Source organism: Simochromis diagramma, unplaced genomic scaffold (genome assembly GCF_900408965.1).
Source record: "Simochromis diagramma unplaced genomic scaffold, fSimDia1.1 OVJJ01000501.1, whole genome shotgun sequence".
Lineage (NCBI taxonomy): Eukaryota > Metazoa > Chordata > Actinopteri > Cichliformes > Cichlidae > Simochromis > Simochromis diagramma.
The window spans coordinates 1,499,675-1,568,267 of NW_024387320.1; the positions used below are offsets into that span (position 1 = coordinate 1,499,675).

General features: G+C 41.4%; 3 protein-coding genes across 5 annotated transcripts; all 3 read left to right on the forward strand.

Moving 5' to 3' along the window:
- Positions 1 to 817: 817 nt before the first annotated feature.
- morc3a (MORC family CW-type zinc finger 3a) lies at positions 818 to 17,853 on the forward strand. 2 transcript variants are annotated; one of them, XM_040005590.1, is made up of 18 exons: positions 818 to 944; positions 4,979 to 5,051; positions 5,469 to 5,601; positions 6,637 to 6,863; positions 7,921 to 8,077; positions 8,739 to 8,886; positions 10,829 to 10,963; positions 11,057 to 11,176; positions 11,276 to 11,373; positions 11,956 to 12,063; positions 12,154 to 12,282; positions 12,736 to 12,810; positions 12,915 to 12,954; positions 14,217 to 14,328; positions 14,409 to 14,505; positions 14,591 to 15,683; positions 16,347 to 16,537; positions 16,644 to 17,853. In XM_040005590.1, exons 1-18 carry the CDS (start codon positions 906 to 908, stop codon positions 16,792 to 16,794), a joined length of 3,126 nt encoding a protein of 1,041 aa, XP_039861524.1. In that variant the 5' UTR covers positions 818 to 905; the 3' UTR covers positions 16,795 to 17,853. The 2 variants fall into 2 exon arrangements, with proteins under 2 accessions (XP_039861524.1, XP_039861525.1); XM_040005591.1 differs by having other exon boundaries at positions 10,829 to 10,957.
- A 1,596-nt stretch (positions 17,854 to 19,449) lies between these two features.
- chaf1b (chromatin assembly factor 1, subunit B) lies at positions 19,450 to 33,743 on the forward strand. 2 transcript variants are annotated; one of them, XM_040005593.1, is made up of 14 exons: positions 19,450 to 19,630; positions 19,994 to 20,149; positions 22,419 to 22,551; positions 22,704 to 22,824; positions 22,997 to 23,100; positions 23,187 to 23,283; positions 25,627 to 25,711; positions 26,035 to 26,128; positions 26,233 to 26,302; positions 26,400 to 26,491; positions 26,588 to 26,747; positions 28,002 to 28,538; positions 30,987 to 31,079; positions 33,127 to 33,743. In XM_040005593.1, coding segments are annotated over exons 2-14 (1,713 nt in total). In that variant the 5' UTR covers positions 19,450 to 19,630; positions 19,994 to 20,023; the 3' UTR covers positions 33,128 to 33,743. The 2 variants fall into 2 exon arrangements, with proteins under 2 accessions (XP_039861527.1, XP_039861526.1); XM_040005592.1 differs by having other exon boundaries at positions 19,463 to 19,630; positions 30,987 to 31,075.
- A 5,922-nt stretch (positions 33,744 to 39,665) lies between these two features.
- Positions 39,666 to 51,616, forward strand: si:dkey-229b18.3. Its single transcript, XM_040005624.1, has 8 exons — positions 39,666 to 40,000; positions 40,642 to 40,992; positions 41,381 to 41,448; positions 41,722 to 41,950; positions 46,137 to 48,124; positions 48,335 to 48,553; positions 50,173 to 50,313; positions 50,565 to 51,616. The coding sequence occupies exons 1-7, from the start codon at positions 39,949 to 39,951 to the stop codon at positions 50,275 to 50,277; spliced, it is 3,012 nt and encodes a 1,003-aa protein (XP_039861558.1). The 5' UTR covers positions 39,666 to 39,948; the 3' UTR covers positions 50,278 to 50,313; positions 50,565 to 51,616.
- The last annotated feature ends 16,977 nt before the right edge of the window (positions 51,617 to 68,593 follow it).

Genomic DNA, 68,593 nt, shown 5'->3' on the forward strand with positions numbered 1-68,593 from the left:
TCATTTCCACTTTCATCCATCCATCCATCAATTTTCTTCCGCTTATCCGGGTCGCAGGGGCAGCAGTCCAAGCAGAGAAGCCCAGACCTCCCTCTCCCACCTCCTCCAGCTTGTCCGGGGGAACACCAAGGCGTTCCCAGGCCAGCCGAGAGATATAATATCTCCAGCGTGTCCTGGGTCTGCCCCGGGGGCTCGGCATGCCCGCTTTCAATCGATCGGAATATGTTTTAAATAATTGTTTCTGATGTTTTCATGTCTTAGATAAAACAGGATATGGTGTTGTGAGAAAATAGATGTTTTTTTTTTTCAAAAACTTTGTAAATCCAAGAAAATACCTTCCATCTATTCTCTGAAGCCTTAAAGATTAATCCATGTATTTAATTATTTCCTTTATAAAATAAAGAAATGACCTGTTTTTTTAAATATCATTTATGTCTCTGTGCTATTGCCCCTACATTATAACCAATCCAGATATTTTGCGTCATTGAAATATCCTTATAGAACTATGTCATATTTGTTAAAATCTCTGCCACCCTGTTGGCCACATCCCCCAGTTTAAATACGAATAATCCCCTTTTTTCTCACTTGCACTTTTCATCACTTACACTGGCACAACAACACTGGCACGTGTATCACATTCCGAAACACTAAAATTAATTTCAAGGTACGTCACTGTCGGCACGCTTTTATTTTGGAACGTCAAACCGGAAGTGTTCCAGACAGCGTTCAATGCACAAATAAACCCTTACATATGAGGTATGGATATTGATATTAACATAAAACATAAGCAAGGGCGATTTTAATTAACTTAAAAGTTCTCTGTTTAATTTTTGTGTAACTCGAGTGTTTGGCCGACCGGATGCTTGGACCTAACCCCGCCCACAGCAATCGGTCTACAGAGAAAGATGGCGACGCAGATGGACCATGGTGTTCCGTTAAGCACGGTGAGAGGAGTTTACTTATTTGTTTGGGGAGTTTTGTCCTATTTATTGGTGGACTAAATGTGTGAACAATTGAAACAACAGTAAGAATCTGCGTCTGGGTTCAGTGAGGTTAATTCAGTCCATACAGCACACCCGCTGTGGTCAAAGCTGTATTGGCTGTTGGTACCGAGGTCTGTGGGACTCCCATGTAGTTGCCAGTCAGTTTATATTTACAACTGCCAATGAATTACGGGAGTACTGTCATCGTTAACAGCAGTATTGATTACTCAGAAATTAGGTCCGGTTGTGCTGTGAATTCAGGCTAGTGGATAAGTTTCGTTTTCCTGACTCACGGCTGGTTTTACAGCCCACTAACATACTGGTTACAACGGCCTGGCTGGTCTTGTTCCAGGTCGACACAGAGCCAGGACCAGTGTATTCTCTATATCTATATTTGGTAGGAGGTTAAATGGCTTTTGCATAAGATTTAATGCACTTGTATAATGTTTTCCCTCTATTCACCCTCTTAAAGTCTGCCCCTGTTTGTTTATTACTCTGTAGTAAGTAGGGCTGCCACAAACGATTATTTTGATAGTCGACTAGTCACCGATTATTTTTGCGATTAGTCGACTAATCAGATCATGCATCCATTGGACGTAAAACGTACAGCTTATTGCACCAGCACGCATCTGCTTTTATATCATTAGCTTACAGCTTGAAGTGTTTAAGGTGCTAACTAGAAATAAAGACAAGATGATAGTTTATTGAATTTAAATGAAATTTGCAGATTGTTTCGGTGGACTTTATTAAACTCAGCCGTCTGCTCCTTGCTATCTAAAATACAACGGGACACCGGAGTATATTCTCGAGTATCTCACACTTCTGATAATCAGTTGTCTGCTTGACGTTTATTCAGCTGTGTGAAAACTTTAACTTTAATCTCAGCCAAACTGATTTACTCAGAAACAAATAAAACACTGAAAAAAGCCAAACAATAACATTTTTAAGTTATCTAAGTGACTTATATATCATGTTTAACCTGAGTAGCGAAAGACGGTGGTGGGTTTGAAAACTATTTGACGGGAGTCTAGTGAGGCTTGAACCCCGGCTAGCTATCGAGCTGGTGGGTAACAGACGTCTCCGAAAACGTCGGAGCGCTTTTGCAAATATGTGATGTCTTGATAAACTGAGCAGATATTTGAGGTTTACACAGTTACATTCTCGCCTGAACATATGTTAAACGTTTATTTTGTGACCCAGAAAGAATAATAAGAGTAATATTAAAACTAACTAGCTGCTGCCATTGTTGGAAACTAAATTGGGCTGCGCTATGAATTCTGGGACAGAGCTTCTTCTTCAGGGTTTAACGGCAGCTGGCATCCTTGTACATGCAGTGCTGCCATCTTCTGTTTCAGTCCGTTATTACACTCTTAAATCCTACTACTTATCCCTGCGTCTTTTGGGATCTTACAAAGCTTCAAACGACGCGTCGACTATTAAATTAGTCGTCGACGATTTTGATAGTCGATGTAATCGTGACTAGACGACTAATCGTGGCAACCCTAGTAGTAAGTGTGTCCCTCGTGTTATCACACATGTGAAAGCAAAACAAGGGATTAAAGTTGTTTAGGTCACGTTTGTTTGACTGCGGAGCTTCTTTGCATATGTCTGTGAAGGTTCTCAGTCATCCAGGTCAGAGTCATTTCAGTCAGAGTGTGTGTCCACACATTCAGACAGAAACTGGTTCATCCCAAAGACAGAACTCCTAAACACAAACTTAACAACGTAGTATAGGGTGTACAGTGTAGGGGGGAATGCTCAGACCTCTACATTGGAGAGACCGAACAGTCACTTCATAAAAGCATGGCACAACATAGAAGAGCCACCTCGCAAGGACAAGACTCGGCTGTCCTTCTGCATCTAAAGGACAAAGGTCACTCCTTCGAGGACACCAATGTTCACATTTTGGACAGAGAAGACAGATGGTTTGAAAGAGGAGTGAAAGAAGCCATCTATGTCAACTGTGAGCGACCATCTTTGAACAGAGGCGGTGGTTTATGAAACCAGCTGTCTGCCATATACATCCAACCTCAAGAAATCACATGATAGGGTGGGGGTAGATTTCACAATGAGCTGATGTGGGCTGATTTTTAGCTAAACCCGTTTTCACGCCTTGGCTCATGTGATTAGGTAAATCATTAAGGGGTCCGGTGTCCCTCTTGGGGGCACACTCCCATAGGGCTTAAATCTGGAGCTCTCCAACATTTGACTCTAGAATTGAAGAAGCTTCTCAGATGACAGGTGAAATGTCTTCAAGCAACTTAAAGAAGTCCAGGCGCTTTTCTTTCCAAGCTCCTTAGACAGTTTCTTTGCATAATTTCCACCTTCTTGAATTGATTCTGTTTATGACCAAATAAATATCAGCTTTCTAAGTGTTGAACAGTTACGATATAGATCTGTTATACCAGACATTGTCATCTGTAGTCTTGGCTGAAGCTCTGCAGTGGTGGAGAAAAAATGACAATACCAAGCAATAAGGTAAACAAATGTAACACATTAAAAACAATATGCAAAGATGCACAGTGAACTCATTGCCATGTTCAAGAAACCAGTTTGAGATGATCTGAGCTTTGTGATATGTTACGTTATCCTGCCAGAAGCAGCTATCAGACAATGGGTACACTGTAGTCATGAGGGGATGAACATGGCCAGCAACAGTATTCAGTTATGTTGTAAGGTTTAAACGGTTCTCAGTTGGTAGTTTCCCACACACCATTACACTGTTACCACCACCCTGAACTTTTGATACAAAGCATGTTGTTTTCTGACCTGACCATTACACCAGCAAGCAGAGACTCATTAGAACACGCAACATTTTTCCATTCTGCTGTTGGGTTAATTTGAGCAAACTGGAGCCTCAGTTTGCATGTTCTTAGCTGAGGGGAGTGCCACCCAGTGTGGTCTTCAGCCCATCTGCTTCAAGGTTCGTGTGGTTAGTAACATATGGCCAGGTGATGCTCTCCTCCAGCTACAGGACTGTTTTAATCTGACAAACTGGTCCATTTTTAAACAGCAGGATCTGGAGACCTTCAATCACTCTGTCCTTTTCTACATTAACTGCCGTGTAGAAAATGTGACAGTGACAAAAACTTAACTGAAAACCTTGGATGACAAGTAAAATCCAGGCTCTGATCAGAACTCGTAACTTAACCTTCGTCACTTCCTTGTGCAACCTGCCAGTGCCAACCAGAGGATGGGTATTAAACAGGCAAAGGAGGCTTATAAGAAGAGGATCGAGGGCTTCCTCACTGATAACAACCCCCAGCCAGGTGTGGAGCGGCATCCCAATCTCTCACCAACTAGAAAGGCCAGAGCCCCCAAATGCCGACAGCAGCCTCAAACTCGCAGAGGACCTCAACACCTTCTTTAGAAGGGTGCTCAACCTCTCCCTGACTCATGCCACCATTCCCACCAATCTGAAGGTCTCCACCATCATTCCGATCTCAATGACTACAGACCTGTAGCCCTCACGTCTGTAGTAATGAAGTTTTTGGAGCAGATACTGTCTCAGCACATCAGAGACTGTCTACCACCCTTCCTTCACCCGCACCAGTTTGCTTACAGAGCAAATCCTTCACTCACCTTTTTTTCTCATTCTGATGTTTGGTTTGAACTTCAGCAGGTTGTTTTGACCATGCTGAATTACTGCCATGTGATTAGCTGATTCAGTTTTTGTGTTAATAAGAATTTACACAAACATTTTTATCTGGATTTCCTGTGCTGTTGCTACATGTGGGAAACCCTTCCCCTTACTGTTCTTCCCTATTACGAGTCTGATCTCTTCTGCAAAGATTTGCATGTATTTTCACTAAATTGACCAGTGCAGCGCTGAACTGACCAGGTTTTGGTTTCAAAATTACATCAAACCTTTGTTTTAAACATGGAGCATATTTTCCATGCAGTAAAAATAAATAAAGTCAGTAAAGCCCCTTTGTTGTGGTGGATGTGATATAAAATGCAACTAATTTGTGAAATTGAATTTGTTTCACTTGTAGCTTTCGCCCAAGTTTCTGCACAGCAACTCCACCAGCCACACCTGGCCCTTCAGCGCTATAGCTGAACTGATTGGTGAGTCACTGTGATCTCATTGTATTTCGAGGTTGGTTTCTATTTCACTTCCAATTCTGAGAACAACAGCTGTAACGACACAGACAGATGATTATATAACAAAGTCAAATATTTACTTGATTGAACTGTATGTCTTGTTTCATGTTAAAAAAAATACAATAAATAACAATAATATGTAATATAATAGTGAAGATATATATATATATATATAGATATATAGATATATAGATATAATGTATCTTCACTATATTTCTGCACGAATCTAACTTTATGAGTCTGTTTAATATGTACACTGTATGTAGCAGAAAAATAGGCCCTCTGTAAAAAAAAAAGTAGTCTCTCCCTGCTGCTCATCTACACTGTAATTCTGGCGTTCATATTTGGATTTTAAATGCTCCCTAAAACTGTTTTTGACAGACAATGCCTACGACCCAGACGTCAGTGCCAAACAGTTCTGGATTGATAAAACTGTGGTCAAAGGAGAAGAATGCCTCAGCTTCATGGATAATGGAAATGGGCTGGACAATAAAACAATGCATAAGATGCTCAGGTACAGATGCAACTATGGTGTCATTTTTTGAAACTTGTGGAAAGTCAGATTTCAGAAGATTGAAATCTTTGTAAAACCTTGAGATTTTAACATAAATTCATGCAGTGTGTGGTTTGCAGAATTTTATGGTGTCATTGTGCCATCATAGGGTGTCATATTGAAGAAATTAAAAGTGTATTGTACAGCTCTCACCATGCCTTTTCATATCATGTGTTACTCGATATGGTCTCTTGTAGTGATGCGCGAATCATGAACGAATCGTTCAATACTCGAGAATCACTTTACTGACTCATGAATCATGATTCACAAGCTCAACTGACTCACTGACTCATCCCTGTTGCTGTTAGCAGCAATGTATCTAGCTTATAATTAAAATTGTGGAGAAAAACACAACATCTAGTATCTTAACAAAAAAAATTCTGCTCTGAACTGGAAGAAAAAACCCTGAGTAGAAGCTCACATCAAGAAAATAGCTCCTCGGTTCACAGTAGCTTCGCTCTGCTAACATGCTAACAGCACATTTGAGCTACTCACCCCCTCCCTTCCTGTGCTGAATCATAGAGCGAACGAATCACTCACTCACTCACCCCCTCCCTCCTGGCTCACAGCTGCTTCTTCTTCTTGGTTGGCAACCAATGTTAAGGCGCATTACAAATTTGGTGCTAACAATGAAGGTTAAGGTCAAATGCTTAGCCAACCTAGGTGCTCATGTCTTCCGAGGCCTAGTATGTTGTTGTGAAGTTTGAAGCCATGATAAATTGTGCGTAAGATAGCATTTGAACTGATTTCCACATTTGGTGTGACCTTGACCTTGATCATGACCATATTAAATGAAATCAAAAATTAAATCACCTAGAGATGCTTTTGGTACCTGCCATCAGACAAAAGTTAAACATGATATCTTGAAAACTGTGGATGCTAGACTGCTAACAGACAGTCAGACAAGTGGAACTGATTGCATACTACTTCCCTTCAGAGGGAGAATTATGGTTTGCAAAACTGGTAAAAAAATTTTTTGCATTTTCTCTCCTTCAGCTTCGGATACAGTGACAAGATGCCCCTGAACGGTAAAGATCCAATTGGAATCTATGGCAATGGCTTCAAGTCTGGCTCCATGCGTCTTGGCAAAGATGCTATTGTCTTCTCCAAGTCGAAGAGGAGCTTATGCGTGGGGATGCTCTCCCAGACTTACCTGGAAAAGATTGGTGCAGATCAAATAATTGTACCTATTGTTTCCTTTGAAGAGAGCGACTCAAAGAACTATATCCTTTATCTAATGAAATATTATACATCAACTATGTATTCATTACTCCAGGATCAAATTAAGTCAGCTGAAAAAGAACAGGAGCAATCCAGAGATCTCAGAGAGAAAAAAGGGAGAAAAAAGAGATTCCTTTAAAAAAAAAAAAACATAAATAAATCAAAATTAGAAACTAGATAAAAGGTGTGATAACCAAGTCCTGCAACTTTGCTAAAACAAAAATTTTATAACTCTGACTTCATCTCTTCTTACACCTCTGAAGTGCTTCCAGTCTTGCTGTTGTATTTATTTTATTTAGATCTGTGGTTGTCCTGTTCTACTGGTTTACAAGTGAGGTCTGTAGAGAAGCAAAGACTTGACCAGGACTATTGTTGTTGGAGATTTATCTCCATGTTTAAAGGGTTGTGCACTGTGAATTGTTCCCAAGAGTCAGATTATTAAAGCAGAGGTCCGGTAGTGTCTGATAGAAAAGAATTCAGGAGAAATAATCAGAACTGTGATGCATGGCACCGTGCACCAGCAATTTATGCATAATTCAGTAGCTTGTAGAAACACGTGTCTTGATGCATACTCAATCATCCAGGTAAGTAGATCCCAAAAGGTTGATTCTGTTCTGGACGTAGCGTTTTCAGAGGGAGAAATGTGTTGCAGAAACATCTTTAGCAGCAATAACACAAAGTAATTGTTTTCTGTATAGTTCTGATACTGTGTGAAGTTACCTGAATGCTTCAAACGGGCCAAATCTTCTGCTTTTTTAGAAGTGTTCAAACATGTCGATCATCATTTAATCAAATTCATTCGATTAGCAGCACCTCATCATGAACAAACTTTCTTCTTCACATGATTGTATGAGTGGAGTCGGGCTAAATGTTATCAAGTAGGATTTGATTTATTTGAAGAATGGAGTAGGAGAAAATCTGAACTGAGCTACAAACCTAGCATGTGAGATGTGCTAGGTTTGTAGCTGTAAATGTCATTGAGAAGGGTATTTTTTTGTCATCTTACATAAGTCATACTTCCCTTTTTCCTTTGTTTTCCATCCTTAACTTCTCCTTTACTCTGTGTAAGAGAGGACCAGAAATCCAGTCTACAGGCCATTCTGCAGTATTCCCCTTTCAGCACACAAGAAGAGCTACTCTCAGAGATTCATGCAATTAGTTTGCCGGGATCCACGTCGAAAACTGGCACACGGATCATCATCTGGAACCTCCGCAGGTCTGTCTGTGGTCCACACAGGAATAAAGGGTCATATGTGATTTCAGAGGCTATGCTGTTGCAATTAAAGCCTGCTAGTTAAAGCCTCTTATTGATCATTACTGGATCAATAAGATAAAACAAATGAACAGATTATCATCATTCCTACAAGAATCAAATCACCAGCTTTCTTGTTTGCCTGATAAAAAGATGATAGTTTACAGATCTGGAAGCTTTCTTTGCACGACAAAGAGGGCAAATTAACTGGATGTCAACTGCACACCATTTGTTGAAATGCACTCCATACCATTACATTTACCTCAAGGATGATGCATCCATGATTTCCAAAAAGAAAATTCTTCTGATTTTCATACCAATAGTAGTTCAAAACATGCACGCCCTAATGACTCAGTTAATTGGTTTTTCTCTATACCTAAACTGTTAACCACTTATTCACACTGCTTTTTAGAGCGAGGTAAATGCCTTCCCAACTCAGTATTTGGTCTTTTGCAATCCTTCCTTTCAATTTATTTCACATTTTCCAGAGGGTTCTAACGTTTTGTAAACATAGTTCTAAGAAATATTGCATGACAAAGTCCTCCCTCTCTGCACTTATATTCTAACTGTCTTTTGCACTAATAACCAATAACATAAACTGTGTCTTGTTTTGTTTTTTTGTCAGGACATCTACTGGAACAACAGAGTTTGATTTTGAGAAGGATCGGTACGACATACGAATTCCATCTGAGGTTTACAGTGCAGAGAATGACACTAATCAGCGTCCAGACAAGATCACGTCACACATCCCTGAGAGCATGTACTCGCTTCGGGTAAGCAGCATAAATGTGCATGCCCTGAAATAAACCATTAGCACTTGGTGCTAAAAGAGAAAGCCTCTTTGTCCTCAACATAATTATGCATCCAAAAATGAGAGTGCAACAGCTTTAGATGCTAATCACAGTTCAGTCCAGTGGGCAACTTCTGGTTAGATCCACAGGTTCAGCTTTTTTTTTTGACAGTGACACAATTTTTGTAAGTTTACCTCTGTGCACCTACACAGTAAAATTAAACAGCAGAGGGATTTGTGGGATTAAACAAAAGCTTTGCATTAACTGTTAAAGAATTGCAGCCATTTGTATACAGTCCCCCATCTGAGTCCCCAGGCTCAGATTAATATATTTTTGAAGCAGAGAGTATAGCCTTGCATACTTCCACAGTTCATCCTGGTACTTCTATCAGCAGTCACTTCACGAGTAAACAGTATTGGCTCGTTTTCACTGGCAGCCATACATGCCCATGACATAACTCCACCATGTTTCAGAGAGGATGGGGTATGCTTCAGGCAGGGTTCGTACAGGTGAAAATACTTGAATATAGTCTTTTCAAGGTTTGAAAAGCGCTTGAATTTCAGATGTGATGCTTAAACGTGCTTGAAACTGTATTTCATTCACCACAAATAACTATCTGACCGAATAGTTTTCTTATCAGATAGAGAAATAAAATAAGTGTTTGATGGAAAATGACACTGAGTCACATGACAGGTGAGTCCTAGTAAATCATTTTTGAGTATGTGTAAATAAAATATGCTAATTTTGGAAACTTTTATTATTATTTTGCCAGCTATCAACCTTGCTGAAGAAATGACTGAAATGCACTGCGCTTTACTTAGTTCCTATGGACCCCAAAGCGCTTTACACTACATTCAGTCATTCACACACTGGTGCTGGCAAGCTACATTGTAGCCACAGCCGCCCTGGGGCGCACTGACAGAGGCGAGGCTGCCGGACACTGGTGCCACCAGGCCCTCTGACCACCACCAGTAGGCAACGGGTGAAGTGTCTTGCCCAAGGACACAGTGACACAAGACTGTCAGAGCCGGGGCTCGAACCAGCAACCTTCCGATTACAAGGCGAACTGCCAACTCCTGAGCCACGATCGCCCCAGTAGTTAGTTATGGCATAGTGATTTATGAAATATGCTGTAAAATTGGCTAACATTACTTAGCAGTAGCAGTAATGTGAGTTACTTCACTCAAGTGAAAGCTTTAAGCGTTAGTCTGATACCTAACTAGCCAACTTAAGGCTTAAGGAAATAATGGTAAAAAGAGTGACAGATCCTCATGGGCACAAAGAATAGCCACTTTTTTATGCTACCGAAGTCCCGGGCCTTTCATTAAAAATCTGTTTATTGAGAGCACCTACACATTAAACAACTTAAAAATTATAATTGGCTTCAAGCTCACATTGAGGCCTGTGGGGCACTGAGACAAATTTGAGTGTTTTAATATAAGAATGTTTCATGAATGTTAGGCTGCCTGTTTATTTAAGGGAGATGAACAATACGTTATAATTCTACATAATTATATCACAGATGATAGGTAGATGCTTGTGCATTCTTAAAGTATTATATGTTGAATTGAACTGAGTATGTCATCTGTTCAAAGCCTCTCCCAGTCAGTGCTGTTCTCCATGCCTGTTTTACTGTACATGATGTTATTGGCACAAAGACTTTAAAGGTGATTATAAAAGATAAAAAGATTTTTTAAAAATCTATGAATGCATGGATCTCTCTCTCTCTCTCTCACTCATATATAAGGAAAACACTTTATAAGCTGAAAAATTACAGGCAGATATTGCATTAAGGAGGTCTGTAAAATAGTCACTCTTAATCATGGTTTTTAGAGATTTCCCCCAATTTATGAGCTCCACCCTGTTTTCTTTTTCACGATTCTTCTGATTGTATAAGTAAAATGACATCTGTGGGTGGGTGTAGGCATTTTCCAGCATTCTGTACCTGAAGCCTCGAATGCAGATCATAGTTCGGGGTCAAAAGGTGAAATCTCAGCTCATCGCCAAGAGCCTGGCCTGGATCAGAAAGGATCACTATAAGCCTACTTTCCTAGTACCGGTATCCTTTTTACACAGCTTTTCTACAACTGTATAATTTTGGTGATATGTTTATTCTGCTGTTTTTTTGCGTTTTCCTTAAATTGTATGCTAGACCCGAAGAATTCCTATTACTTTTGGGTATAACACCAAAAGCAAAGACCAGTGTGGCATAATGATGTATCACAAGAACCGGCTCATTAAAGCTTACGAACGTGTCGGCTGTCAGCTTAAGGTCAGTTTCTGCTGTTTAAGTGAGTTTTTCTTTAATCACGTGTTTTAACATGTAGAATGATGTAGATGTTATCATTTGCTAAAATGTTGCTTCCTACAGGCCAACAACAACGGTGTTGGAGTCATTGGGGTCATAGAATGTAACTTTTTGGATCCCACTCACAACAAACAGAGTTTTATGGAGAATGACAAGTACAGGTAATAGCGTCTGTGAAGGTTCTCAGTCATCCAGGTCATCGTAGTCAAAGGAGCTTGCAAAGAAAAGAAAAGCGTCTGGACTTCTTTAAGTTACGACACCAACTCTCTGCCATCTATAATCCAGTTTTGAGATCCCTTCCCAGACGCCTTAACGCCCACTCACATCCTGGGCCATCTGACCTCAGGAATTCGCATGATAAGGTGGGGCCAGGTTTCACAATGAACACACCCGAAACTCTGGCTGATTTGGACCCACGCCCAGTTTCACACCTTGGCTCAGGCGACTAGAGGATCATCAGGGGGTCCTTTTGTCCCTCTGTGGGGGGGTTACTCCCACTAGGTTTATATCTGGGACTCTCCACCATTTGACCTTAGAACTGAAGAAGCTTCTCGGATGAGAGGTGAAACGTCTTCAAGCAACTTAAAGAAGTCCAGACGCTTTTCTTTGCAAGCTCCGTTGACTACAGGTAATAGCATTCCTGATTACATTTATCACCTCGAAGGCTCGATTGAGGTCATAATGAGGTTTGGGTGGGTGAGGCACAGTCTGATGTCTGTCTGATGCAAACTTTCTTGGCACAGGAAAACCATTAATAATTTGGGGATTAAATTGGAGGAGTACTGGAAAGAGATACGCTACAGAAAGACGAAAGAAAATCCAAATAGCACCATACTACCAGAAGATATCAAGTTAGTACACTTCGCAGCGACTGGCATCAGGTTTTCATTCATTCAAATTTGTGTTTGCATATGTGTTTAACCATGCCGGTTTGTCTTTAGGAAGCGACCAGATCAAAACTGGGCGCAGTGTGATAGCTGTCTGCAGTGGCGTAAACTTCCTGATGGCATTGACATCAACAAGCTGCCAGAGAAATGGTTCTGCCGAATGAACCCTGATCCTCAGTTCAGGTAATTGGATTTTTGGCAGTTTACCATGATTCTGTTCCAGAAAGCAGGTTCAACAATCTCTGAGTCCATTACCAAAACTAACCATCGGTTTTGATTCCAACAAGGCCTGATCAGAGTTATTTCCATCAACTCTGAGTGTGTTTACTCAGAGTTAAACATATAAGTGAATAGTAGAAATAAAGCCTTCATCAATGGTGCTTTGATACCAGGATGCACCATGGCAAAGGGCAAATAAAAAGTCGACCCCCATTTTATTCCAGTGTTTGAGGAACCTAAATTTGCTGGTAATTATTACATGGTTATGTCACTACCTCCTTATTTGGTGACACTGTTTTTTTCTGAATGGACAAACACACACAGATGAATCAGGAAAGAAAATCTTTATCTACTTATGGGAGGGGGACTGGCACTGGTTACCAGTCTTTTCACTTCAATTCTCAATTGCACTTACAGGAGCTGCCAGGTAGCCGAGGAAAAAGAAGACTCCGATGATGATCAGCCTTCGTATCGCAAGACCTACAAACAGCAGTGAGTCACAGTGACAGAAGTTTAAATTAATATTTATACAGAAATCTAAATGAAAATCTTAACTGATCATAAAAGAGGTGACCTGTGTGATTTATTTGTTACAGGGAGAGAGAGGACAAGAAACAGGAAAAGGAAAGACAGAAGGTAAGGATGCGTCATTTTCTGTAAATCGTTTTTCTTTTATTTCTGCTGCAAGGGCACCTGCAGTGCCTCACTATGACTTTGAGGGATTTTGACATTTTAATTATTTGTGATCCTGTGCACATTTGTGGAGTATTGAACCCACGAAGAACAGTTGCCTCTGTCTAAACTTGCCAAACAAAATGAGGCTCTCAGAGAGCGGCAGGGAGACCTGGAACGGCGGCTGCATCAAACAGTGTTTCCCATTTATCACTTTGGAGGCCAGCAGTAATGTGCTATTGATAGAATCATCATATTAGACTAAACAAATCTAAACTTAGCACAAAATATAAGGATATATTTGTTTGGTCCATCATTATTATTATTATTATTATTATTAGTAGTAGTAGTAGTATCATAGTATTATTATTATTATTATTATTATTATTATTATTATTATTATTATTTAGGCCAGTGTTATAGGGCAGCTTCAAGCTGGTGTTCTGCAAAAAACTAAACCTAGCACCTCTTCCAAATTGAGTTCCGGTTTCCATATAACGGGGGATTTCACAGGTAAGCCACGAAGTGGGCATCCCAAGAAGATAACACCACAAGAAAATCTTTTCCTCAGGAACTCTAGACAGGCTTCTACATATTTAAAGTCACGGTTTGCAGGATGATACGGCCGACAGCTTTCTACCCAGGGAGAGTGCACATAGCCAATCTCCAGTCTCACTGGGCTGCCAACAAGCCTGCCAAGAAGACTGTGGTTCACCATCAGGCCTTTTAGTGCCCATGTGCACTGGAACTTGAACATGTGGAGGAATGTTACATTCAGTGATGAGTCCATATTCTTGCTACAGCAGTTGGATCATAGGGTGAAAGTGCAGAGAAGATGCAGAGAACGATATGTTGATTGCAGCACTGATTGGGTAAGAACTTTTGGAGGTGGAGGCAGTGTGGTAGTATGAGGCGGCATCTCCCTCACTGGAAAAAAATGGCTCATCAGTGCAGAGAGATGACGAGATAAAACCAGTAGCAATCCCATATCTCCGCAGTCTCGCACCGAACCATTCCTGACCTCAAACCGACTGAACAGTTGTGGGATCAACTTGGGCTTAAATGGTACCATTTAAGGGAACGGTGTAAGATTTATTGCCAAGAAAAATTGTTACAACAAAAAAATAATCAGCCAAATACAAGATTGTTTACTTTTTGTGCTAAATTTAGATTCAGTTTAGTCTAATATGATGATTAATGTTCAGTCTTTTGTTTTTTATTGACAGATTGTCCACCAATCCCCTTCCACTCCCACTACTTTGAGGAGCTGTTCATTACAAGAGGGCGCTACAAGGCCTGAATCCTCACCGCTGACGTCTTCCACCATTTCTCAAGCTGGTGAGAAATTTTTCTCTTTGAGTGTGAGTGGGGAAAAACACTTCGAGAAATTAAAATGTATTTGTATTCTTTCTCTTTAGCCTACAGCCCTTCTCGTAATGATGGTTTTCCAGTTATTACTAGCGTATGCTCATTGTCAGCAGGCGCATTGTCAGCAGGCGCATTGTCAACCCCGAGGTATGGTTTTGTGTTGTTTGGCAGCTTAAATATGTGTTTTGGGACAGTAACATTGGGCGTTAACTCTGTTTTTTGTGCTCTGCAGAGTAAAAAGGAAACTGCCTGTTACTCCACAGAACACACCAAAAAGATCTCGGATAAATGGCTTCCATAGGAGCACCTCGGAAACAGCCCCATCAGTAGATGTGACCCCACTGAGCTCTCCTTCTGTGAATGTCGATAGTAATAATGATGATACCGACGATGAAATTGTCATCTTGGAGACTGCTAGCACCCCCAAGCCAAAACAGAACCTCTACGATTTAAATAAAGTGAAGAAAGAGGAAGAGCAAAGTGACAATAATGTCAGCATGCTGTTGGAGTGTAGCGATGATGCTGCTGTGGATGTCCCCTCAGACACGAATGCTGCAGGAGCAAGCTCTGCAGGGTCTGCAGCTGTGGAAACCAGTTCCTCCCCAGCGCCCCTTCCACAGCTGTCAAGCGCCACTACCCAGACAGAAGCACCTATTGTGAAGCAAGAAGGCGAGGACCAAAAGCAAGATGATATTAATAAGGGTGGTAAAGAACAGACCTCGAATATGGATAACTGCAACGTTCAGCAAAGAAAATTTAAGCAGGAGAGCAGTGGAGACGGTCATAGTGAACATCAGGGACAGCAGACCTTGCAGAATGGTGTGAACCATGATCTAGAAAGGGAAGGAAGTCCTAGACCTTCCTGTTCAAATATCGGTGGCAACGAATATAGTCCACTTACCTACCCCAATATCTCTGAGGTACAGCAACAACAAGACCAGCTGCTTGAGCTCATGCAGGAGACCGCTCAGGAGAGAGACTCTTTAAAAGAACAGGTCCAGAAACTTACCTCACAAGTGAAAGACCTGGAGAAAAAACTGAAGGAGATGGCACCGGTCAGCGTAAAGAAGGAGTGTTGTCACCAAGCCAGCCAGACAGAAGAAACAGGAGGGCAGAAGGACTACAAAAGTCTGTTCGAGAAGGCCAAACAGAAAGTCAGTGAACTGATTAAAGAGAAGGAGGCTTTAATAGCAGCATCTGATACCAAGGCCAATCTGAGTGCTGACAAAAATGTGGAAAATGATGATGAGATCGCGCTGCAAGTTGACGCTCTAGTCCGGAAACTGGATCAAAGAACGAAGGAGACAGAAGAGCTGCGCTCACGGGTCAGTGACACTGTGTAGGGCTGTCTTTGTTTAAAGAAAATAGTAAAAGTGATGACAAAAAGCTTTTCTCACATTCAGTTGAAATAATTTGAGTCTTAAACGCACTGAACTAAACAAGCTTTTTATCTCTGCCTAGCTTATGTTTCTGGTAGCGCTGACGTAGGAACGTGCATGTCACTCCGTCTGTAAACACAAAGTTGGAAATGGTCATGTCAAATTTGACCTGTATAGAGGTCAAATAGATTGATCTGAAGGTCAACATGATAAATGATGGTATACAGAGCTGTTACAACTATGTTTCTTACTGCTAATGTTTGCATTGGCAACATACTGTTTAGGGAACAGTATGTAAAAGTAAATACTCCTCAGAGCTGCCCTGGGGGAGGTTTGCACTTACCGAGTGCTTCTTGTTAATCCTTATATTTATTTATTTATTTATTTAACATCTGGCAGCAGCTGGCCGATGTTGTCATGTGCCTTAATTGGTGTTCTGATAAAAGCACATGCTATGAGGTATACCTTACATCTACTTGTCAATCCAACTGTATAAGGAAAAATATCCCAAATTGCCCACTGTTATGCACTTTTTTAATATATTTCTCCTTTCGTTTGATTGATATTGACCTTCGTACCTACCCTCTCCCTCTCCCTCTGCACCACCAGCTGGACCTTGTGGAGGAGCACAAGGCAAACCTGGCAGCCCAGTGCGAAGAGCTCCAGTTAAGCTTAGAGCACCAAAGGGAAAAAGCACAAAGTCTTCCAACAACCAGTGAATCTTCAATTCAGACACATCCAGAGGAGGAAGGAGGGGCAGCTGTTTCTGGCACACATTCAAACTCAGATGCATCCAGAAGGTTGGACTGCTGGGAGATCACTCCTCGTGGTTTTGATGTAGCCCTCTTTGATAAAGCAATTTATGAAAGCAGCCTCACTGTTTTTCTCCTTTCTGTTTCCCCTTAGTTTGGTAGAGCTTCGGCAGAACGTCGGGCGCCTTCTTCTCTCCCACGTGCCTGCGCTGGACCTGGCACAAGTGAATTTCGAGTGCAATGTAATTGATGAGATCCTAGACCAGTTTCTCACTAATAACAATTCTGACACAACAAATGATTAAACAAAAGTCATCACATCCTGGATTTAACTAGCGCTCCATCTGTAAATGTTTCATAAGGAGACCTGTGAGTGGGATATTAACTTAATTTAAGGTATGTTACAGATGCTTACGGATTTTTATTTTTAGGTTACTTTAACTAGCTTTTTGGGTTTTTTATGAAACAGAAACAAACTGCTGTAGATATTAATTGCTCCCAAGTTTCTCAAGAAAATCAAGGAAGTAGCAGTTTGTCAGTAGTCTTGCTAGCTATTAATACTTTTGTGTTTGATTTTTCTCTTGTTTTTGTTTTAAATAGTATGTTGCACATTTTGTATTATCATGTCTTACCAAATATATTTTTATATTGCCTATTTATATTTGTTGATTACTGCTCTGCGGCGAGGTGTGGTTTGTGGCTTAGCTGCAGGGGAGGGGTGGCCGGCACAGCTCAGGTCCATTACGGTAACCATGACTTCCCTATTTAAGTAACTGTCCGGTCCCAAAAGAGGGGTGGGAGGTTTGGAGAGGAGAGGAAAGCGCACAGCCATACAGGTGTATATATGTGTGTGTGTGGCTGTGTAGGAGCAAAATAAAAATGAGTTTGTCAAAACAACCTGCAAAGGCATCAGGTCCTTATGTCATAAGCTCTATAAGACTTTGGTAGTCTTCTCAAAATCACAACACAAGTCTGCCACAGAAGTCTGTCATCACAAACTTGGGCACGTTGATATTAAATAGAACAGACATTTGTCATCACAGCAAGCGGTTTCATTATAATAATGAGGTGTGTGATGTGGGGCACAAGGAGCAAGGTCTTCAGTTTTGGTTGATTGTTTCAAACTCAAATGTTTTGGCAGCGTAGGTGGCAATCAAGGCATTAACCTTAGGCACCCTGGTTTTACATTTCACTTTTGGGCAATAATTCAAGTTTCACTTTGGTAAAGAGCTCAGTCTGACGGTGATGAAATAACCAGCGTGGGAGTCGCATTTCCATTTTCCATGACATTTTACAGAAAAAAAAAAGAAAAGCATCAACCACACGGTTTTACATGTTGTACTTTAACCTGCACGTCACAGGCTTGAAAACAATGGGTTTTTTTTCTAAAATGTCCTCGATTTTCAACTTTAAGACTCGGGATTTAACTAAAATCCTCATTGCAAAACTGTTAGCGGTTTTATTTTCTTTAAGTTAACTTGACTTAAATGTTTCACAGTTGCAGTGCACTGCTGCTAACTCTGATATTTAAAAATTAAATATTCTGTCAATAACAACCACAGTAATAAAAGTTTGTTCTACCTATTTTTTAATAAATAATTTTAAATAATGGTCTAATTGCTGTTTTTAACATTGTCATCGTGATTTTTACTATGATAATTATGATGTGAAAATCTGATATCATTAATGCCCTTTTTCTTTGAATATTGTCTGTTTTTCTAGTACTTGTATCTCACTATTTACAAATTAATTTTTATTAAGCCACTTACAGACCTTTGAATCATTCAAAGATAATAAAAAAAAAATGGACCAATTTTTTTTTTTTTTTTACCAAATTCAACCAGTGTTGTGTCTACAGATAATGGAAAACTTAGCAAAGAAACAATTTTAGATTTTATCTTCAGGCAGTTTATTACCAGCACCCTGTCACAAAAGCATCTCTTCCCATTTCTTCAGTTAAATCTTTGAAACATCCCAATGATAACAGTTTAACAGCCATAGCATAAGATAAGATAAGATGACCTTTATTAGTCCCACAGGTGGGAAATTTGTTTTGTTACAGCAAAAGTGAAAAGTTATGTAGAAGAAATTAGAAAACACTTCAATGCAATAAAATAAAATACTATATACAATAGAATAAAATAGAAATACAAATGCTATATACAACTGAGTCAGAAAATACAAAAGTACAACTTCGTCAGAAGAAGAATTGTACAAGAATTGCACATATAGCAGTCTTATTGCACGTGTGAGGGTTTGATCAGCTGCAAAAGTCTTTGTTGTGGAGTCTGACAGCAGTGGGGAGGAAAGACCTGCGAAATCTCTCCGTCCCACACCGTGGGTGCCGCAGTCTCCCACTGAAGGAGCTGCTCAGTGCTGTCAGAGTCTCTTGCATGGGGTGGCAGATGTTGTCTAACAGGGATGACAGCTTAGCCGCCATTCTCCTGTCACTCACCACCTCCACTGGGCCCAGAGGGCATCCTAGAACAGAGTACTAGAACATAGTATTTTTATGAACAAGAGAACTTGTCATATTTCAGCATGCTGTGCTTTGTGTGCCTAAACCATTTTAGGAAACTGGCCAAGTGAAGGTAAAAACAAAAGGCGAGGCTTAAAAACACTGAGTGTTTAAAATTACCTGTAAAACACTGTGGAGACTGTCATAGTTTAGGGCTGCATTTCGGTAAATGGTACTGGGGATTGACAACATCAATACTGATGGAATTATGAACAGAGACGACTACCATTAGATTTTCATCCACTTTCATGATGGCAATGGTCCCAAATTCACGGTCAATTCAGTAAAAACATACCTGAGTAGAAAAAACACACAATGCTATACTATCAGTAATTGATTAGTCTCCCCCCCCCACTTTTTTTTTTTTTTAATTCTGTATATCAACGTATGTTTGCACGCTTCACTAAGTCGCCATGTCTGGTGTTTATTACATAGTAAATAAATGAAGAAATGAGGGGATGGCTAAAGATCTTTGCGGATTACGTTATGAAAAAAACAAAAAGTCAAGACTATCAATTGTCCCCGCCCTTTCCGTGTTTTTGTCCAATCACGGCAGACCGGAAGTTTTGAGAGTCTGGTACGCGGGAATTTACCAATTCTGACTGAGCTGGACAACAGAGAAGGTAAATACTGCCATGTACTTCCAGTTATCTTCGTTCAGATTAATAAGCATTTGTAATTCGTCTGCATTTATAACGGGCACGCTCCTTAGCTAACAGTAACTTAACACAAATGTTCATGAATGGGAATGATGTCCACTGTGTTTAGCCGTAAACCAGTCCAGCTAACCTGCCAGTTTAACTGCTAACGTGTTAGCCAGCTGTGCTCTATATATTAGTGCAGCCAAATGAGCGGCTTTATCAAACTGTTTTCTCTAATCCGTATTTCAGAGTCCATTGTTGTACGTTTTGCTAACTAATGCGTTCATATGAGTTGATTGAAAACGATCTAGGTGGTGAATTTATCGTGTTTTTTTATCCCTTGAGGTCGGTGCCGAATATAAAAATTGAAAAGAAATGAAGGTGGTAACGTGTGAGATAGCATGGCACAACAAGGAGCCAGTGTACAGTCTGGACTTTCAGCACAGCTCAGATGGACGCGTTCATCGACTGGCCACAGCTGGAGTGGACACCACAGTCAGGGTGAGTGGAGACAGCGGTCAGAACATCTGGTTAACTCCGTAAGAGGTCGACGATTTTTATTTTGTTTTGTTTTTAATTAAATAAAATGTGAAATAAAGAAAAAAAAACCAATGATTTAGTCTATAAATGCACCAGGAAGAAGTGAGTCTCACGGATTAGAAGACGCAGGTATTTGTACCCATCAGTTGTTTTTTCTTCATTAATTGGTCATAAAAACACTTACCTTAAGAATAAGGACACAGAAACAGATAATATGGAGAAAAAAAATATTTTGTTAACTTTCTGAACAGTCCCAGTGCAGGTAGACAGAGTACAGTTGTAATTATAATCTTCCATATACTCATCATGAATGTCATGGTCATTTTGGGCTTTTAGTGATTCCTTCTGACTTTTCTTTTTCCAGGGTGAAATGATTGTACAGCGTACATCTTTAATGACTTAAGAAAAATAAGAATCTAGTACACAAGTATGAATTTAAAATTTAATGCTTGCTTGCTTTATCCTTTCTAAAACCAGTTATGGATGTGCGTTTGGTATCATTCTTCTGTTGGAACACCTGTTTTACTGCTGATTTGAGGTGAAGTTGAATAATTTGGTGGTAATTCTCCTATAAGATTCCATCTGTTAGGTAGGAGGTTCAAAGGTAAGGTAAAGTTTATCACCATGGGTTTCATCTGGTCAGAATGCAAAGAAAACAGCCTAATCATTGATTTTCCTTATGTCTTGGTTTATTTCACTTTAACTTAAAGGAAGACACACATGGACTACTAAACTCTAAAAGAGAAAACAAGGTTGGACTTTATATCATTAACTTGAACATAAATGTTTAAACTCAGAAGAACAAATCAAACTGACCTCAGCCGCCGCCCTATGTGGGAGTGAAAAGAGTGAGTGAAAGGGAGTGCAGTCCTTATACAATGTATGCCAGGTGAGTTTATTTAAGGCACAAAGAAAATCAAGAACCAATCAGTGTTGAGAAAGTCAAGAGTGGAAACGAGGTAATTGCGGTCATGTGAGGGAGAATGAGGAAAACAGGAAACAGAATAAGAATCTTTTACTACATCATCCACTTTGTGCAATCTACCAGCACCACTTACAAAACAGCCCTGGAGCATGATGCTGCCACAACCGTGCTTAAAGTTAGTACAGTGTTCTTGGGTTTGAAAACCTCACCATTACTCGTCCAAACAAACGTCTTTTTATTGTGACCAAAAAGCTCAATCTTTGTCTCGTCTGACCATAAAATTCTTCTCCAGAAGGCCCTCGTTCACGTGGGCATTTCAGTCAAACTTAAAGGTGTCAGTTTTGGAGCAGGGGCATGTTTCTCAGGCAGAATCCTACAATCTACATCTACAATTCTCCTTCTTAGATCTTCACAGAGTTTCTTGGATTTTGAAGGACCAGAGTGTATGTAGAAATCTGGCCACAACTGTACATTTAAGCAAGTGTTTCACTGTGCATTTGTCAGGGTGATTATTGACCTTTTGTTTACAGAGACTTTTTCAGGCCCGCTTCAGCCCTTAGAGAATGCCTCTCTTAAGGCCCATAGGATACTGGTTAACACAACAAGTCAAAGATCCTTAGTCTGAGATCTGGAGGAGACACAAATCCCTGGGAGGGTTGCATCAAATCAAATCAAATTCAAATTCAAATTTTATTTGTCACGTACACAGTCATACACAGTACGATATGTAGTGAAATGCTTGGACAACTGCTCGTGACCTAAAGAAAACAAAAAAGGAAAAAGCTATGAATAAGATAGGAAATAAATATGAAAAATTAAAAAGGGTAAATTTAACTAGGAAGGAATAAAATATAAATTAAGGTTAAAAATGAAATAACTGTACAACACAAATTAGGAAAGGCATCCTGTATAACACTCTTTGCCAAATCAGATAAGGAGAACTACTCACTGTGGTGGCCCCTTGTGACTAACAGAGCAGTCAAAAGTAGTCCTGTTTTTGTTTTTTCCTTCTCAGACACCGGTGACAGTCTCTAAGTCATGATGCACCATCAAGCAATGCGATGTTTTCATTTTTGCGTACAGCAAGGTTTTAAATTATCGAGGCACGTGACATCCTTAAAGGGATGATCCACCTAATAGCAGTTATTTAAGTATTAAGATTTTTAATACATTTACCCTTTTTTATAACCTTTATCCTACTAAAATTAATCTGTGGACAGAGTATTGTTTGTGAAGAGCTGTATGTTGCACGGACAATTTACCGAGAATTTTTAATGATCTCTTTTCCTAATGATGTTTTTGCAGCTGTGGCGGGTGGATGCTGGTCCAGACGGGAAGGCGGTGGTAGAGTTTCTGTCTAATCTGGCTAGACATACAAAAGCTGTCAATGTAGTGCGCTTTAGCCCCAACGGAGAGCTGCTTGCTTCAGGAGGAGATGGTATGTTCCACGTAGTAGACAGACGCTTCTCAGCCTTTTCTCCATTGCAAACATGCGTGTTTCTATTTAAAAGCAACTGTTGTTTTTGTTCTCAAAACGAAACATGTTTTTTTAAGAAACAATAATAGAGGCCTTTTAACATTTTGATGTAGATGCAATAATTCTGCTGTGGAAGCTCAACGACTCCAAGGAGCTCGAGCAGGCATCTGTGTTTCAGGAGGATGAGGATGCTCAGCTAAACAAGGAGAGCTGGACTGTGGTCAAAACGCTTAGGTATGCTGGAACAGCAAGTGCTAATGTTTGCTAAGGTCAACGAAGTGAGACTCAGTCGTAAATGGTGTTTAATTACTTTGTGTGGCACTCTGGTTGTTGAAGCTCTTATAACTATAATGCCCATGAGATGTGGTTATAGAAAGGAGTTTGCTATCATCTGATTTCTTTCCAGAGGGCACATAGAGGATGTGTATGACATCTGCTGGACACGTGATGGAAACTTCATGGTGTCTGGATCTGTTGATAACACAGCTATCATGTGGGACATCAATAAAGGTTTGTGGGTGCATACATTTTATCTGTGATGCTTTTATCTGGTGTTATTTTTGACTTTCTGTCTATTTTGTTGTTTGTGTTTTTAGGACAGAAGCTTTCTATCTTGAATGACCACAAGAGCTACGTGCAGGGGGTTACCTGGGATCCCCAAGGACAATATATTGCCACTCTCAGCTGTGATAGGTGATTCAAACATGGATTAATCTAATTTGAGAATGCTGTTCACATTCCTATATACTCACTGGCGACTTTATTAGGGACACATTACTAAGTCACCTGGTGGATCCTCTTTTAACACCAGAACTGCTTTAAATCTACATCACTTAGGCTACGTCCACACGTACACGGGTATTTTTGAAAACGGAGATTTTCCGTTTTCGTTTTAAAAAATAATCCCATCCACACGTAAACGCAGAAATGAAGGAAAACGCTGCTATGAACATGCCAAAGCAGCAGGTGGCGCTATATTCCTAACCGTGCAGAAATGTTGGCCAATCAGAAGTCTAGAAGCCTCGGCGGGAAATAGTAAACAAAGCTGGGGCATAGAAGCAGAACAGAGTTGTATGTGTGGAGGGACAGTAACTGTGTGTATATTAGGGGTGGGGGAAAAAATCGATACTGTGTAGTATCGTGATATTTTGTTTGCTAATAATGTATCGATACAGGGACAGCAGAAATCGATATTTTGTTACAAAAAAGGTTTTTCTGCTCTGACTTCAGAGCATGTTGATCCTTTTTCTGAGCAACAATCCTGACATTCCTTCACTGTCCAAATGTGTTTAACTTTTTTTTTGGCAGCAATAAACATGACAGTTTACTTATTTTAATTTAAGACATGTTTTATTTTAATTAAGTTTTAAAAAAAATTTATTTAATGTAAAATTATATTTTGTTTTAATTTACTTTCAAATTCTTCAGTTGCTGAAGGGGCTGCATAGTTTTCATAAATTGCATAGTTCAAAATAGCTATAATTGTACCAGATGGTTGCATTCAGTTAAGTTCAGTTTGTCAACCGTTCAGTTTGTCAACAATAAAACTGACTGAAATGAGAGAAAGACTGAGTGTGAGCCTTTGATATTAGATAAAATGAATATTGATAAAGTTTACCTTTATGTACAGAATCTGAATATCGCAAAATATTTTAAAAAATTGCAATAATATCATATCGTGCGTTAAGTATTGTGATAATATCGTATCGTGGGATGTATGGTGATTTCCACCTCTAGTGTATATGTAAGCATTTAAACACTGCAGAGAGTAGAATTAACAGTAACAGTATTGTAGAAATTCATTTCACCGAAACAATAACGTGGCGCACAGTGTGACATCAAAAAATGCGCACACCTTTGACGCTGTGTTTTCCCCGTTTTTCTAGTCCACACGTAAATGCAAAAACGGAGTTTTCAAAAATATCCACCCTGGCCGGAGTTTTTAAAAATCTCCGTTTTCAGTGACCGAAAACGCCGTTTACGTGTGGACGAAAGGTGCAAACGCATAGAAAAATCTGCGTTTTCAAAAATACCCGGGTACGTGTGGATGTAGCCTTAGATTCAAGAAGGTGCCTAAAACATTCCTCAGCTATTGACATGATGTGAGCACACAGTTGCTGCAGATTTGTCGGCTGCACACCATTTATGTGAATCTTCTTTTCCTCTACTTCGTAATGGCGCTCTATTAGATTGGGATATGGTGACTGTGGAGGCTGTTTGAGTACAGTGAACTCAGTGACTTCATCAGAAAACCAGTTTTAGATTACTTGAGCTTTGTGACATGACACGTTATCCTGTTGGGTACACTGTGCCCATAAAGCCGTGGACATGGGTCAGCAACAATAGTCAGGTAGGCTATAGCATTTAAACGATGTTCAGCTGGTACTAACGAGCCCAAAGTGTGCCAAGAAAATATCCCCCACACCTTAACACCTCTATCAGCCTGAGCTATTGATGCAAGGCAGGTTGGATCCATGCTTTCATGTTGTTTACACCAAAGTCTGACCATGTCATTTGCAGCACAAATTGATACTCATCAGACCACACAACATTTTTCCCAGTCTTCTATTGTCCACTTTTGGTGAGCCTGTGAGGATTTTAGCCTCAGTTTCCAGTTCTTAGCAGAGTGAAGTGACACTGTGTGTTCTGCTGCTGCTGGAGCCCATCTGCTTCAGTGGTTGAGGGATTCAGAGATGCTCTTCTGCTTACCTTAGGTGTAATAAGTGGTTATTTAAGTTTCTTTTGCCTTCTTATCAGTCCCTTAAATCACCTTTATTCCCTATTATGAAGCTCAGTTTTCACTTCAGCAGGTTGACTTGACAACGTCTTCTTGCCTAAATGCACTGAGTTGCTGTCATGTGATTGGCTGGTTAGATCTTTGCATTACCAAACAACTGAACAGGTGTAACTAACAAAGTGGGCAATGAGTGCAGTATTGTTCCTTATTAAATGATTGTATTTGATGTTGTGTAGGCACTGGCATTGATGTGTCAGCACGCTGATGCTCGGAATATTTTTGTTTCTCCTCCCATTCAGGGTGCTTCGTGTGTACAGCACTCACACCAAGAAGAAGGCCTTCAGTATCAGTAAAATGAGCTCTGGGCCGCTTGCAGAAGGAGAGGTCAGTCGTGCTTCTTTTTACAAACTCTCTTCAATGTCTTAAAGGTGGTTCTAATGTCTCAGTTACTTTTTTCCAATCATTTTTATTAGCACCAGTCTGGTCTCTCATAAATCTGAAATTCTGAGAAATCTGTGTTTCATCCAAGCTGATAGTTGCATGAGCCACAATACCTCTCTTCTTAACTTTGCAAAAGGTGTTTTGAGGTTTTTCCTGCTTGTGTTATTCTTATTCCTTAACCTTAAGTTTATAAAACCAAATATAAGAAATGAAATGCTCTACCAAACTGTCCAGAGCGAGTTAGAACTGTTGCGTGACCTTTTCAGGTGAAGCAGTACAGGATGTTCCACGATGACAGCATGAGGTCTTTCTTTCGCCGTCTCTCATTCACACCAGACGGGTCATTCCTGCTTGCTCCCGGTAAACACAAAGCATGCTTTTTACTGGTGAAATCTCGTGTTCTAACAGTGCAGCATTTTTTTTCTAATTTCGCCTCGCTGTTGTCTGCTTCTTTGAAACCTCAGCTGGATGCGTGGAGATAGGAGAAAACATCATGAATACCACCTACATCTTTTCCAGGAAGGGTCTAAAGAGGTATCTTTTGTGGCCTGTTATTGTATTTACACCCTATTCAGAGTCTGTTAAAGCTTAATAATCGGTGTATATAAATATCTTTCTGTGTGTTTTTTAGGCCTGTTGCTCACTTGCCGTGCCCATCTAAGGCTACACTGGCTGTGCGCTGCTGCCCTGTCTACTTTGAACTGAGGACAAAAAAAGGAGAAGGCAAGGACATTCAAGCAAGACTGATTATTTCGGACTAGTTTTCTTTTCTTGTGTTGTGTTCTTCGTGTCACTCCCATTCCCATTTCTTCCCTACAGACGGTACTGTCCAGGCTCTTCCCAACGTATTCCAGCTGCCGTACCGTATGGTGTTTGCCGTGGCCTCTGAGGATTCAATCCTGTTGTATGACACGCAGCAGAAACTTCCATTTGGCCTTGTGTCCAACATCCACTACCACACACTCAGTGATCTCACATGGTAAACTTTCTTTTTAGCTGTTTTTGCACAGGTATCTTTATTTAACTTTTCAAAAGCAAAAGACTACAGGAAGATATGATAATGTGCACACAAAAAAGTAATATGTATTTACTTATTTGTTAAAAAACAGCCAAATCTGTATATTATTCACTTGTTTTGAGTGAAGCCTGATTTTCTTAAAGGAATATTTTGTCTTACAGACGGTTTTTAATGGAAAATACAAAACAACACAGCAATACATAAAAGCAGATAATCTGTACTCACAGAACACACACTTTGAGGTTATAAAGTACAAAACTTCATGCCATTGCCATCAAAACCACAGAAATCAGCAAAAGACAGGAAGACAGAAGCAGGGAACAGCTAGTAATAGGCCAAATTCATCTTTTATATGATGGCTGCAGCAATTGGAATAAAAGACCTTTATTTGTCACCGTGATAAAGGGAAAGCTTTCACCTCTTGGAAGCCAATATAGATAGGGGTTAAAGGGTAGAGATGCCATGTGAAACATTTGCCTTAAAATGAAATGCGCCTAATTTGTCTTATGAGCTCCAGTAGATGTGCTTGCTTTGTCGACAGGCTTCAATCAGATACATAAGCCATGTGTTGCTCAGCCAGAATATAGCTAGCATAAAGGTGGAATTTGGCGAGTGTTACTAAAGAACATGACTGGCTCAAATAACTCCTGTTATTCAGTTATTTGCCTGAAGATGCTTTATATTGTAAGGTACAGTAGGAAGGAAAAACTCTTTTAACAGGAAGAAACAGGAGCCAGAGTTTTATACGTGCTGATGAGTGAAAGTTGAGTAAAGAAAAAACATTCAGTGCATCAATATCTAGTCAAATGTGATGGACAAACAAGATTTTGAAAGATTTTTCTCCTTAAAGTTATACTTCTCCCACCACCTTTGCTGCATCTCTGCTGCTATCTATGGGCTAAATTATCAGTGACCAAACAGTTCATCCACTGCAGCACAATACTGCAAACTACCCAGTTTAGCCTGCACTTAGAGTCCAGCATAAGCTTTAAATAACATGAAGTTATCAGTTAATTTGTTGCTAAAGACATGATCGAACTTATAATAATAATTTCTTACAGTCAGTCTTACATTTAATAACCTGAAAGCTTGTAACTTTGTGAGCATTCCTTAGTCTGATAATGATATTTTATGTGTGGATTTATGCCCATGAAGTAGAGAGGTGGATGGTAAACTGTAAATGTTTTACCATTAAGCAGACTTTATCCCTTGCAGGTCCCGTGATGGTTCCTTCCTGGCTGTGTCCTCCACAGACGGTTACTGCTCCTTCCTGTCATTCTCTCCTGGGGAGCTGGGCACTCCACTGAAAGAGCCGCCCACCCTGGAGGTCTTTGTCCCAAGCAGTGGTGTTGAGAAAAAAGGCAAGAAGGCATCATTGGCCAAAGGCTCATCTCCTATATCCCAGCCGTCACCCCCAGCCCCACCTGCCACATCCCAAGCTAACCAGGGCAAAGACGCCCCCTCTCTAACCTCCCCAGAGGAGAAGAAGAGCACCCCTCGTGCCAACTCCAAACCTCAGCCCCGCAGGATCACCCTCAACACCCTTGAGGGATGGGGAAAGCCCACTACTCCTAAAGCCACGGCCTCTGCAGCACCTCAGTCCTCAAAATCTGGGAGCACAAGCGCCCCTTCCACTCCCCAACCACGCGTAACCCCCCTCTCTCCATCCACACCAAAAGTCCTCAACAGTGCCAATACTCCTGGGCCCGCAACACCTAAGAGTGCTGCCACATCAAAAGGGCCCACTCCAAGGTAAATATTAGAGCAGCTGTCTTTGGGATTCTGTCAGGGTGGCAGAAAGTAAAACTGGTAAATAATGATGTACTTAGTACGGGTATGTTTTTATTTCTTTTGTATGCAAGTTGTTTTCTCGTGTAGCTGCCAATAGAAATTCAAAGCTGTTTCATTCAGTCTTTAAAAAAAGAAAGTGCTTCACACCCTCAACTTTCAAAAACGTAAAAGTTTAATAGTTATTTTATTTAAAAACATAAATTGCTTAAAGGGAAAGTATTGTACTCATTTCTAGCTCCACTTGGTCTCTTTGACAATAGGTTTTCACTATTATTCACAGTTCACAATAAGCCATATTTGTCTGAAACAAGCTGTTTTAGCTCGTTTGTCCTTAGACACCTTTCCTCTGTCTGCCTCTTACAAACAGAAGTTTTTGTGAAAACAGAACCGTGTGCCTGAATTTACCAGATTAAGGTTATCTACTACTAAGGTTATCTATGACATCATACAGTTTCAAAAGTAGAAAAAAACAGTCTGAAACAGAGTTTACAACAGTGTATTCCCTGAGGCTCTCAGGAAGCCTTGTACATATTGGTATTAGTATAAACAGACACTTTATAACTGCTGCTTTTATACATGTAGACACAGTCAAGAGAGTGACAGCTAAAGCTCAAACCAAGCATAAGAATGGGGAGGAAAGAGGATTCAAGTGGTCTTTAACATGGCGTCGTTGTGCCAAATGGGCTGGTTTGAGTATTTCAGAAACTGCTGATCTGTTGAGATTTTCCTGCACAACAACTGGGTGAAAATTGCCTTGTTGATGTCAGAGGTCAGTGGAGAATGACCAGCTTACTTCAAGTTGAATGGAAGGCAACAGTAACTCAAATAGAAGCTCTGTGCAAACAAGGTATCAAGACAAGCATCTCTGAATACACAACACCTTGAATCTTACGTGGATGGGCTACAGTAGCAGAAAACCACACCAGGTGCCACTGCTGTCTGCTAAGAACAGGAAACTGAGGCTACAGGTCACACAGGCTGATCAAAATTCAGCAATGGAAGTTTGGTAAAACATTGCCTTGAGTCATTTGGATGGATTGTTTGCTGTAAACAACATGGAAGCACCGATCATTCCTGTCTTTTATCATTGGTTCAAGGTGGTGTTTGTGGTGTAATCATGTGGAGGCCTGTATTCTTGGCATATTTGAGCTCTTAAGAGCAACTGAGCATTGTTTATATGCTGCAGCCTACCTGGTTAGTACTGATGCTAACCATGCCCATTCTGTTGTGACCACAGTGACTTCTAATTGGCTGCTTTCAGCAGGACAACGCACCATGTCACAAAGCTCACATCGTTTCAAACTAATTTCTTGAACTTGACATGAGTTTACTCAAATGGCCTTCACAGTCCACAGATCTTAGTTTAATCTGAGCACCTTTGGTATGTGGTGGAACGGATGATTGATAAATCTGCAGCAGCTGTGTGACTTCTATCACGTATCAGGCCTTTTCTGAAAGCACAAGTTGGTCCTAGCAATGTGTACCTAATGAAGTGTCCCACAAGTGTATGTGGGGAAAAAAGGAAATCAAAAAACACCTCCTTAAAGAAAGTACTTATATGCTTGTACATATAATTTGTGGATGTTTTTTTTTTTGACAGTAAAGTTTTAAACAAAAGCATCTTTCAAATCCATGTTCCACAGTTTATTAAGAGTTGTGTCTAAAAATCTGTTATGAGGATGAGCGTCTCCAATTTTGAATATTATTCAAATATATTTTACAGGAAAGGGAAACTTGCTGAAACCCACTCGAGTGATCTAGAAACACAGTGGAATTATTCATTAAGCATGTAATGTAGAGATAATAAGTGTTGTTTGTGCAGCAGCAGCGGTAAAGCTTCACTGTGAGTATTAAAGCTTCTTTTTAGATGCAGCGTGGCGCGTGTGAAGAGTGCAGTTTGCCCTAAACTACAGCGTATGCTAATTTATGGAAATATATGATCTATTCAAATCTTTGACCGGACTCGTATTGACTACATCTACCCCCCTAGCCCCCTTGAATGCAGTTTGAGTTTTCAGAGTGTGAAAAGTAAGAAAACACTGTGCTCTTTATAGTGTATAATATGCCTTCTTTTGAATAAGTTAAGAGAAATATAAATAGCTCAATTTGCTGTGTGAGGTTTTTGTCGGTTAATATGTGCCCAGCACCTGCAGTGTGAACAAAGCCCTGTCTGGTATGAGGGATTCGTTGGACCCCCCACTGACTACAAAATAATAATCACTCTGTCAGACTGCTGGCAGACAATAGCAGGCCTGTGCATGCTTTTGTGTACCCCCTTTTTCACATCTGTAACTTGGAACGTTTGACTAATTTTCACTGTTGGGCAACAACAAAACAAAAGACGATAAATACACGTTTTGTTGCTTTGAGGTCTTTTCAGCATTGCTACTTTTTTCTCTTTGTTTGCAGGAGAGTATCTTTGACTCCCCTTGCACCCCGGTCTCCAGCTGTTGGCTCACTTTTCAGCCCTCTCTCCTCCACGGAAAAGGCCAAACACGGTTGGTGAGGTTTTCGCCGTCTTTTTTAATGCTGAACTTTCCACGATAATCAACTTTTATAATGGAGAGTCGAGTGAGATGCTTACAATTATTAGGTGGCAAGAGCCCAGGGATTGTTGTGGCCCTCCTTAGACTGAGTGATAGTAGCAACAACTTGTCTTATCCTATGTTTAAATCAGTGTATGTTATTGTGCCTTTATTACAGTACCATATTTGAGTAATTCCAACTTGGATTACCTCTTTATGTACACGCTCTTATAGCAAGCTTGTAGCAAGTTATGGATTTGTACTAGAGCTTAGAACATATATATATTTTTGAAGATCTATTTCACCTTGAGTCTTTTTGTAGCTTAAATTGTGTTTACTGACATCTCTGACTATGACACAGCTACAGATGCATTCAAAGAAGCAGGAAACAAAAGCAGTCAGACAGGTTGCAAACAAGCCAGCAGCATAGTTTGATTAGGTGAGCCACTTTGTTTGGGAGTGAACATCAAAGTAAGCAAACCTGAAAGGGCTATATTAATTCTTCAGTGCTAAACTTTTGGTCTGTTTGATACATTTTAGCCCATTCTTCTTTATAATGTTGCTTCGGTTCACTGAAGTTTTCAGGAATTTATTTATGCATATCTCTCTTAAAGTCATGCAGTTAGTTACGACTGACTGGACCATTGAGCTGTGCTTAGGATCTTTGTCCTTTTGCACGAAGCCTTTTAGCCAAGTTTTAGATGTGAGACACAAGGCCTCACATTTTATGCTGTTATGATCAGTCACACTGATTATTTTGCTGTCAGCTAAATGGCTGCTTTTACAAGGAACTATAATTTTAGAAAAATACGAAAAGGTTATACGCATGAAACAGAATGCACTTAACCCTGCACTGTAACCTCCCAAGAAATGTGCCTACACTTTAGGTCGACACCATTTGATTGGCGTGGAAGGCGTAAATTATGACGTAGATCTTCCACTGAAGCGTTTCTTTTATTAACGAGCAATAATAAATGTTCAAAAGAAGCTCCACCTCTTTGCTCTTTGCGGTGTGTAAACAGACTCTAGCTCCACATTAAACTGGGCCACCATCATCATCTCTGCTGCTGTTGTGGTATCAGTGTGCGTGTGCTTAATGTCAAACTTTTTATTCACACGCCGATCCTAAATGCATTTGTATTGCAGGTCTGTTTTTAGTCGCAAATGGGGTTCGCGTTTCCATGGTGACCATGATGTGCTATAGAGCCCTAAACAGTTATTTAAATTTCACAACTCTATCATTAAGACATGGGAGAATCTGATGGGCTCATAATTGAATATTTCATTAATTAACGTTCAGATTTTTTTTCAGCGTATTTTTGTTTATTCTTGCACCTTCAGCCCTGATGGTGTTTAATGTACAAAACCCCCCAAAACATCATGCAGTGCAGAAAACCCAGAATTAATGCCGAAGTCCTGCTTTCTAGTAGCAGATCATGGTAGGGCTGGCAAAATCGCTAGCCCTGCCATCATATAGCCCCGGGTGCCAAAGAAGCCCAAATCATTACCCCTCGAACACCGTGGTTCACAGTTTGCACAAGGTGTTTACGCTGATATGCTGTGTTTTCACCAAACATCTCCATTATTGTCAAATCAAGCTTTAGGTATCATGTTCTTTTTAGAGAGAAGAGGCTCATTTTCATTGTTTCATTCCAAATCAGTCTTTTTTTTTTAATTGCATTGTCATGAGTCTGAGACGTAGCTGTTGAGCATTGCACAGTCTGACCTTGAGTTGAATTTGCTGCGGCACGAGGAAGATTGTGACATTGCGTTAACACATATCTGAATCCTCCAGACCAGCAAACTGCTAGAACTTGTGCTCACACTTGCTGAAAAATGATTTAGTACATTTGATTGGAATTACCTGGCTACTACTTAGCCTCTTAATTGCTATGCAAACAGTAAAGGTGGGCTTACGTTTTTTCACAGGACTGGGGAAATGTTGTTTTTCGCATGACTGTACACGCAGCAGAAGATCACACAGAAACAGGCTATGACGTGTAACCTTCTTTTTATTTCACCAGATCGTCCTTCTCCTCCCACTGATCCAGTGTGCCAGCCTCCAGAATCTAAACGACCCAAGACCACCCAAGAAAAGACCAGCGTCACCAAGGAGTAGTATAAACTGAGAAAAGTGTGGTGCTGTAAAATAAGACTAGAGTACATAAAGCAGAATGGAAGTTGAAGACGCATCAGCAAAAGAGCACTGAGGCTCCACATGAATTCACAGTGTTGTGTGCAATAGCATTGCCTTTGCGTCATATTGATCTTAGCGACTGGAGCTTTACATTTCGCTTTATGTACTCAGTTATAAAGCAGACTGTATTGCAGTTTATGTCCTTTATTCTTTTTTTAAAGGTGTTTTGTATCATACAATAAACAAGTAATGAGTTAATTGTATTATAGTTGTGTTGTGTGAAATTTAAAAGCTTGAGTCAAGTTGTTTCACTTCTCCAGAACATGATTGTGAAGAGAAAACTGTTGAAAACCTGTAGAAGACAATAACAAGCACTTGAAGGGTTTTGACTTTGTGTGAGCTTTGAGTTTATATAGCATGCTGAAGACTTTGGTTGAATGGGGTGACTTCTGTTGTTAAGCATTTGCATTTTCTTATTGTCTAATAAAAGATGTTTGATATAAAGTGCAAGTTCTGGTGGTTTATCACATGGTGTCTAAATACCATAAATAAGCAGGTAATAATTAAAAAGAATATTTACCTAATCGTAATTAATTACCTGACAGAAGTGAGGTCAAAGTGATTTGAAGGCGGGCAGTTACATTTTAAAAACAAATCGTAACGTTAATCTCCCTTTCTTTGCATTGCTAATAACATTTTAACCATATTTGTTATTTCTATTGTGCCCTTCATGTTAACATGTCAGTTTACTGATATAAATTGCCATGGTCTAAATTGTGCATTATCAGTGCTGTCAGTAATAAACCTTTTGAGTTATAAAAACAATTCTTCATTCATTACCCTAAAGCAACAGTCTTTACAAATTCACCCACCATCATCTTCAAGCTCTATTAAATTAATTAATGATGCTGTACTTCAGTGCAACAATCTTTGAAAAGTAGACGGAAGCACCAAAATTTGTGTTTGTCTCTGTAGTGCCATCCATTCAAAAAATCCCATTGCACACTTGGAAAATTCCAGATGTTCTATTATAGGCATTGTTTCCCTTTTAGGAAGCAGTTTTACTGCAGAACCACTGGTTCATTTTCAGAGGTTTTACTCTGGAGTTTTATGTTTTTGGTAGCAGGGAAGTCAGTTTACAACTTTACTGTTTTTGTCTTCATTTCTAATGTAAAACACCAGATAAGCGCATTGACATATTTATTATGACAGTATATGAATAACGAAAGGTCTTTGAAGTTAGCCATATTTTGTGAATCATATATCTCATAGTGAGAAGACATGTCGCTCCTGTGGTCCTGTGTCTCAATGTTTTTTACTTACATGCATGAATCCCTTCACCCTTGGCTCAGTTATCCAATGCCGGAACACCCTGTCAATTCATGCAGCTGTCTAACCATCCACCCATCCATACATTTTTTAACCATTAGCCTAGGGGAGGCAGGGTGGTAGCTGGAAATGCTACCACACAGAGACACTCACTGATTTATATGCACACCTACAAATGCTTCAGAATTACCAATTAACCTGACACGCATGTCTTTGAACTTTGGATGAGAAGGTTCAAACTTTTCTTGAAGAACTGTGCTAACACAGCACCACCATCCTGCCAAGAATCTGATTAATGTATAAGCTTATACGTAACTAATCTAAATAACAAGCTAGTTAGCCAACACCGAACCACAAGCTGAGTTTCCCAGCAGTAATGTGACCTCCTCCTTATTCTTGCTCCCTTAGGGGTCGCCACAGCGGATCATCTCCCTCCGTCTCACCCTGTCTTTAGCATCCCCCTGTCACATGTCCTCCTTCACAACATCCTTTGTCAGTGTAGCTTTTCCATCCAGTCAACTTAACATCTTCTCCATGTTCTCTCTTCACCCAGTTTAGTCATGAATAGACTTATTTTCATGAACACATACTGGTGGAGGCAAGCTACAGTTGTAGCCACAGCTGCCCTGGGGCAGACTGACAGAAGCGAGGCTGCCATATCGCGCCATCGGCCCCTCTGGCCAACACCAGTTGGCCAGAGGGGCCATCTGGGTCATCTGGGACAAATAAGCATTAAGGATCTTGCCCAAAGACACTTGTAGACACACAGATTGGAAAAATAGTTAAGGACTCAACCGCCGGTCTTCTGAATAGTAGGCATCATTTTAAATCCTGAACCAGCATGAACATCAAGCTTCTTTGATCCGTGAGAAGTGGGTAAGAAAAGAGGGTCAGTTCATCCAGGAGATTTGGCTAAAACACCCAAGACATGTTGCACTCATGTTGACAGCTTTTTTAAAAGTGTATATGCATTATAAAAAAGCTTCATAGTAATTTCTGACTTTTAAGGTCATGATCGAGACAATCAAACATTCAGAATTTAACACCAAGATAATTTATAAATAAGTCTAGTTATTTTTGTTTTTAAAAAATATGCCTTTTTACCAAAGTTGACAACCATATTGAAAGTAACAGTAATAGGTGGATTGTCTTTATCAAAAAGAGTAATGACAAAAGAGTACAGTATGTGACAACGTGGAATTAGTGTGTACTCGTTAAAGATTTACCTGTAATGCTAATAGCAGCACATTGTAAAGAAAATCATCAACAAGTGGCTTAAATTCTAACTACTGCCAAGTGGGACCCAAACCTGTGGAAAGATCCACCCAGCAGCAGACTGCAAAACATCTCAAGAGCCAAAATGTAACACTGGAATCTGCAGGTCATTTTTGCAACTGCTGGTTTTCACAGTGCATGGCTCTATAATCGAATATTGTACAAATTTTACCTGAATGATTGGAATAAACATTTTCTGTCTGTAAAACCTCAGTGCAAAACTACAAATTGTCAAAATATAAGCAAAGACATGTCTTTGTGGAATCATGTGCTGTGGACAAAGACGTCTCGCCAGAGTAAAAGTAGACATGACAGGCGCAGACCAAAGACAGTGTTTCAGGCGGGCCACATGCCGACTGTGAAGGATGATGTTGGAAATGTGGTTTGTTTGCTTGCCTTGACGACTGTGCAGCTCACAGTGAAATGATCTGAAAGAATACGTTAAATCCTTTGTGTGAAACTTGAGGTTGAACCACAAGTGGGCTTTGTAACAGAATGATGAACCTAAACACACTTACAAATACACCAAGCTATGACTTATAGAGGAAACTGAGGAATATGGACTGGAACACAATGAAATGTTGTGGTTGAATTTGAACGAGGCAGCGCGTCCATCCAGGAAAACCCTCAAACATTTTGCAACTGAAGAAACTGTGAATTAAAGAGTGGCCAAAATTTCCAGTAAGCCTATGTCAGAGAGTGATGGGCAACTATACAAGACATCATTTCTACTGAATTAGAGGCCAATTACTTTTTTAAATATTACAAAAAAATCCCTGTGGTTGTGATAAAGTATATTATATGTTGTGTAGACACTATTTTAAAGCAATTGTGTCTACAAGGCTATACTTTGTGCTCAGATTCAACCAGATTTTGCAAAACTGATTGGAAAATACTTCACAGTGCAAATGGATAATGACCCAAAGTAAAAAAGCAACCCAGGCTTCAAGCATTGCTGAGGATAAAAGTGGTTAAAATATGAGCTTGAACCAAGTCAAATAACAAAAAAACCCAATTTCCATAGGATGTACTTTTGTTTCCAGATTGCTGTAGCATTATTAATCATCATTTCAGATTTTTACAGTCAGATCCATAATTTGTTGGATGAAGAGATTTTTTTTGTAGATTTGCTTCTTTACACCACCACACTGGCTTCGCACTCAACCAGTCAACATATGACTGAAGTGCAGACTTTACAGCTTAGCTTAGCTTTAATTCAAGAGGTTTTCATAAAGTCGTTTTTATACACAGTCTCCCATTTTCAGAGGCTGAAAAGTAGTTGAACACTTGCTGTTCCGTCATTAATTTCATGCCAAATGAAGATGTAATATCTGAAGTTGATTTTTTTTCTCTGTAATTCTAATCATGAGGCCCAAAGGAATGTCAGTGCATATGAGGGAGGCCATCATTAGGCTAAACAAACAAAATAAACCTATCGGAGAGACAGCAAAACCTTTAGGGGTGGCCAAATCAACAAGAGGAATGTACTGGCTAACTTAGCAGCACCAAATGTCCTGGAATACCACAGAAGAGAACTAAAGTGTGGAATGAAAAAAAATGTGTTCGCTGGAATGGAAAAAAAATTTCACAACATCTAATCAAGTCGAGAAGACTCTCGAGGATTCAGGCATACCACCGTCAAGGTCGACAATCAAGAGAGGCCTTCATGAATGGAAATACAGAGAGTTTAGGTTTAGACTTTGTCAGAAACATATAAAAGAGTGCTGGAAAAAAATCTTTAGACAGCAAGATTAGACTGTACCAGATTGACAAGAAGAGAAATGTATGGAGCGTGGTGAGAAAGTGCTATGGTATGGGTGTGTATAGTGGTCAGTGGAACCAGGTCAGCAGTTCTTACTCACTATGTCACTGCTGATAGAAGTGCCAGGGTGAATTCTGAAGTGTACTGGGCTGTACTCTGTGCTCAGATTCAGCCATGTTTTGCAAAACTGACTGAAAAAATGCTTCACAGTGCTAATGGATAAGGACCCAAAGCAAAGTAAAAGAAAGGACATATTGTTCAATGACCAAACCAATCACCTGAGCATGATTTCTAGTTACTGTAGACAAAACTGAAGGCAGAGCATCTGACGAAAAGGAACTTATACCATTCGGTGATGATTCTAGACTTCATAAGGGTGATTCCAAATTATTTTCATCCAAGTATTAAAAACAATCATTATATTTAAAGCTTTACTGTTTTGTCCATTTGGGCCTCTGAAAATAAACATAAAAAGGTGTATAAAAATTCCTAAACATTTAATGCAAAATCCTTGATATAATCCTTGATAGTGGACTTCAGGAAGACCAGGAAACACTTGACCCCTGTTTCAATCCAGGGGTCAGTGTTGACATTGTGGAGGACTATAAATACCTTGAAGTACACATTGACAATAAACTGGACTGGGCTAAAAACACCACAGCACTTTACAGGAAGGGCCAGAGTCGTCTCTATTTTTTGAGGCGACTGAGGTCCTTCAACATCTGCCAGAAAATGCTCAGGATTTTCTATGAGTCTGTTGTGGCCAGTGCGATCCTCTATGCTGTTGCATGCGTGGGGAGCAGGCTGAGGGTAGCAGATGCCAACAGACTCAATAAACTAATCCGTAAGGTCAGCAATGTTGTGGGGATGGAGCTGGACTCCCTCAAGGTGGTGTCGGAGAGGCGGATGCTGTCCAAGATAAAGAAAATGTTGGATAACACCTCCCACCCACTCCATGACATGCTGGTCAGTCACAGGAGCTCGTTCAGTGAGAGACTGAGATTACTGAAAAGCACCACTGAACGACACAGGAAATCTTTCCTGCCTGTGGCCATCTCCCTGTACAACGCATCCACTTAACACACTGGTTACTGCTACAACTACACATTTTTCTTTTCCAGCTATTTATTAATGAGTGACTTATGTGTATATATATATATATATATATATATATATATATATATATATATATATATATATATATATATATATATATATAATGGAGCACTGTAACAAAAAATAATTTCCCCCAGGGATCAATAAAGTATTCTGATTCTGATTCTGATTGTAAACCCAGCTGAATTAAAATTGAAAGTCTGCACAAACTGTACAGGGATGAAACTAGTTCACTAAAACTTGCCACAACAAATTATGGACCCAACTGTAAATTCATCTGGTAAGGGCATGTGGACATCTTTTCAGAAGTGTAATCCAGCCTTATTTTAATAAAAAAATGAATTAATCATCAGTTTTTGCCTTATGAAAAAAGTTGATGTTGTTTTTTTTTTTTCTCCTAAAATCTACATTATTTCATCACCTTTCCATGATTATGATTTACATTTTAAGGAAATAGCCGCCTTTTTCTGTTGCCCTTGTCATTGTTGATGTTGTCATCAAAATTTAGTAATAAACATGTTTTGGACATGGGCCTGGTTGATGTATTTTATTGTTATTTAATTTTTACATTTTATTAAAGTCTGGAAATGTAACCCAAACGTTTACAAAATTAATATGCGGATACAATATTTGTAACAGACACTGAGGTGATGAAATGTGGCTAACGTTTTGAAATGTGAGTAAATCTGTTGTAGCTGTAACTTATTCTGGGGAGGGAAATATTGAACAGTCGCCACATGAAACAGTGTGTATTCCGTTAATGGATACGACACATTGGCTATATCGTGTTTCACTTGTGTTTGCAGCAAGTGAAGCAAATACTGGTACACTGGAATCGTGAGCGAACAACCTAGCTTACTGCAAATGGAAGAAAACTGGCTGTTTGAGTGACAGCCGCAGCAGCCAATCGCAATTGGCTCGGGCGAAGCTCTTTAAAGCTTCTGCTAATAGCCTTTGTGTGAAGGCGGGGAGCACTTCGCTCGGTTAGTCTGCTGATTAGCAACAAACAGAAGGTTACGAGTTTGAAAAATTGGACTGTTTGACTACTAGAGCGGCGTTGTGGCGGCTGAAGGGGGGTGAACTATGTCGGGTGTCTGACCGGAGCTTGTTGGCTCGCTTTTGAAGGGGTCCGGCGGTGATTATTGCAACATTTTCGAGCTGGTCGGGGCGACCAGCCTCGCTTTTAGGTCGTCCAAGTCGCGATGCTGAGCTGATAGCTGCGTCATCATGTTGCTTCCGACTCGAGTTGGCGAAAAGAAATCACAAGTTAACGCCAGAGGTGAGGCTGCCCGCCGTCATCCACCCCCAGAGGCCACTCCCGACCTCTGAGACAGATGGAAGACGGACTGCCGGCGAGGGGTTGACGGTGAAGCCTGTTTACGCGGTCGTTGTGGTGACTTTACATCACTTGGCTTGGCGTTGTTGGCGCGATACTCTCCTGGGTTATTATCCACATTTGGAGGGATATTAAAAAAGAACCTGGTTGCCCGACAGTCGAAACCGAGAAATTGCTAAGAAATTTGACCAAACGTGTCCCAAGGAGGAAGTGTAACTATTGCATATTTAGGGATGTTTGGATAGAGAGAAGTGATGCTCTCATTGACAGCAAGGATACAAAGCAGGGGCAGGGAAATGCGGCTGATTCCCGTCTGACTTTTCTTCTGCTTTTCAAGCCACAATGAGAGGCGCTAGTTATTGAGAATTTACTCTGTGTGGTGCACTACATTGTGTCAGACTTTTCAGCTGCGTGTTTTCGTGCCTCTGTCGTCCTTTATCGCCTCATCCACGTGGACTTCGTTTCAGGTCGTTGGGTAAAGTTTCGTAAGAGGGCGATCCAGAAAGGTGGTGGTGGGGGTAGTCCTTCTGAGACTACAAAGTTGTATCTTTTTATTGGAATATAAATCCTCTTTTTTTTTTAAGAAAAAATGGCTTGTGACTGTTCTCACACCAACGCCCAATACGAAAACGCAGAGACGTGTTGCCCGTCCAAGCCCTGGTCGGATGGAGATAGAAAGCAATCCCGGCAGAAGGAGTCAGCGGGGTGCTCAAGTGGGCGTGGGTCCACCGCACGGTGGTCCCCCAACTTTGAGGTGATAGACGGGCTGCTGTATCGAAAGAAACTGGAAAGGGGCTTCATCAACTACCGGGAGGTTTTGAATGAGGACCGAAGACATGAGGCAATCTCCACTTTCCACATAAGGCGACCGGGCCAACGCCACCTCTCACTGGAAGAGACCTACAAATGCGTGGCTGAAAACTACTGGTGGGAAGGTATGAACATCACTTTTGTCTTCTAAGTGTCTTGGTAAAGCATGCGAGTCATGTGTAGACTGCTACAAATGCATATTAATCTTATAACTGCCTACTAATGATGTTATCTATACACCAGCAGAGATTTAAGCATTCTAATTGTAAGTGTAGGGATACTTGAAACGGACTCACATATGCACAAGTGGTTGAATCAGTCAAAGATTGTGAGACTTATTCAGACATGAACAATAGGTGTTAATCACACCCCTTGCTGTTCTTTTTGGTGAGGCATTACCAAGTGTCGAGACAGTTGTGACACCTTTAAAACGATTAGCCCGCTCCAGCCCAAAATCTTTGCTGTCTTTTGTTACCTCATGTTCTGATGTTTGAACAACTGCTTTCTTCACAGGGATGTACTTCGAGATCAGAGACTTTGTCCTCAGCTGTCCAGAGTGTCAGCACAACAAGAAATCGGAGGTGAGTGTACACTGGAGTTTATGAACTGACAGCAAACGCTATCCCGGAGCCTTGTTTCTTCTCATCAAACTTTAAGCGCCTCTTCAATTTTATGGAGACGGCCTTCTTTTTCGGCATCTCACACATTTTAATTCACACCTTCTAACTCATTCCCACTTACTCTCACGCTTGTCTCCTGGAAGTGCTTTCTCACACACACACACACAGCATACAACATACTCCCATAATAAAGTATTTCGATCTGTCTTTTTCGTTTTTGTCTGTGCCTCATAGGAGCCGGGTGGCAGAGGATGTGTCACAAAGACAGTAGTGTCACACAGCTCCGACATGCTGAGCAAGCTGAGGAGTCAGCGTGAGGCAGGCCTGTTCTGTGACATTACCCTGCGGACGAGCGGGCGTTCCTTCTTAGCGCACAGAGCCGTCCTGGCAGCCGTCAGTGATCACTTTCAGGAGATCTTCACGGAAATGGACTCGAGCATGAAGGCAGACATAGATCTCACAGGTAAGAGTGGACACCTGGGTGCCACATCTCTCTACTTGAGCTGTTTTTTGGGTAGGTGGTTGAAGGCAGACCAAAATACCTTACCGAGCCTGATCCTTCTCCTCACATCGGTCACTCAGCCCCCACAGGTGTCAAAACTTCAGTGTGAATATTTCTGGTCTAAATGCCTGAAAAATTGTTTAGTTCAATTTAATTAATATAGCACCAGATCACAACAGCAGTCGCCTCAAGGCATTGTATACTTTAAGGTAAAAACCCTACAGTCACACAGAGGAAAAAATCGGATGACGTTCTATGAGCAAGCACTTGGCGACAGTGGAAAGGAAAAACTCCCTTTTAACAAGATCGCTCTTGCGGAACTAGGTTAGAGAGGACCTTGACTGGTTGGGGGTGAGCGTACAGTACACATTATATGTGTATTATATATGTTTAATCTATTCTCTTTACATAGAAAAGCACTTTTTGAAACAACCTCTGCCTTGCCCCTTTTGGATAGATAAAGTCCACTACTGTTTAAAAAAAAAAAAAAAAAAAAGTTTTACTATATATAAACTAGAGATGGACCGATCCGATATTGGGTATCGGTCCGATACTGACCTAAATTACTGGATCTGATATCGGAGAGAATTTAAAAAAGGTAATCCGATCCATTAAATATCAAAAAAGCACCTCACAAAACTTGCGACATGGCGTAACTCGGCTCATAATCTTTGCACATCGGAGCAAAATGCGTCACATGATAGAGCGGCTGTGGCGTGCAAGACCTGTCGGCGGTCTGGTTGAGTATTTGTAGCCTCGCGACCAAACCGGCATTTCATCTCCGAGAAAGTTATCCCCGAGAGAAGTAAAGCAAGTGTGTAAATTCATCTCTGAGTGTTTGTAAAGCATTCCAGTGTTAAGCTTAACAACCGATATATGGAGCGACTGCCTCTTCTCTCCCCCTCCCTCTCCTGCTGCTACTTCAATGATGAAACTGATTAATGATCAGCTGATCGGCTTTTCTGTCGCGAGTCTGTCTCTCTTGTTTGTTTATCGCCAACTTCGCGCCAGAAAGAGGAAACCAGCAGCTGAACAACAGCAGCACATTTAAGCTTGATAAGCTGTTGTTAGAATTTATTTAATATTACTTTCTAAACCAGGATCTTTTTCTACGTAGCTGACGGCTGGTAACTGTGCAGGGGCGGATCTAGCAAAGTTTAGCCAATTGGGGCGATAGGGCATGAACAGGGAAAAGGGGGCACAAAGACATACTTTTCTTTCTTATTCTCATTTAAAATGTCTAGCTTTTAATAATTAATTATCTGAATCTTACACCCAAAGTTTTAATCTGATGTAAAATGTATAGAAGTCCATTACTGTATATAGTAACTATTAAGTCTAATATACCCTAGTAAGCTATAGTACTTTTTCTTTTGGGAAGATACCATCTGTGCAGTCTGCAATTCTGTTGAAGAAAGATGTTGAATCTATTTAATTATTCTTGAAAAATAATTTATTTCTGTGCATTTTTTTTCACACTGCATCAAATTAAAGTTGATTACGTCAATTAAGCATCATGAGGTGGGGGGTGGTTCCCTATTTTTTTTTTTTTTTTTTTTTTTTTTTTTGCTGGGAGTTTGGAACCCTATTAGTTAGGTTGCTTACTCTTTAAAAATACCAGAATAGGGAGGATAGACTAGGTTTAAGTTTATTAGATTGATCAGTTTTGCTGAACTATGAAATATTTTGGGTGCAGTGTATTTTTTGCATACAGGTATAAGAGAATAGTTTTATTTTTTTTAAACTTGAGTTTGAACCTATACAAAATGCAGCAAAATATTAAAAAAACAGTTTTATTTATTAAAAAACACACTATATCGGATTCATATTGGTATCGGCCGATATCCAAATTTATGATATCGGTATCGGACATAAAAAAAAAGTGGTATCGTGCCATCTCTAATATAAACATATACAAAAATTCAAAAGCTACATGCTTGTATAAGATCAACTGTGATAAAATATTTGTCTAATTTAAGAGATTCCTGAATGTTGTTCCACCATTAAGAGACAAAATGGACATGTAGTTTTTTCCACTTCCCACAGGGATATCAATGGATTCCTGTGAAAAATCTAAACTCGTGTTTCAAAGCTATTCATGTGAGCATAAGTAACAAGGTACTTTGTTAAGGATGGCTTGGAGATAAAAGAGAAAACAGACTTGTTCCCTTTGAGTGTTAAGTTTTAGCCATTATACCACTTATTTCAAAATGATGGTTGCTGAAACTGTCCCCAGTAATACTTGAAAGGGAGAACTGTGAGCATGAAGGGGCTTGAGAGTATTGGCAGTTACATAACAGGAGCTGCATCCAAAAACAAATTTGTGGCACTTTCACTCCTCCTTCGTGCAGCAAATGGTCAGGTTTATGGAGCACTAAGTATAATTAGGGTTTGGACTTATCCTGTTCATTTATTTAATAGTTAACTACCAATCTGAGACCGTTTTGACTGCAGCACAATGAATGATTTCCAAGAAAGGCTCTCAGAAAAGTGCGTGTTTGTCTGAACTCGTCACATCTCCCAGATTTTTGCCTCACTTTTGAATGCTGGCATTAAGAAATGGCGTAAATACTTCTAGCTTGTGATATGGTCGAGCTGCAGACTGTATATTTTGTTTCAATTTTAGGATAACCCAACCCTTATTTCCATCATCCATAAATCTACACATTACTAAATTAAATGTTTGTTTCTTTTTCCCTTTAAAACATCAGATAATGCTAAAAATGTCCATTATAATTTGTGTGTTCTAGACAACTTTCCCATTGTTCATTTTTCCTCTTTTTTTACATGACTAATTGTCCAAAATCTAAAAGATTTTTTTTATTCATTTTCATGAAAATTAATGCACCCATTTGAGAAGATTGTACCAGCCGACTTTTGCTCGCCAGTCATTATTTAGTAATCAGAACACTGACTGTCTTTCAAGAAAATGCTAAATACAATGTTGCAGCTCCAGTCAGTAATAAACTTAATAAACTGCAGTCAACATTGTCCCTTTATTGCCCTGTTGACAATAATTCCAGGTTAGAACAAACAGTAGAGTCATTTATAATTCTGAGTGATTTATTACACAGATTTTAATGAATACACATTTATTAAGAGACTGAATGCAAATAATGCAAACTCCTGACATTGGGTAAGAAAATTAACGTCTTATCATTGCTCAAACAATGGTGTGAAGGAAACTTAAGATGTAATCATATCATCCAGTTTAGGCAGAGAAGGCTGATTCAGAGGTCTTTGTGATGACATTTGGCATTTTGTGAAGACGTAATCACTCTAAAAATTCAGACTTAGGCTACATCCACACGTACCCGGGTATTTTTGAAAACGCAGATTTTTCTATGCATTTGCACCTTTCGTCCACACGTAAACTGCGTTTTCGGTCACTGAAAACAGAGATTTTTAAAAACTCCGGCCAGGGTGGATATTTTTGAAAACTCCGTTTTTTCATTTACGTGTGGACGAGAAAAACGGAGATAACACAGCGTCAAAGGTGTGCGCCTTTTTTGACGTCACACTGTGCGCCACGTTATTGTTTCGGTGAAATGAATTTCTACAACACTGTTACTGTTAATTGTACTCTCTGCAGTGTTTAAATGCTTACATATACACACACAGTTACTGTCCCTCCACACAGACGACTCGGTTCTGCTTCTATGCCCCAGCTTTGTTTACTTTTTCCCACCGAGGCTTCTAGACTTCTGATTGGCCAACATTTCTACACGGTTAGGAATATAGCGCCACCTGTTGCTTTGGCATGTTCCTAGCAGCGTTTTCCTTCATTTCTGCGTTTACGTGTGGACAGGATTATTTTTTAAAACGAAAACGGAAAATCTCCGTTTTCAAAAATACCCGTGTACGTGTGGACGTAACCTTAGAGAATCTGGTCCTTAAAATGGGATTTGGCTGTTGTCTGTGTTATCTTTTACTTATCTTTGATGTGTGTTCTTACATGAGAGCAGAAGTGTCCATGATTAAAGGAGTTGTTAATTTGTCGTCTTGTTTCAACTGTCATGTTTACACTTTGCTCCCTCTTGGAGTGCTCTCCCTCTGATCTTCTGTTTACACCAAATTGCTTTCATCTCCCTCTTCTCACCCTCTGATTGACCAGTGATCTAATTAAAGGCTCCTTTTAACCCCCCAGGTTTCAGTGAGGACAGCCTTCTCTCTCTGCTGGATTTCTCCTATTCCTCCACTCTGTGTGTTCGCCGTGAGGATCTACCTGAAGTCATTGCCATGGCCCGCCACCTGGGCATGTGGCTTGCAGTGGAAGCCTGCTCTGCCCTCATTAAAGAGCAGGAACAGCAACTTCATCCAAACTCAGCCTATGCTGGTTCGTGCCGTGAGCGTCATCACCACCAGAGGGAAAGCAAAAGGAAAAGGGTTTTGGGATTAGAGAACAATGTGAACGCCGCCTTCAGTCTAACACTGGATGCATCAGACGAGTCTTTTGAAGGAAGTCCCAGCCGCAATTTACGCAGAATGCCAAAATCCCAAAACGGCCACCCTCTAAGTCCCTCACACAGGATGAAGCTCATGGACTTTAAATCGCCCTCTTCAAAAAAGGCCTCCACACCTCGAAATGCCACATCTACCCCACAGTCACAGAGTTACTCACCCGTATCCCCATCGAACACCCGTCTGCTCCGCTCCACTCCTGGAGCTGCCAAGCAGGTTCAGAGATTGCTGCCAATGTCGGAGACCTCTCAAAAAAACAAAAAATCTCATCCCATCTCCCAGCTTTCCTGCTCATCTAGATTGAGACCTGGCATGGTGTGCAGCCCTGTGAGGGTTAAGCAGGAAGTTGAGGAGGTTGGCGAGGATGAAGAGGATTATGCCAGAGCACAGGAAAAGTACAAGTTGATGAATGTTCTGGGGTTACAAAGGACTTCTCTCCTCCCCAGACCAGAAGATCTTATTGGCTGGAGACAAAAGAAGCGACTAAGAAAGCTGAAGGCCAACAACTATTCACTCACCAAGCGCCGGAAACCCCGTTCACCGTCCCCAGGACTATCATATGGGGATGTGACTCTGGCGTTTCCCCTCTGCAACCCTGTTAACACTCACCTCCTCCATAAGCCTGTGAAGACCAAACCTGCTGCAGCAGCTAGCACAGAGAAGATTACAGCTAAGAGGCCAAAAACCACTCGGAAGCGTGTTCCTCCCAGTGACAGGAGCATGCGAAGTAAAGGGGTGTTACCTGACATGTTCCAGCCTATATCCAGGGTTGCCTTTGGGGGGAGGCAACTGAGACAATCCGTAAGGAAGGGTGACAGTTCCCACCTTCATTCTCAGCAGCCTCTGCGACGTGGCTCGAATAAAAAGCTAGTCAGAAACAAAGTCAGGATCAAATCAGAACCAGCTGAATACGCTCTCTCAGGTCTCCGATTTTCATCAAACAATTACTGCGGCCACACACCCCACAAATCTTTACCTTCACAGAAGATACAGGCTAGAAATAAGGTCGCTGTTGAGACAGTCAGAACACTGCGATACAACAGCAGCCGTCCTGCAGCAAAGGCTAAACTCAGACGGGGCTCCACGAAGGAGGCGAAGAAGGTGAGGTGTAATGCCAGAGAAGAGGGAAGAAAGGTGGGAAGCCAGGGGCTAAGAGGGACCATGGACACTAGACCAAAAGTGAAGGAAAATAAACCTGATGGGCTCCAGTTTTCAGAGCAAGCACCTCCACCGTCCATCTACGACCACCCTCTTTATAAAGTCATCAAAGAGGAACCAGCAGAACCTGTGCCAGTTGGAGCTTTCCCTGATCCTCCCTCACCAGACCTGGGTAAACGCCAGAGCAAGCCCCCCATCAAGTTACTGGACTCTGGCTTTCTGTTTAGCTTCTGCCGGCCAGCAGGGGGGCCCATGTCCGGACTGAAGAAAGAGGAGGAGAGTGTTGATATCTGCTTAACACGCTCTGTGTCACAAGTTGGAGAGAAATTTGAAGCAGAAGAGTTACCCCACAGGACTCTGAGAGCCAGAGGGCCACCCATCCTGCCGGTGGTGAAGAGGGAGAGAGAGGAGAGGAAAGTGACCCAAGTTAAGGGCCGTAGACCCAGGCCCAACCCTCAAAACACTTTACCTCTAGCCAGGTGTGCTAGGTCAAAACCTGCAGGGACCATGCCAAAGGTAAAAATAAATAAATAAATAAAATACCAAGTAGCAAACTATAGTGATGATTATGATCTCATGCTTGCTTTTATATCTAATTTTATAACTGTACAGTCTTTGTTTGAAGCATCGCCTGTGGCGCCTAATCTTTTAAAAGCATTTAATCATTTCTATCTAAAAATGTGAATAAAACTCATTAACTAATAATTTTATTTTATTTTTCTCTAGCAACAAGGTAAGCTCCTCGCTCTGAGCAGTAGGAGCTGTGCCATGCTGGATGCTGTACGTCGGGCACGACTAAAGCAGCTCAGAGGGCCTCGTAGTCAGGCCCCTAAAGTTCCCAAAGCAGCCCACGCCTGTCTGCAGTGCTCAGCGTCCTACAAGGATTGTGATGCCCTAATTATGCATCGCCTTAGGCACATCGAGGGCAAGCACTGGCCATGTCTGGTAAGCACCAAGGAATTCAAATATTAGTTTTTCTGACAACATCATGTTTTAGTACCTGCTCGGCTCACTTAGAACCCCAGATGAGCAGATACTAAAAGAAAAAGTACCGGGTACTATAGCCCAATGGGAAAACACCGAAAACCGTGGCGAACCATGCCAAGTCGATCCGAGTTGGTACTAACAGAAAAGGGGCTTTAGTGACCTTTCACTGCATCTTTGGGACAGTACTACCTTGTGTCTAAGATCTTTTTCTCCTGCTGCTCTGCTCAGGGTGTTAGAAAGCATTGAGGTGATACTATTTTCATGTGGCATTTAGACAAAAACACAAGGTCTGTTACTTCTAGCTTTCTTTCTAATAGGCCAAGCACAGACTTTATTTTTAAACTTGCACTGGTGGCGACTTTGGTCAGAAGATTTAGCGAAGTTTGAGAGACCAGAAGTGTTGTTCTTAAAAACCTTACAACAAACATGAAACCATTCTGTCTGAATGAAACAGGGCTTCATATTAGTTTACTTGACCTCATTTGTAGTTTTAATTGCAAACCAAAAGAAAAATGGATGACTTTATATAGGCTGACAGTAATTTTAGCACCAAATATGCCCATGATGAGAAATTAAATGGTTGGTCAACAGTTTTCTACAGTTTTTGGTTTGAACAGCGTTTTCTTGAACTATAAGGTGAGTCAAAAAGAATCAAAGTAATGGACATGTTCACAAGTGCTCAATTAGGCCTTTACACTAGTACCTACTCAGGTCTGTTCGGCACAGCTCAACACAGCTTTCAGGGTTTTCCATTGGGTCACAGTACCTGGTACTTTTTTTTTTTTTTTTTTTTTTTTAGTACATACTCCTCAGGGGTTCCAAGTGATATGAGGCTATCCAAAATGTGACATCAACAGAGAGCATGCCATGGCTGGCCAGTGCCGTTACTCAATGAGTCATGATAGCATCTCTTTGTGAAAATCAAAACCACCATTTTTCAAACACAGCAACGAGGGAGAGAGCTGCTCAAAGAACAACACTGTGGTCCCAGAGTCTGACAAAAAGCCACAGACCGAGCAGCAGCTATACCATTGCCTCGAAGTCCTCTTTTGTTGTGGTGTTTGTGTTGCGTACAAATGACATCACAGGACTTTTGACTGGGTTGATTTAACGATGGTACTTGATTGTAATTGAAACTGAGTCAAGTTGAGGAGAGTCTAACTCATCCCATACTTCTGAAAGCATGTCTGGAGAAACTGTAGCCGCTGCTGTAATCCTACAAACACGTGAAACTTACAATTCTCCTCTTTATAACAGCGCATGTTTCGATTGTTACCAGTGAACGGCTGCGGAATAAAGGCACTTTGAAATTGGATCATTCTTTTTGTAGCTCAGAGCTATTTCTTTCTCAAATTTGGTGGAAGTGTTATCTAGTCACCAGCAATGCGCACATAAACGTATCAAAAAGGCAGTGGCCAGAATGACTCAGTTGCCATAGGTGTAGTTCTTGTCTAACAAAGTCTTTCCTGCTTTTTGGGTGGCATTGAGGCACTTGGGAGTTTTGTTAAATTGCAGCATCGCAGCTCTTTTCCAGTTATTTCTTTGTTATTAACACTTTCTATTCCCCTCTGCTGCAGCTCTGCAGTAAGACGTTCTTTCGACTAAGGAATGTACGGAATCACATCCGCACCCATGACCCCAAGTTGTATAAATGCCGGAGTTGCATTGCTGCTGGTTCATGAGGAAGCTGGAGGACCTGCTCATGCACTGAGACTAAGGTGAGTGGAAGCGACGCCTTAGAAAACTGAGCTACACATCAGTCAGTCGTCTTTCATAGTGCTGCCTGATGTGATTGATGAGTGGGGAAGATGAATGTTTAGTTGTCCTTTGCTCTTCACACTGCTCGCAGATGGGGAGGGGGGGGGGGCTATCAATACCCTTACAGTTCAGTATGATCATCTGCTCAATACCTGCATTGATTTTTCTTCAGTGTCTCGTCTGTTTCTTAACACTCGTGTTTATTTTCCAGGATGATGGCTGTCTGTGTCTCAACGCCAGGGAACGGGCCAGAGCCAGAGTCACATGATCGATCTGCAGCGTGTACATAATGCATCCACCACACACAAGCACAACGGCCTGTGGAAAGGCATAATTACTCGAGCTTCTAATCATTGCCGTTGCCAATGATTGCTAATGTTATTTAAATAACCAAACCAAGGTTGCTGTTCCTGTTTGCTTTTCCGTACATACAGAAGTTTAAACTTGAACATTACACTCAGGGGGCGGGGAATGTGATGCCACGTTATGAAGTGATTTAACATCACTTTTGTGTACAATATTGAAATATAAAGTGATTGTTATAACTATTACTTCTACTTAATGTCATCTTTATTTTTCTATGTATAGATTACATTTGGAGTGCACTTATATCATAGCTTATGTTGTAAACCTAAGAAGTAGTACTGAAATCGACGGTTTGGAGTTCAGAGCGGGAATACTTGAAGTGGTGCAAGTGCTGAAGGGAATACTTGAAGGTGGAGGTGGGATTTAGGAGTGAGCCTTTCCTTGAGGTGTTTCAGTGGGTCTTTTGTTTTTTGGTGTGAAAACTTTTAAATGACTTCACTAGTCTTTCCCTCCTTTTGTATTGATCTGCTAATCTTCACCTAGTCCCGGAGCCTGTGGTTTGACCCGGGGGGGGGTGTGCTGGGTGTGGTGAAACCACTGCATGTGTATTTCCAGGCCATTTGTAGTCGTCGTCCCCCCCCCCCCACACACCCACACCCCCGTCCCTTCATCTTTTCTAAGGCTGCCACTTTAAAAAAAAAAAGAAAAGGGAAAGTGTCTCGTTTTTAATGTGAATTTCTGAACTAGTAATCAACACAACTGTCATTACAGATGTTTTATTGATTGTTTTCTTCCACTTAAATCCAAGCTAAGACGCTCATCTTGTTCTACTTCAAATTCTACTGAGTAAATGCAATGTGTGCACATACAGAGATGTCTATGTTTCACAGATTGATTTTAGAAATAAATGAGCTGTCTCGCTATCTGTAAAGACTGAATAAATTTTTGCCTTTTGTATCCTTTTATTCCAATTTAAGTATATATATATCTGATATAGTACGCTTTTGTAAGTGACAAAAGATTCAAAACTGTATGCCTGGTACAGTTTCATGCCAAAATCTAAGCAGGAAACTTGACCTTAAAATTCAAGGAGACTTTTTTTGTTGAAGATTTAGTTAGCATCTAGAAAATGGTGTAGCTTTGTGCTTGTCTGTATTTTTGTATAAGGGACATAGTTCCTCATATCTCTCAAGGGAATTCCATTTGCCATTGTTCCACAATAACTCAAAAACAAGGAGAGATTGTGACCATATTTCACATTAGTTGTATAATGAATTTATTACTTTTTGATGCTCACCGGTTACATTTCTTCACTGCATATGACTCTGGACAGAGATTCATCTAACCTGCAACCTAACTGGTTGGCAGAGGCACTCGAACTACAAGGTACTAATTGGAATTTGTCATTTTAGTTTCAGTCCTTTTGGTAAATATTTGGTGATTATAATTAAGGAAGCTCGTGTCCACCACCGAGAAAGATAAAAGATTGCTCTCCAGAAGTCCACATTTCAATTTAAGTACAAAAGTTTCACTTAGAAGTTTGAGTCACTCATTTTAAATTTTGACTTGGCTATAAATAAGTTTCCATATGTAACAGTAGGTGTCACTTTTTAAAAAGAGGAAAAATCCAGGCCCAGCTTTCCTGTCTCACTCTTAAAATTTTCATAATTATTTGGGTTTAAAAAAAATTTTATTTTGATCCTCCTCAGTGTTTCAATCAGAAGATCTGACATTGCACAGTTTTCAGAATGCATATATGCATCGATAACTGATCTTGATTATGTGATAAATTACATTAGTCTGTACTTTTTCACTACTACAGGGAGTGCAGAATTATTAGGCAAATGAGTATTTTGTCCACATCATCCTCTTCATGCATGTTGTCTTACTCCAAGCTGTATAGGCTTGAAAGCCTACTACCAATTAAGCATATTAGGTGATGTGCATCTCTGTAATGAGAAGGGGTGTGGTCTAATGACATCAACACCCTATATCAGGTGTGCATAATTATTAGGCAACGTCCTTTCCTTTGGCAAAATGGGTCAAAAGAAGGACTTGACAGGCTCAGAAAAGTCAAAAATAGTGAGATATCTTGCAGAGGGATGCAGCAGTCTCAAAATTGCAAAGCTTCTGAAGCGTGATCATCGAACAATCAAGCGTTTCATTCAAAATAGTCAACAGGGTCGCAAGAAGCGTGTGGAAAAACCAAGGCGCAAAATAACTGCCCATGAACTGAGAAAAGTCAAGCGTGCAGCTGCCAAGATGCCACTTGCCACCAGTTTGGCCATATTTCAGAGCTGCAACATCACTGGAGTGCCCAAAAGCACAAGGTGTGCAATACTCAGAGACATGGCCAAGGTAAGAAAGGCTGAAAGACGACCACCACTGAACAAGACACACAAGCTGAAACGTCAAGACTGGGCCAAGAAATATCTCAAGACTGGTTTTTCTAAGGTTTTATGGACTGATGAAATGAGAGTGAGTCTTGATGGGCCAGATGGATGGGCCCGTGGCTGGATTGGTAAAGGGCAGAGAGCTCCAGTCCGACTCAGACGCCAGCAAGGTGGAGGTGGAGTACTGGTTTGGGCTGGTATCATCAAAGATGAGCTTGTGGGGCCTTTTCGGGTCGAGGATGGAGTCAAGCTCAACTCCCAGTCCTACTGCCAGTTTCTGGAAGACACCTTCTTCAAGCAGTGGTACAGGAAGAAGTCTGCATCCTTCAAGAAAAACATGATTTTCATGCAGGACAATGCTCCATCACACGCGTCCAAGTACTCCACAGCGTGGCTGGCAAGAAAGGGTATAAAAGAAGAAAAACTAATGACATGGCCTCCTTGTTCACCTGATCTGAACCCCATTGAGAACCTGTGGTCCATCATCAAATGTGAGATTTACAAGGAGGGAAAACAGTACACCTCTCTGAACAGTGTCTGGGAGGCTGTGGTTGCTGCTGCACGCAATGTTGATGGTGAACAGATCAAAACACTGACAGAATCCATGGATGGCAGGCTTTTGAGTGTCCTTGCAAAGAAAGGTGGCTATATTGGTCGCTGATTTGTTTTTGTTTTGTTTTTGAATGTCAGAAATGTATATTTGTGAATGTGGAGATGTTATATTGGTTTCACTGGTAAAAATAAATAATTGAAATGGGTATATATTTGTTTTTTGTTGAGTTGCCTAATAATTATGCACAGTAATAGTCACCTGCACACACAGCTATCCCCCTAAAATAGCTAAAACTAAAAACAAACTAAAAACTACTTTCAAAAACATTCAGCTTTGATATTAATGAGTTTTTTGGGTTCATTGAGAACATGGTTGTTGTTCAATAATAAAATTATTCCTCAAAAATACAACTTGCCTAATAATTCTGCACTCCCTGTATAATGCAAAGTGTAAGTAATTTGACTCTATAGGATTTTTCCTCTGGAAAAAGAAATTTTGAAAAATTTCTTTGTTAAAGCAGCTGAAATGATGTTCTTGTGCATAATGGTGCAGAGGGTGGCCATTCATTATAGATGGATGGATGGATGGATAACAGTTTGCTCAGTGACCTCCTCTCCACCACAGCTTCAAACGTGCCCAAGTTGGACCCAGTTATAGACCCAGCCTTCCTAATCATTTCACACAGTCTACTGCTATCACCAGTTCGGATGCTTCTCCACCAGCAGCGTGTATGTGTGTATATATATATATATATATATATATATATATATACACACACTGAATAATCTCCGAACCTGTCCGTCTTTTTTTGGCATACAACCTCTGTGTTGGTCTGCCAGTTTAGGCTCTTGTAGATGCAGATTCACACATGCTCGTACTCCACCAAGCTCCAACGTAGATCATCTATGCTGCTAAGACAAGAAAATGTGTAAAGCTGTTAGAATTCGAATATTCTCATTAGCAACATCCATTTGAAACACAGTCTACAGACGTGGTTACAACCACAATCTTCTCTGTGGCCTTCCTCTTTTCCTCCTGCCTGGCACCTCCATATTCAGGATCCTTTTGTCCAGCATGTTTACTATACCAAAGCCCTGTCTCTCTAACTTTGTCTCCAAATTGCTCAAACTGAGCCGTCCCGCTCATCCATGATGTAAATCTGAACATCTACAACTCAGCATCCCACAAACAAGAAAAGGCTTAGAGCCGATCCATGGTCTAATTCCAACTCCACCTTGAACCCATCTATCACTTCACTGCTGTCTTGCTGTCCTCATACATGTCCTGCACCACCCTCACATACTTCTCTGCCACTATGGGCTTCCTTCTCCTAAATATTAAGGCTGATTGTTTTTCACATTTCTCAATTCCCAATCTAGCTTGAGTACAGCAGAGGGCACATTTTGAAGCATTTGCACAGGTGTTCCTGAGCAAACCACTGAAACTTGAACTGCCCTGCAGCTGACACGATGTAAGGGGGGGAAAGAGAAATTTTCACTGTAACAATTACATCTGATCAAACCAGACAAAGCACTCTGCATAAAGCATCACGTTTTAGACTTGTCTTTTACTCACAAAACACATTTGCGTGAATCAACAGGATATTTGCTGGAATATTTCACATAAATGCCATGGGAAATAATAATAAGAATATTTTTTAAGTAGAAACTTGGGCGCTTCATTAAAAAAACAGTACCCAAACCCGACACTAGATGGCAGCCTACCCTAGTGGATAACAATGCATGCTCAGTAACAATAAGACTACAATGCAAAATGGTTCCAGCAGAGCTCTGAAAACCTTCAGACATCTCCCAGTGTAGAGGGAAAATAAGAACGGTGTGATTATTTCGTGAAAAGACTTCATAAATATAGCAATTACCTTAATTTTCCTATAACTAATTATTCACACACACACACACACACAATAGGAGAGCATTACAGCGATTCCCGCGAAAACTGCAAATAAGGTTAAAAATTGTGGTTTTGAGTGAGACTCAACACTTTGCAGTTGGGAGTTAATTAAGCAAAGACGCTGAATAAAAGTACGTTGACCCCGCACTTCCATTAGCCTCGGTTCCCGGTGCAGCTTATTATAGTATAAAACTCCTGAGTGGCCTCACACTGCAGCATTATTCGGGGGCTTGGGTGTACTTTTTCAGACTCATAACCAACAGAGCTTACTTAGGTTACCCTTGCTTCACCGCCGACTGCATATGCGGGCTTATGTGAGTTTAGGGAGCCATGGAGAGTACGCCCAGGAACAGCTGACAATTTATGCTAGTGGGGCCCCCACATTCTCAGAGAGAGAGGGGGGAGTGAGGTGGGTAGGTGGGAGAGAAAGAGAGGGAAAGAGAAGAAGCTAGAGGAGGAGAGAGAGGGGGGGGGGAGAAAAGGAGGGGGGACCGAGAGGGCAAGAGGGGTGAGGAGTAAGGATGGTTGGGGCGCGAGAGAGGGGGGAGGAAAAAAAGGCGAAGGAGAGAGGGGGAAAAGGGAGGCTGTCTTGTTTGTAGCTTGTCAGCAATTGCTTGAGACAAGCTTCCCCTCCATGTGTGAAAGCTACTTGGCATGGAATGCTTGGACTGTACCAAGTGCTGGCAGGCTGGAGGGGGGAACAGAGGAACAGACCCGGATTGAGGAGCCAGTGTGTGGCTGAAGTAATCCTTCGGCAGTGTCGGCTCTTTGATGTTGTATCTTTTTGGATGTGTGTATGTGTGTGTGTGTATGAGCGTGTGCTTGGAGAAAGGAGGGAGGGAGTTGTGTGGGTGTGAATGGGGCTGGAGAGAGAGCGTTCTGTATGGATATGCGCTCTCTCTCCCCAGCAGCAACAAAAGAGAGGGAATGCTCCCCCCATCGCCGGCTCTCAAGAGAAAGAAAGAAAAAAAAAAAAGGAAAAGATGATGAAACCTGAAGTGGTCATGCAATGTGATTTGTGTGTGTGTGTGTGTGTGTGTGTTCATATAGGCACACAGACGTTATGTGCGGTTGCATATATGTGTGTGTGTGTGTGCATGTCACCGTGGATAGCTTCTCCAGTTTAATCTGTTTACTAACAATCTGCTTGAATCCTGTTTGTGCTGTTTATGTTTTTGTGTGTTTCGAACATCGTCTGTGAGTGGGTTTGTGCATGCACAATTGTCCCTGTGCCTCTTTCAGTGTGTTATGTGTTTTCTCCCCAGTAGAGGATGTTATTGTCTTAAGATTATGTTGGCGTGTGTATGTGCATGCACTGGGGGTCAACCTCCAGTAGCCTGTTGCTTTCTGCTGCTGACTGCTCTCTCAGCTTCCCATCAGGAGGAATGCAGACTGAGACGAATTCCTGCAGGATTCCTCATCTCTGGCTTCATTATTCCCACTGCCGCTGCTGAACAAACAAACACACACACATACAAAAAGAAGAAGAAGAATACACACAAGCACACACGTTTCTGCTATTTGCTGACCCAAACAGGAATGGGCTATCCCAAAACCGGGAACTGACTCCAGTCTTAATGATGAACCCAAAAAACTTGAACGGCTTTCTCCGCTTTCTTCCTGTACTTTCCTCCTTATCTCTTCTCCCACTTTTCCTTGCTCCTGGGCTTTCTCACATTCTCCTGATTGCATGGTCTGCTGTTGGTAGGCACACCATTTTTGCTTCCATACTCCTTCTTTCTATCTGTATGTGTGTGTGTGTGGAAAAGCAGTAAAGTTTGACAACGTCCAGTCAGCAGCAGAAAGCTACAGAGCTGTGTCCTCCGTGTTACACAAGGAACTGAAAGCTCCTCTCATCACTTCACCCCCACTCATCATCTGTTTCCAGGGCCCATGGTTTAGAAAAAAAGGGGAAAAAAGGAAGAGGCCAAGAAACTGGATGCAATTTTAAACGAATTAGGCCGTGAATAATTTTCATGATGTCAAAATGTATTGGGGTGAAGGCATTTATGTAATTGGAGCACTTGGTTCACTGCAGCTTAAGACAGGAAATTTTTTATTTAGATGGGAGCGCATGCAATCCTTAATGAACACACACACACACAAAATCAGTGGCTTACATGTTTAATTTGTGCACGTATGCACCAGAAAAACACCCACGCAAACACCTGAGTGATGTGGTGAATACACTCGGCTGTGCTGACCTCATTTACATGTCCTCTTGAGGAGGTGTACTGTAAAGGAGGGGACAAGGCAGAAGGAAGCATGGGTTGAGGGGAAAAGGAGAGAAAAAGAAAGAGAAGGAGAGGTCGGGAGGAAAGATGAGGGTGAGGAAACTAAGGCACGAAAGTAGGTGTGTTGAAAGGAGGGAACAGGAAAGGAGAAGAGGAGCAGAGACGAGGGGGGGGAGGAAGAAAAAAGTAAGAGAAGGAAGGTGGCGATGTTAAAAGAAGAAGCACTTTGCCATGTGAATATGTGGCAAAAAGGGGGACAGGAAACACTTGGATTTGAGGAGAGGAAATGATGAAAAGAAGAAGGTGTGAGATGTAAATATAAAGGGTGGGGGGATAGAAGGGGAGGGATCAGGAAATAAGGCAGGGAAAGAGGAAGCAGGTAAGGGCATTTATGGAGGAGTAAAAGATGGGGGGTAAAAGGATAGATGAAAGAGAGGGAAAGTTGAAAGGTAAAGGGGGTGGAGAAATGAATGAAGACTGTGGCCAAGGAAGGCAGGGATGGAGAGAGGGAGGGAGGGAGACTGGGAGAGGAGGGAGGGATAGAGGGAGGGAGCGAAGGGAAAGGGAGGAGGGTTGATCTCTGGGGTTTGAAGCACATTAGTATTCATGGGGAAGAGGAGGCCACAGACAGCAGAGAAACAGAGGGACCAGACTGAGAGCAGCATACCACACACATACACACACACACACATACACACACCCAACATAAACACACTCACACCACATCTAAGCAAGCACCCACACTTCTCTCTGTATACGTGCCTACACACAAACACCGTTTTATGTATTGCATGTTCTTCATTGGTACAGAGGTCCTAGCCACTCCTTGTGCTGATATGCAAACAGTATGCTAAAAGGCAGCAGAGACAACTGCGCTCCATCTATCCTAATATCTGCAGGTTGCGCACATTAACGTGGATACGGGCCCCCGGAAATCCTCCCAGGAGAAGCTTTAGCGGTCGAGGCCTGTGAAACCGCATTCACCCCCGCTGGCCTCGGATCGAATCCCGCCTCAGAAGCATCTCTCCTGTGTTTTCACCACTTTCCCCCTCCCTCCTTCTCGGTCTATGAAAGCAGAAGATACTAGTGGGCCGTGCATGACGTCTGTCTGCCTGTTTTTTCTTATTCTATTAATTTTTTTAAAAAGGAGATCTTAACGGCTACCGTGTACCTACAGACAACGAGAGGAAGTGAAAGCAGTGGAAGTGATTCATTTCACCATGGGAGAGAAGGGCCGGTCTGAGCTCTGGGGAGAAGGTGTAAGACAGAAAAGATTCCTATCGTGTTGGAGGCCACTTGCAAAACACCTCTGATGGTGGCAGGAGGAGAGCAGAGAGAGAGAGGAGGGGAGGAAAAAGTGGCAACACTCTCTGGGTGTTCTATTCTTAGTCTCACTCTCCTCAGACTTTGGATGTATATGTGTGTGTGTGCATGCGCGCATGTGTGGGTGGGCAGGTGGTGTACAGCTGACAGTTGATTTGCTGTGACACCAGACACACTGGCTGCCTTGGACTCCCATGGCCTAGATATCAGAGTCTCCTGGAAGCCCCCTCACACTCTGTTTCACACACACATTCTCTCTCACACACACGCACACACACTTAATCACATCCACACACTCATCTATGTCACTCTCTTTTCTTTCTTTTTCTCTTTGCCCCCCTACTCTCACTCTCTCATAGACCCACATATCACTTTCTGATTGGCAAGCAGGTGGTCTCTACTGAATGTCCTTAAGGGTTTGGGGAGAGGAGTGGGTGGCGGGTGTATGTGTGTGTTGGGGGGGGGGGAGCAGAAACTGGTAAAGAGAACGGCAAGGCAGCAGGCAAGACAAGTGAGAGAAGAAGAGGGGAGCTGGAGATGCGAGGAAGGAGAAATGGTGAGGGGAGGCAAAACAAGAGAGAAACAAATAGAGTGGGAAGCAGGGGGGGAGAAAGAGAGGGAAAGGAGTGATAAAGTGCAGGAGGCTGACAGATAGATAGAAAAGAAATAGAGAGATGGAGTGAGAGGAAAGAAAAGAGTGAGATCCCATCATGTAAACAGACCGAAGCACCGCATAGAGATGGAGGAGGCTGTTGCCATGGCGGCAGAGGCTGCATCCTTTTGTTAAAGATGTCACTCAGGGGGAATCAGGGCTAATGAGGAAGGACTTTGCGCCTGCGCGTGCACGTGTGCGCGCCCGAGTGTTTAGTCAATGTGTATCTGAGCAACACGGTCTGCTGGTATTCTCGGAGCTATAATGGTTTCACTTCAGGAAATAGAAAAAAATAGATAGTGGAAAATGCAGTTGAGAGCAGAGGGATGAGTGGAAAATTAAAAATAGAGGAGAAACGGAGTCAAGCAGGGGTTACACGGTCCGTGCAGAGAAATGTCAATGTCGTTGGTTAGAATGGCGCGAGGCGGTGAATTACAGATGAATGTAACTGTGCGCGTTTGTGTGTCAGACTGAACTCCATTGAGAATTAGGCGAGGGATGTGCGTTTGCGTGTGTGCGTGCGTGTCTGTGTGTGAGTTTTGGTGTGGCACTGTGCTGCGTAGGTGGTTTGTTCTCCGTGCTCTTCATCTCGCCGCAAATTAGTGAAGAATCAAAGGGAAACAGGTTTCATTTAATCCTACCCTCTCTGTCTCTCTCCATCTTCCTTTCTTTTTTCCTCTCTTTCACTCTCTTGTCTCTCTGTCCTCGGCAAACAGCCTTGAGCCTCCCACAGAGTGAATGCAGACATCTGCCTGCACTTTCTCTCTCTTTCTCTCTTTCTGTCTCTCCCTCTTTTCTTTTCTGTCTTAGAACCAATACACAAACACACACATACACGGAGCATTTGTTTCCCTGTCAGCTCCATCATCAAAGAGGGTGAGAGAGGTCTTTGCGCCATTCTTCCATTCTACTCCACTTCCCTCTCCTCACTTCTTTTTCCCCTTCTGTTCCTCTCTACCAGTTCCCCTCCTTTTTTTTTACCCCCCCGATCTTTCTCCCCCCATTTCTTCCTCTGCCTTTATAGACAGGGATAAATAATTTGATCTGGAGGGTTTTGAAATTCCACCACTCTGAGAGGCGTGACGTTAATCTTTTATTATCTGCTCTCTCATTCTTCCTCTCCCTTTCTTTTCCATTCCCTTTTCTCCTTATCTCTCCACCAGACCCTCCCACCCTCCCCTTTTCCCTTACGGTATCCCCCCCCCGCCACCAAGCCTGTCCTTGCAGTATTCTAATGATTCATATTTCACATCCACTGCCTTTTCATTTAGCCTGTCTACACCGCTTCAGGGACAGCTACTCACGATCTTAATTGACTGAGGAGATAGAGAGGCTGGGTAGGTGGCAGAGGTAGACCTGCCATCCAACCCCCCCACCGTATACAAACAAACACACACACACACACACACACACACACACACACACACACACACACACACACACACACACACACACACACACACACACATATATATGTATAAATGTGTGCATGTGTGAAAGTGAATCCAGAGAAAGATTTGTACACATACGCTCCCCAGCATCCTCGCATCAGAACAAAAACACATCAGTGCATGGGCACGCACGCAGATTTGCACACTGTGGTAATTAAGCTGTCGATTTTTCTTAGGGTCAGGGGAGTGACGCAGGAGAGCAGAGCAGAAATGATGATGTGAAGGAAAGGATGCTAAGATGAGGAGAAATGAGAGGACTCACTCCCTCCCTTTCTCACCTCTCTCTCGCTCGCTCTCTCTGCCCCTCTCCTCCTCTCTCTGAATCCCCCACCACCCACCTACCCCCAACCCATCTCTCTGTCTGTCTGTGCCTCTCTTTGATCTCAGCCTCTGTCCCACACTGCATATTAAGATGCCCGGGCCCCTGTTTGGTATTCTGAGGCGGGCACCAAGATGCCAGTCTCCATATCCTCTCCTCGCTTCTCTCTGAAAGAGAGCAAAAACCCCTCTGTCTGTCTCAAGATGCTTATCCCGCTAAATGGGTCTGAAATAGCTGGAGAACAGGGCGGGGGAGCGGTGGTGGCGGCAGGGTAGAGAGAGATGCACAGAAGGGGTGGGGGGTGGTAGTAGGGGGGGCGAGTATTAGACACACCACAGACGGGTGGTTGTGGTGAAGAAAGGGGGTGGAGGGGTGGGAAGGAAAGCGGGGGTAAGGAAAGAGAAGCAGAGTGATGGGGCTGATTTTAGCTGAGAGGATAATTAAACGCTATTATCACAATGGGCCAGTAATACAGGCAGCCTGTACATAGAGAAGCCAGCCCTCCCATGTTTGATTCGCTAAAGGGAGGGAGGAAGGAATGAGGGAGGGAGAGGAGAAGAGAGGAGAGGAGAGGGAAGCACAGATTAATAGGCAGAGGAAGAGCAAGAGAAACAGAGAGAGGAAGACAGTGAGGCACTGAGGGAGAGAGAGGGAGACAGACGGCAAAATAGGCAAACAGAATTAGAACGAGAGAATGAGTGGGAGAGTGTAGTGGTGGGGTGATTGCTCAGTGTTTGGGATTAGCATGACTCTCTCTGTCTCTCTCTCCCCCTCTCACCCCCCTTGCTCTCTTTATATATATGTATCTCCCTCTTTCTTTCTCTCCCTCTCCTTTATAAGCCCTGGGGATGGCACAGCTTTAGTTAAACTGCTCTATTAAACGACGCCTGCTGAGAAAATCAAATTATAACTTCCTTTAATCAGCGAGTATCAGTGGCCCACACAGGAGCAGCCGGCTCTGACAGCACATGGAGAGAGAAAGAGAGAGAGAGAGAGAGAGAAGGAGACTGTGACTGGAGACCTGAGGGAGGCCGATATGAACCTGTCTCCCGTCTGCTTCGGTTCCCATGGCAACAAGATAGAGTGAGGGGGAATATGGGTTGTGGAATGTCTGCATCTATCGTTTCCTCTCGGTAAGCATTCATACACAAAGATAGGAGGGAGAAAGAGAATATGCTCAGTGAGTCAGGGCGTTTGTCTGTTTGGGTGGCGTTTGGAAGCTGGTGCACGCATTCACAACTAATGCCATCCATATCTGCCACCCCTCCATCCCCCCTTGTGACCTGAGCCGTGCTATTAAATAACTGAGTACATTTATGTAGCCAATTAAGAAAAAAACAAAAAAAACGGTGTTCATAATTGATTTGATTTTATGTCCCCTCTTTTTTAAGATACAAAATAGATACAAACATATCAAAGTACATGCTTACATATAACATATGTAAAACCCAGAACTAAGTTTTATTCACAATAAGACTAAGAAAACGTATCAGATGTTTAGACTTAGAAACCATTTACCTTTTGAAGTAAGAAAAAAAAAGAAGGCAAGTTTAATATTTGAACTTTGATGGCAGCATCATGTCACAGAGAAGTTGGGACACGGCCATGTTTACCAACGTGCAGCATCCAAAGTCTGTAAAACTGTGAGAACTGAGCTGAAATATGCAAGGCCTTCCTCCCATGTCACATGGATGGGAGCATGTGTTACTCTAAAACCTGTATCTTTCAGGACTAATGGTGCCTTTCCAAATGTGCATAGGTACACATTGGATAGGTACCAATACCCTACCATACCATCAGGATATGCAGGCTTTTGACCTGAGCACTAAAAACAAGCCCAATTGTCCCTCTCCTGTTTAGTCTAGAGAATTCTGTGCCCATGTTTTCCAAAAAAGACTTTCAACTTTCACTTTGAAAATTAGATTTTGCCGAAAGAAGAACGTGGCGTTTCTGAATCTGAATTTATATACAGCTTCTTCTTTGTATGATGTTCACAGACAGGGGATTCCAGACATGATAATGAGCCTATGCAGTGATTTCTATCACAGAATCATTACTGTTTTGAATGCAGTGCCACTCAAGGGCCCGAAAATCGCCAGCACACAGTATAGATTATGCACCCTGGCGCTTGTGCACAGGGATTCCTCCAAATTCTTGTAATCTTGTGATGTATCGCATACTGTAGATGATGAGATATTCAAAGTCTTCACAGTTTTACTTTGAGTAACAACATCCTGATATTGTTCCACAATATGCCTCTTTGTAGAGGCAGTACTTAACTGGTGTACCCCTGCCAGTCTTTACTTCTGAGAAACTGTCCTTTTTTATACCTAAAAGGGTGTTACTGTTTAGTTTTCCTTTTGTTTTCCCCATCCCAACTTTTGTGAGATGCGTTGCTGTCATCAAATTCAAAATGAGCTAATATTTTTCATAAAAAAATAAACTGTCTTAGTTTTAACATCTGATATTTTGCGAGACTTTCAAATGACTCAATTCTGTTTTTTATTTACATTTTACCTACACTTGTGGTGTTCCTACCTTTTGAGGGTGTGGTATTTATCTAAGACTATTTATGAATTCAACCTGTAAGAGAGAATCTCAAGTTCAGATTAACACATGATTTAATTATGCAACGCACTGTTACGCAGTATTTGCGAACTTCTTGGCTTGTAACCCCTTTTCTTGTTGTCCCATATCACAAAAACAAATTACTTTTCCAATTACACAATTACTTTGTCCTGACAAAGACAGTTCCTGCCTGGATTGTGTTCACAGGCGGCATTCCCTGAGTCACTGAAGCACTTTTTTTTTTTTAATGTCACACCTGTGGTTAGCTTCAAGCATCAAAGGCACTCCCAGTTTCTTTTATATATTAACAACAGTGTTTGTCTCAGGGTTCCAGTCACTTTGCTCTTTTGTGCTAAACCAAACCTGCCCTGCCTTCCTACACTTAATAATGCTTTAGTTACTACAAACAAGTGCAAGGAAAACAGATGAAATATGTTTCCACTGAACTTCTTACAAAATCAACATAGTTATAACGTTGGAACTTGATCAGCATCTTTAGTAACTCTTGGTACATTTAAGTAGTCATCTGGAATCTTTTAGGTCTTGTTTGTGTATATTTGAGTGGAATTGCCTAGCATGTCTTAATCTTGCTTTCTTGATTAACTATACTGGGTTTAACCTTAGCTTAACTTTAACTGGGTTCCTTTGGATCACTAATTGTTTCTACCCTTTAGGACATTTTAAACTTCTAACCAACATCACTGTAAATGAGCTCCAGCCCTCAGTGATATTTTGAATTCCACCCAGCAATGATTTATCCAGCCACCATTTGGATCCAGCCCCCAGCTTCTGAACCTAACTGTCAGCAAAGTATTTACAACAAGCACCTGAAAGATTTTAAATGTGGGATTTGAAATTGGCACTTTACATAAGTATAAGATCTGATCTTCCAGCACAGTCTGAGTTTGTTTCCTTGTCGTCACAGTAAAGGCCTCCGCCATGTAAGCATAATAGACTCGCGCAATCATAAATCTTTCTCGTTAGGAGGCGATGTAATCGCTCTCGCCTCTGATTAGTCATTAACAGTCCAGTTAGTGAAATGGTGAGACGCAGGTGGGTGGGCAACTGCTTACATCTCCGGGGTCTGCCTCGACTCGTTAATGATCAGTTAATTAACATTGTTTCGGTCCTCCAGCTTGTTTACACTAACCTGCCATGGGGAAGAGTTGGAAAACACTGCTGCAGGGGACAGTAAACACAGGGAGGAGGGGGACAGACAGCAGGGCAGAAGGGAGGAAACGAGCTGAAATATGGAAAGTTCGACTCGAAAAAAAATTCTGTCCTCAAGTTCAAGCGGGAAAAGAGCAGAGAGAAATGCAAGAGTGTGTGGAGAGGAGATGCACAGGTGGCAGAAGTGAGGAAAAGAGAACAGACCAAGTGGTAGCATCTCAGCACATCAGCCATCATTAGGGATCCCTAAGGCAGTGCTTGTCTCTGTTACTCATAGCAACACTGCATACCACGATAATAGGCTGACTGATGATTGGTCAGGCTGCCACACTCTGGTAAGTGACCTCACTGCTGTGTGAGTGAGCTCACTGTCTCAGTATTTTGATAAGCCATCCAGTCCTTAGTTTCCTTGGCCTCACAGCCAAACCTGTTAATGAACCAACCCAAATGCAACCAGTTTCTCCTGCTGTCAGCCAACACAGGAGCCCCGCGGATAGGCAAAGCCATTCCCCAACCTCCCGTTCTTCCCACAACCACTGCTCTCTGTCGATCCATTTTACAGATTTGTTAATGTTCTTTGTGTTAATTTGTCACAGTTACTGTCTTCATCCATTAAGTGTAATGCACCTCTGACCGACCACTTCATCCTTTCTGTCTGTGTGTCTCCCCAGCATAAGAGCGTTTATCGAAGCTTTAAATAATGCAGATGGTAATATGATAAGTGAACAGTCAATGTTGGTGTCCTGCTTAAACACACACAGATGATGCATGCACGCCTGTGCATGCAGGCAGATAGCCGTGCACACACAGTGGAATAAATGCGATTCAGTTTTTCCCCTCTTCTATTAAGGTAGCACAGGACGAGATCTGGATTTTCTTCTCCCGCTTCCAAAGCAGTCTGGGTTAGTCATGCCAGAGAGTTGCAGTGTTGGAGGGCCAGAACATCGACCTGAAGAGCTTTGCTAGTGTGCATGTCTAATGCAACCCATTCTGGGAATACTGCCAGTCTACTGTTACTCCACCAGTGGGGTTTATCATACACACTTGCACACCCACATGCTTACACAGTCACACACAGAACCACAGAGAGAGGCAGTGTAGGTGTGTGTTTATGTGTGTGTGTGTGTCTGTGTGTGAGAGAGAGAGACAGAGAGACAGGAAGAGACACAGCTTTGTGGTGTGTCACTGATCTGTGCTAGCATGCATGAACATGTCCGACGTAGCCATGGCTTGCTTGTCAAAAGTCACAAATATGCAGCTCTCATCCCGTGATTTTTGCGTCCCTCTTACAGAATGTTTCTGCACAGTATTCAGAGCCGTAAAAGGCTTCCATCTAGCTGGCACTCCACATCCATGTTTGCTTAATGTGGAGAGGCATATGGTACCTACAGGGAAAGAAGTAAAGAAAGAGCCAACGTAGAAACCAAACAACTACTTCTTATACACACAAAGATATAGTCCATATGAACTGTTTTCAAAAATGGAAGGATTTGATGTTCTCTCCTCTTGTCTGCGATTGATTTTTGTTGGGTTTTGAGGCTTCAGCTTGAGCTTTCGGAAATTCTGATTTTCTACATTTTTAAAATGTAAACAACAGAAAAAATGGTTAGTTATGGTGCACAAAACATCTTTTTGAGCACTGTAAGTTCAGTGTTGGGAAGGTTACTTTTAAAAAGAATACATGCCCCAAAATGTAGTTTGTAACGTATTCCGTTAAGTTACTCAATGTGAGTAACATATTCTGAATACTTTGGATTACTTAATGTGTTGTCAAGCTTTTTACAACTGCATGAATGTAGCAATCACATCCTGCAACTTCTTGTTTCTTTTTCTCTACCAATTGGCTGTTAAGCCCAAATCTCCCTGAATAGACAATATATTTACTGTACACCAACATTAACAGGATGCTTACATTTACAGCCTCTTATTGCGTGTTTTGTTTGGGTTTCCGGCAATGCGTTTAATTATCAAAATTAGTGCGGGGGATAGCCTAACATATGAAACAGGAAATGACTACTGTGTAATCCCTTTATTTCAACTAAGTAACTTTATTTAATTATGACCTATTTAAACAGTTGCTCTAATGAAATACAGTTACTCATATTTTGTATTTTAAATATGTAAGGCCAGTACATGTATTCCGTTACTCCCCAACACTGACAGCAAGTCTGCTGTTACAGTGAGCTGCTATCCCGGTATTTTGATATTTTGAGGCTTTTGAGCAAAGGAGTCCCTGGTGTCAACTCAAATTTAGTGACACGCCACTTACTTTTAAAAGCAGAGTACACGCCCACTTCTAACATGTACATGATACGCTTATACCGTCATGCACAAGAAACAGAGCCCTTCACCCATAAAACATCTTTTGAAGAGGAAAGCTTCCACTTTGCAAGAACATCTTCACTTTGAGAATCTAAATCAGTTTGAGCAAAGAGAGAAAACCAAATGCACACACACGCGCGTGCGCACACAAACACACACACCATAAGGCTAGCTAATAATGTGTGCACTTAAACACCAATTCATTCAATCCCCAGTTGTCTTGATTATACATCTGGGTTAGATTTGAAATGTATCTTGATTAAATATTGAGAAGGACCACTCTCACATCGCTTGTCCTTAATGTTTCACTCTTCCTGTGAGGCTTGTGATAGTCACTCTATGATGAATGTGTATGTGTGTGTGTGAGAGAGCTTTTGTGTGTGTGTGTGTACGCTTTAGCTCAACATAATTTTATCTATCAAGTAGCATCTCTCTATTTTTAATGCCACTAGCTTATCATGAGAACTAGTGAACAACCCCAGGTTAAGAGATAAACGTAGTAATATGTTTGAGAAAAGAACAGTGATTAGATTAGTCTTTTTTTAGTAAATACTAAATTTGCAGAAGTCCACCATCAGTGGTAAAAATCTTCAAATAATTTTAATGTAATGGGCAAAATATGACAAATATCTCTAAATACAGCATTGTGCAAAAGTCTTGAGGTAGAAAAGCTTGTGGTACAGCAAATTACACGAGAATTGGAGTAAAACACTGTAGCAACAGGTCTTATAGAGTGATGAATCCAAATTTTTAACTTTTGGCTCAAGTCATCGTCATCATGTACAGAGGAGATAAGGAGAAAGTGTCTACAGTCATCTGTAAAACAAGAATCCCCAACAGCACTGATATTTCAGCCAGTGGTGTTGGGGATTTGTCAGCATTAATGGAATTACCATCAAAAAGCACCATCAAATTTTGATCCACCGCCCAATATCATCTGGACAGACTAATTGGCTGGGGCTTCATTTTTCAGCATGACAATGATCCCAAGCATACTGTCAATGCAGTAAAATCATACCGGGAGAGAAAAACACTGAC

Bases quoted from the DNA above. Each gene is read 5' to 3' on its own strand.
- morc3a (XM_040005590.1), top strand. From the start codon at position 906: ATGGCGACGCAGATGGACCATGGTGTTCCGTTAAGCACG. The intron at 12,064-12,153 runs GTTAGTACACTT...GTTTGTCTTTAG, and splicing joins ATACTACCAGAAGATATCAA to GAAGCGACCAGATCAAAACT. The intron at 12,283-12,735 runs GTAATTGGATTT...TTGCACTTACAG, and splicing joins AACCCTGATCCTCAGTTCAG to GAGCTGCCAGGTAGCCGAGG.
- chaf1b (XM_040005592.1), top strand. From the start codon at position 20,024: ATGAAGGTGGTAACGTGTGAGATAGCATGGCACAACAAGGAGCCAGTG. The intron at 23,101-23,186 runs GTTTGTGGGTGC...TTGTGTTTTTAG, and splicing joins CATGTGGGACATCAATAAAG to GACAGAAGCTTTCTATCTTG. The intron at 26,129-26,232 runs GTAAACACAAAG...TTGAAACCTCAG, and splicing joins GTCATTCCTGCTTGCTCCCG to CTGGATGCGTGGAGATAGGA.
- si:dkey-229b18.3 (XM_040005624.1), top strand. From the start codon at position 39,949: ATGTTGCTTCCGACTCGAGTTGGCGAAAAGAAATCACAAGTTAACGCC. The intron at 40,001-40,641 runs GTGAGGCTGCCC...TTTTTTTTTAAG, and splicing joins ATCACAAGTTAACGCCAGAG to AAAAAATGGCTTGTGACTGT. The intron at 40,993-41,380 runs GTATGAACATCA...CTTTCTTCACAG, and splicing joins TGAAAACTACTGGTGGGAAG to GGATGTACTTCGAGATCAGA.